This window comes from Rhinolophus sinicus, linkage group LG07, assembly GCF_036562045.2.
Source record: "Rhinolophus sinicus isolate RSC01 linkage group LG07, ASM3656204v1, whole genome shotgun sequence".
In the NCBI taxonomy this organism is placed as follows: Eukaryota; Metazoa; Chordata; class Mammalia; order Chiroptera; family Rhinolophidae; genus Rhinolophus; species Rhinolophus sinicus.
This window is the reverse complement of record NC_133757.1, coordinates 103,053,493-103,125,581: the sequence shown is the minus strand read 5'-3', so window position 1 is coordinate 103,125,581 and position 72,089 is coordinate 103,053,493. Positions and strand designations below refer to the sequence as shown.

The 72,089-nt window shown below is 35.1% G+C and overlaps 1 protein-coding gene across 2 annotated transcripts; it reads right to left on the bottom strand.

Moving 5' to 3' along the window:
* Nucleotides 1-29,918: 29,918 nt before the first annotated feature.
* Nucleotides 29,919-58,444, bottom strand: MAP9 (microtubule associated protein 9). Of its 2 annotated transcripts, none has more exons than XM_019733253.2 (14): nt 58,311-58,444; nt 57,352-57,507; nt 56,465-56,549; nt 55,172-55,492; nt 49,181-49,413; nt 45,779-45,872; nt 43,482-43,729; nt 41,775-41,845; nt 40,520-40,685; nt 39,474-39,563; nt 37,943-38,104; nt 37,670-37,815; nt 37,360-37,492; nt 29,919-34,048 (listed from the first exon to the last, which is right to left on the bottom strand). In XM_019733253.2, exons 2-14 carry the CDS (start codon nt 57,424-57,426, stop codon nt 33,926-33,928), a joined length of 1,947 nt encoding a protein of 648 aa, XP_019588812.2. In that variant the 5' UTR covers nt 57,427-57,507; nt 58,311-58,444; the 3' UTR covers nt 29,919-33,925. The 2 variants fall into 2 exon arrangements, with proteins under 2 accessions (XP_019588812.2, XP_074194513.1); XM_074338412.1 differs by having other exon boundaries at nt 49,181-49,410.
* Between the last annotated feature and the right edge of the window lie 13,645 nt (nt 58,445-72,089).

Genomic DNA, 72,089 nt, shown 5'->3' with positions numbered 1-72,089 from the left:
TAAAGTAGTGCTTTTATCAGTTTGCATTATTTCCTGATCATCTTTTATAATGTAAATGTTTATGTCATTACAAATAATGAATACTCTGATCGTCGCAAGTCATTTAATTTCCTGGCCAGTTCTGTTAAACGCAGTGATAATGGGCATCATTATCTTGTTTATGACCATAAAATGAATGTATTTAAATTTATCCACTTGTTAAAATGTATTTATAGATTTTTTAGGTAGCTTTTAAGAGAGGAAGAACATTCTGATCTATTCCTAGTTTTCTAGTTTTTAAATCATTTTTATCAGTCTTGGTGTGTGCTTAGTAAAATGGAATTATTCAACTATGACTGTAATAAAGGAGTGTTTAAAGAAAATAGGACTAATATGAATGTAGCAAGAGCTGGGTGAGTGAGGGTCAGGAATTGCTGCAATGGAAGGTCAAGAGGTCACTGATGACCTCAGCCTGAAACACTGAGACAAATGAGTCTCCCAGTCTTCCATGTTTGCCAGAAAACTTCAGCAATAGTGAAGTCTCTGGGAAGGTCTTCATCTTGGTCGGTCGCAGCCAAGTAGGAACCTTGTGGAGCAATCTGTGAAGCCACGGTATCTGGCTGCCAAAACCTCCCCGGAATGGAAACCTCTCCTCCAGTTCACTTTCCAAATGTTATGCAAGGTCTTCTCATTGGCAAATCTAGCCTGAAACTATGTAAGGAAGAAGAATCTGGAAAATGAGCTTCCTGCTATCTGCAATGCAGAATAGACCTTAGGAGAAGGTTTAGTAAGGCGAAGCTGTCAGCTGAAATCTAGCAAAATGGCAAGTATAGAGATAGATAGCTAGACAGATAGCTAGATAGCTAGATGATAGATAGATAGATAGATAGATAGATAGATAGATAGATAGATAGATAGATAGGATAGGATAGACTTTTTCTCTTTTACTCACTCAGTATGGTGAATCACATTGGTATATCTTTTTGATGTGCAACTTGTTTTGAACAAACCCTCTTTGGTCATGATTTGGTCACTTTGGGATCCAATTAGCTCAAAAAAATTCTAAACAAACTATTAAGTATATATGTTGCACATACATAGTTCTTGTAAGGAATCTAAGAGGATGTACTCCACTAAGAATGGAAATGCATTCAGGAGAAAGTTATGTGATATGGGAAGTGAGGACAAATAAAGGACTTAGTAATAATTATCACTGTCAGAATTAGCAATAACTAAAAGTTATTAGCAAAGACACTGAAATGCTTAGCTGTGGAAGTTTTCATTTAAAATTATGACAATTTTTACTTAGTAATAAATACTAATATTTGTTTAATAAAATTCTACTTACATAGTATTTATTACTTATCAGACACTAAGTTGAAAATATTAATTTATTTAATTCTTATGACAATGCTTTGAGGTAGGTAATGCTATTTTCCTCATTTTACAGATGAGAAAAGTGAGACAGGGAATTAATTGATATGCCCAACATCACAAATCTATCAACTGTGGAGCTGGGGTTTATACGCAAGCAGTTAGTTCTAATTATAGTGTTATTATTAACTACTAGGTTAAGCTACTTCAATGTCAAAATTTGGTTGAGGGAGAATGGAGAGACTCGAGCAAGGTACAGACATGCTGAAATTTTTGCCTTATTCAAGGGCAAGGTAAGGAACATGAGGCATTTTTCTTTTGTTCTTTAGAGCACGTGCTTATTTTCAAGACACAATTGAGGTTAACCACCCCACAGCTGCTGAATTTACAAATTATATTTCTTGCTACCCACATTAATTTGCTGTCTTCATGATTTCAAATTTGGAACTTATGCAAATTGTGATTTGGGACACAAATCTGAAAAGGTTTTACGAAAATGACCAAAGCCTCGTTGTCTATATGGCTCACCCATCTCTACCTGAATTCGAAAGCTTTGAGACTAGAAATGTGCTTTGTAAATCTTTCTTCCTCCCTCTAGTTCTCAGGGGTACACAAGCAAGAACTGTGATAAGCAGTACTGAATTTTAAAAGTTTAAATAATCTTTAAAAGAAGGATAAGAACTTTTCCATTTTCAATTAAGTTATGAGCAAAAAAGAAAAAAAAAACTTATAATTTACAATAAGACAGATTTCATTTAAACAGAATAAGCATTTACTGGCCATTAGGATTATTAAGCTGTGATAGAAAGTCCTTTCTTTATTGTATGTTCTGTTTTACACTCTCACTTGTAGTAGATAAAGTAAACATTGATCCACCTGGGTGTGTGGGGGCGTGAAACAGATATTTTTAAAACTTAAGTGTGGTCATTAACATTACTCCAATTATGTTATTTTTCAAAGACTATAACTCATTCTAGAAAGAGTAGCACCCACCCTCTATTTAATAACAGTTTGTATTAAACACTAGTTTGCAACAGAATTATCTGGTGCATGAAATGTACAGTTTTCAGGGTCTCAGTCCTACAAATTTTCATTCAGTCTGTGTGGGTAGGACTCCATTTCTAAGGGATTCTGATACAAGTACTTCATAAAATTCACTTAAGAAATGCTGACATCTAAGAAATCACATTGCTTTTAATTATTGCTTGGTAGGGGGTTATTATCTTCTCCCCAAGCCCTTAGAGGTCTGCAAAATATTTCTTCCTGCCCCAGGATAAATAGTTAGTTACTTTGATAGAAGTTCCTCTGTAGAATAGCTAGTGATGTATTGATAGTTATTCAAATTTACCTACATACTCACTGTATTTGTTGCTCTTTATTCTTTTTTAAAGATTTTTATTAAAAATATAGGTAACATACAATATTGAGTTAGTTTCTGGGGTACATCATAGTTGTTCAACATTTATATACCTAAAGAAGTGATCACCATGATAAGTCCAGCAACCATCTGACACCGTACTATGCTATCACAGTATTATTGACTGTATTCCCTGTGCTATACTTTACATCCACATGACATTTGTTTTATAATTTGAAATTTGGACCTCTTATTCCCCTTCACCTTCCCCCCCTTTTTAATTTTTCAATTACATTTGACATTCAATATTATTTTATATTAATTTCAGGTGTATAGTGTAGTGGTTAGACATTTATATAATTTAAGAAGTGATCCCCCTGACTAGTCTAGTACCCATCTGGCACTATACAACTGCCATATAATTGACTATATTTTTTATGCTTTAACTTACAACCCCGTGTCTATTTTAGAAATACCAATTTGTACTTCTTAATCCCTTCACCTTTTTCACCCTGTCCCCAAACCCCACCCACCTATCACCACAAAAAATCTAGTACCCATCTGACACCATACTTAGTTATTGCAATACTATTGACTATATTATACTTACGCTATACCCTAAATAGCATAACGTGTAACAAACAATTTGTACTTCTTAATCCCTTCACCTTTTCTCATCCACACCCTTAACTAACCTCCCACTGGCAACCACCAAAATAGTCTCTGTCTCTGTGAGTTTGTTTCTGTATTGTTTGTTTATTTGTTCTTTAGATTCCACATATAAGCGAAATCACATTGAAACTGTCTTTCTCTGTCTGACACTCCACTCAGTATAATGCCCTCCAAGTCCATCTATGCCACTGCAGGTGGCAAGGACCCATTCCATCCATGGCCGAGCAATATTCCATTGTATACATGTACCACCTCCTCTTGATCCATTCTTCCGCTGACAGACACCCAGACTGCCTCCACATTTTGGCCATTGTAAATAAAGCTGCAATGAGCATATGGAAGCACATGTCCCCTCGAAGTAGCATTTTGGGTTTCTTCAAAAACATACCCTGAAGTGGGACTACTGGGTCCTTCTTTGTCTTTTGTTATAATCTTTGTTTTAAAGTCTATTTTGTTGGCTATAAGTATTGTTAACCCAGCTTTTTTTGTTTTTATTTCCATTTTCATAAAATATATTTTTCCATCCCTTTATGTTTCATCTGTGTGTGTCTTTCATTCTGCAGTGAGTCTCTTGAGGCAGTATATGTAAGGGGTTTGATTTCTTATCCATTCATCCCTCCTGTGTCTTTTGATTGGGGCATTTAATCCATTTACATTAAGAGTAATTGTTAATAGATATGTAGCTATTGCCATTATTCATAATTTTAATCTTTCTTTGAATGTCTTCAAGAAGTTCCTCTAACATTCTTTGGAGTACTGGTTTGGAGGCGATGAACTTGAGCTTTTTCTTCACTGGGAAGCTCTTTATCTGTCCTTCAATTTTAAATGATAGCCTTGGCGGGTAGAGTAGTCTTGGTTGTAGGTCCTTGCTTTTCATCACATTGAATATTTTAATCCAATCCTTTCTGTCCTGTAAAGTTTCTGTTGAGAAATCAGCTGACAGTCTTATGGAAGCTCCCTTATAAGTTGCTTGCTAGTTGCCTTTCTCATGCTGCTTTGAGGATTCTCTCTTTGTATTTAAGCTTTGCCATTCTAATTAGAATGTGTCTTGGTGTGGGCCTGTTTGGGTTCATCTTGTTTGGGATTCTGCATCTCCTGAGCTTGTACATCTATTTTCTTTACCAGGTTAGGAAAGTTTTCAGTGATTATTTCTTCAAATACATTCTCAATCCCTTGCTCTCTCTCTTCTCCTTCTGTTACCACTATGATGCAAATGATGCTATGCTTGAGGTTGTCCCAGAAGTCTCTTAAACTATCCTCATTTTTTTGGATACTTTTTTCTTTTTTTGCTGTTCCTAGTGGTTGTTTTCTGCTACCTTGTCTTCCAATCGCTGATTTGATCCTCTGCTCCATCTAGTCTGTTGGTGATTCCTTCTAGTGAATTCTTCATTTCAGTTATTGTATTATTCACTTCTGACTGGTTGGTTTTTATAGTTTCTATGTCCTTTTTTTAATGCTTGTTATCTCTTTGTTGAAGTTCTCACTAACTTTTTTGAGCATCTTAATCACAACTGTTTTGAATTCTGTCTCTGGTAGGTTGCTTGCCTCCATTTTGTTTAGTCCTTTTTCTGGAGTTTTCTCCTGTTCTTTCATTTGGGATGTATTTCTTTGTTTCCTCATTTTGGCTGCCTCTCTGTGTTTGTTTCTATGCAATGAGGTAGCTCTGCTATGTATTCCAGTCTTGGCTGGGTGAGCTTATATAGTAGGTCCTCTGTGGGGACCAGTGGCACACTCTCCCTGGTCACCTGCTCTAAGTGATCCAGGAGTGTCTCTTGTGTGGATTGTGCTATAGTTGAGTCCTGATTGCTATTGGTACATCAGTATGGGGGACTGGCCCTCAGGCCAATTGGCTATGGGGTTTGGCCACGTCCACAGCTTATGGACTGCTGTATGGGGGCGCTTACCTTCCTGAGTGGGATTCACCCCTATGGACTCTGGTGCCTGTTGAGACTGCCCTTTGTGTATGCCACTTGTGGGGCTAATTGGGCAGTGCTCTGCTGTGGTCTGAAGCCAACCTCCAAATATGTTGGTTCTGGGGCTTCTTGGGAGGAGTTCCAGTGCAGGCCCATGTCACCCACGGCCTGTGACCGGCCAGGAACTACCTGGTAGGAGCTGCAAAGTGATCCGTGGTTGTTTGCTACCTCTGCTAAAGTTGAAGGCATGTGGGAGAGGTCACACTGCAAACCGAGGACGGCTGCTACCAGTACTGTGCCTGGGGGTAGCTCGGCAACAAGCCAGGATGCCTTGAGGCCTGCTGCCACCTGCCATATGCTTTAAGATTCAGCCACTGAGAAAGCCTCATGTAGTACATAGGTTGGGTGAGGCATGGTCTCAGGGAGTTACTGGAGTGGAAACAGTTGTGTTTATCAGGTTAAATTAGATTCTGGTTTGGTGCTAGTGCTGAACCTGGAGCTACTCAACAGAAGTCTCAGAGCACTTTGAGGCCAGTATCCATCCACCTGGGGCCTGCAGGCCCTGATATTTTTTAAAGAAAGAGTGCAATGGGGGTGGGGCTCACTGAGAAAGTGCCTCCGGTATTGGGGGAGTTAAGTGGGCTGGGGCCCAGTGAGTCAGCAGGGTGGAGCAGTGGAGCTCATCAGACTAATCAGGTTCAGATTTGGTCATATGGGGGCGGACTTAACACAGAAAAGATGGTGCCCTCTTGCTGGCCACACAGCAGAAGGACTCTACACAGGGAAAATGGCAACTGTCCTCCAACCCTCACCTCGAAGCCACAAACCTCAGTCTGCCTTCTGTATGCCTCTGATAACCCTTGAGTCACTGTCCCTCCACTGGAGCCCAGGGTGAGTACCTACAAGTGAGTGAGTCAGTGGTGGGACCCTTTAAGAGGATGACTGGGTTTACCCACAGACTTCCGTCCTATGCAGATGGTCAGAATCCCCACTGTTTTTCATAGGTAGATGTTTAGGGCATTCCCTACCCAGCACCAGTACTCCGGCTGAGGAGCCGGGTGTTGGTCTGGGGTCTCTTGCTCCTTCTGGGGGAAACTCTGTGGCTGAGATATCCCTCCTGGTCAAAAGCTTTATTCAGCTTCTAGTATTTTCTGCCTTCGTGGGAAAGCAGCACTGTGGGACAAAGTTCCAGAGAGCAGTTTCCAGGCTCTCAGCCTCACGTGGAAAGGTGCTGGCTCAGTTATTTGATGGCCATCAGCTGTAATCAGATGGCCGTCTGTTGTGGCTGGGTGGCCATTAGCGGTTACTCGTTAGCCATTAGCCACTAATATAACTGCCATGGCTGCGCTAGGGGCTTGTTGGTTGGCAGAGAAGCACGGATTGCAGGTAGCAAGTACTTGGGCGTTGGTCAGCAGAGAAGCGGATGGCGGATTGTTGCTGACAAGTGCGGTTAGCAGCTGGATTGCAGTTAGCAAGGGGTTGGTTGGTTTGTTGGCATAGAGGCATACGGTGGATTGCAGATCATGTGGCTTCTGCTTTCTGTATCTCCAACCTAGTTGCCAGTCAGAGTATAGTGGTATGAATCCCCTATCTATGGCTCCGTTGGTGTTCCTTTTTGGCCTCACCGTATCCTGCATCCTGTGTTCTTGTACTGGGAGCGGGAGCTGAGACCCCGCATGACAAGCACCTATGCTGAGGTCACCACTGTGAGCTTCCCTTCTCCCGGGAATATTAGCCCCTGTGGTTTTCACTTCTTTAGTAGCATTCTTGCTTCTTTGTGAGCTTTGTAACTTGTATTGTGAAGTTGACAGTCCTTAGAATTCTCTCTGTGCAATCTTTTGAGGTTTAGGCTGAAAATACTTTCCAATAGATTTGCCTAGGAGTGTTACTATCCTAAAATCATTTAATTAGAATTATTTGATTGAAGTTTTTTTATTTATTTATTTATTTTTTATGACACACGTAAGGCCTGAATTTAGTCTGAAAACCTACATGAGGGCTCTATAATGACTTGAAATTCTCATTAATACTTTGCCTACCATTATAATCGATAATGGCTAGTTTCTTCTTCTTCTTCTTTTTTTTTTTCTGCAGAGTTGGTTTATTTCTCATTAGCTTGCAAATATTGAAGTTCCATCTTTAAGGATGGGTACCCTTCAATCTTCCCACCTTATGTGGAACTTAATCTTTACCTCCTATTGCTGTCATGATGAAAGTTTGTCATTCTGAGCTTCAGAAAATACCCTCAGGACAGCAGCTGGCTTATGCACTTGCTTCCTCACAGAAATCTGCTTTCACTTTGTCATTTTATTTGGATTGGGTGTCGTGTGTGTGTGTTAGTTTGCTTCTGTACATATCTTATTTTCTTGCTGGATAGCAATACTTTAAAAACCATGATTCTGAAAATATTTGTTTCCAGTATTTTAAATTGCTTTTTAGTGGAAAAAAGGTAAGTAGAAGTATACTATTGTTTAAATAAGAGTTTGTCTTAATGTAAAACGTTTGCTTTAATGTGATGTGATTATGGAGCATCTTTTTGTGGAAAGCTATATGTCACTACATCTTAAGAGGGCTCTTTATCTATTTCTCTGAGACAATTTTGTTATTTATTTATCTTTTTAAATTTTTATTTTTCTCTGAATTTTCAATCGACATTTTTTTGACTATTGACATTTTGCTTATTTTTAACAGAAAGCCTCTTAATTGACACCTGTCATTCCACAATATGCAAATACTAAAGATAGCAAATTAAGGAATTAGAGAAAGAGAGAGAGATGCATGCAATTACCTCATTTTTTTCCCTCAGAAAAACATTAAACTCAGCTGTTTCTTGGTCATTTTTGTTTCTTTAGTTCCCTGAAAATGCAGCTCAACTTAGAGTCTTTCCATAACATTTATCCTGTGGGGCACTCTATTAGCAATAAGAGAAGAATAACAAAGAGATGGGGAGCATGGTCACCACATATATTTAATATGTAAATAACTTTTTTATTAGGCAAATTTATTAAAAGACCAAGATATGGCAATATTTCTATGATTGGAAGAAAATCATGGACATTTAAAAGATGACTAATATACAAAAGCTGACAATTTTTACTTGTAATGGTGTAATTCTCCCAATGATAACTCAAGAAGTAGAACTTCCTGTCTGCTTGTCCTAGCTTCCTCACTTTATTCCTCCTGGATTTCAGAGTTTGCTTCCACCTTTAGAAATTCACTTGATGTCATCATATTGACACAACTGTCTTATAAATTAATGACTTGAAAGCAAACTATGGATTTTTAGAGAGAGTAAGGAGTATAGTGGGACAACATAATGGAAAGCAGCAGAGGTGTTGTGAGGTCCTAAGAGGGAAGGGGGTTTAAAGAATAAATGGCTGACAGCTGAGATTTGTTGATAATCCTCATATTTAATAAAGTCAATCAATGTGGGAACATCTCAGAACCATGAACTAGTCAGAAGCAGTTGCTGTGCTCACTTTTTCCACTTCGCTTCATGACATAGAAACAGAATCACAAAAAGACTGAACAATGTGGAAAGTGATTCTGGATATTCATCAGAGGAAAAAAAATGTTTTTTTGTTGTTGTTGTTGCCCTAGTGCTGAATGAGATTTAGGGGAAATAAAATGGGTGCAACCTCAGCTCCTGCTACTGCAAGGGCTCCACTGAAGTCAATTCTATACTTTAGAATCTGTTCCTTGTTTCATCACCCTCTTGTTTTCAAATTCTGCATCACTTAGGAATAAGCTCAGTGACATATATAAAATAAAATCGTGTTTAAAGTGGCTGAACAAAATAGAGGGTTTCTTTTGTTGTTTTTTCCCCGCATCAACTAGGGGTTTGAAAGTTAGTAATCCACGGTGAGTACATTAACATCACGACTGATGAGACTTCATCAGTATCCTAGGCTTACTCTTGTTCTCATGGTCACAAGATGTCTCTTTTCCCAATTCCTCTGGTATCACAACTGATTTCCAGGGGGAAGGAAGAAAGATGTGAGTGGCTAGGTCTGTGCCTGTCTTACAAAGTGTCTCAGAAACCCCACCTAATGGCTTCCATGTATTGTTAGCCCGTACTGTGTCAAACACTACCTCTATCTACAAAAGAAAATGGAAAATGTAGTTCTTAGGTGTTAAAATCGCCATCTCAAGAAAAACAATATTTGTTGATAGGGAATAAAGGGAGATTGGATACTGGGTAGTCAATTGAACACAGTGCTCTATGTGGTACATGTACTTCACTATATGGCAGGAGATATAGTGCCATATGTTATTAACCAAATATTTACGATTCTCCTACGAGGCCTCTTTTCAGGATAGTATGTTCTCACCTCCTTGAAAATACATGGGGCCATGTTTTTTTGTTTGTTTTGTTTCAGCCAGTAGCATTGAGAGAAATGATATGTGTCATTTCCTGGGGAAAGCTAAGAGCTGGTGAGCATTTGCTACTCTGCAGAGAACTGGTAATGTTCCAGATGGTAGTTGTTTTACAAGCCTGGGAGTAAGTACAATGAGCAGAGTTCCTCTGCTGATCATTATAGGCCTGGAGCATGGCTTGTATGTGATCAAGTCTCAGATTTGGGGGTGACCTTTTACTACCGTATTATCTAAACTACCATGCCAGTTGCCTTATAGCACTAGATTATGTAGAGTGTCTGGTCATTTCTATTTCTTCATCATTTTTTATATTATTTTCTCCTTATGTCTCTTTTCCTTTAATCTTTTTTTCTTTCACTAACTCCACCCCCCTTGCCTCCATCTCTTTCCAAGTAAATATTACTTCTGAATACCACCTAGTCCATTATTGGCACTGAGGTTAAAAGAGCTACTTCCTCTGAGCTATGGAATATGATAGCATAATTGACAGTAGTTCTGTTTTCCTCTCGTTAGAACATCTTGAAGAAGTAAGCCTTGACGGGCCAAGTGCTCTGTCCAGCATCTCAAATTGCCTTTGTTCCAATTTTCTTTCCAGTGTGTGGATGATTGAAGATTGATACAAAAAGAATTCTCTACTAGACAATTTTGTTACTTGTTTAAAACTGACAATAGCTCAATGAGTAAATGGTGGTTTTAATGTAAATTTCTACAGTACCAGCCAAGAATACAAAGCGTAAATAGCAAAGTGGATGCCTGATCCCAAGATGTAAGCCCTGGACTATAATTGAAATGACATAAAAGAACATATTTCTTGAAGCTTCACACATTCTACTTAGAATAGGCTAAATTGCCTGTGTATTGTAGTATTTAGATGTGATGATTATGGTATGTTTTTAGAGTAGAAAGTATTTATGATGATTACATCCTCAGAGATGATAACAGTCATCTAAATGTGTCTTGCTTTAGAAGCAAGATATCATGTAGTAATTAGGTCACAGTGACCAGATTTGTAACCAGTATATTAAGTGCACATTAATAGTAGAGGATGAGTTAATAGTAGAGGATGAGTAACATTGTTAGAACATAAAACTGATTTTTGAAAGTTTAATTATGTAAATTCAGGAAATGTCATGGAATGAAGATGAGGAGTTAAGGATCCTATTCCTACCACTCTCTAATGGTTTAGGAATCTTTTTAATGAAACATTGCCTTCTCTCTGTCTCAAGCACTTCTCCATTGATATTCAGGAAGGTCCATTTATTTACTGAAGATTAAAAACAAACAAATAAACAAACACCTCTAAAATCCAGGTTAATTATCCCGAGCAAAAATGTGCATAGGTATATTAGAAATAATCAGAAATTGCTCATTTGTAGTAGGTGCTAGTTATTTTTGTTGTTTTATTATTGTTGTTTTTTCAAATGCTACTCCTCCCATACCCCATGTGGCAGTCAATGCCTGTGCTCACAGAACACTTCATCTTGAATTACGTATTGTTGGATTTGATATCCTAATATTTTCAAGGTACTTTTTCACTTATTTACATGAGGCATATTTGTCTATAATATTCTTCTGTTTTCTAATAATGTCTATCAGATTTTAGTATTAATGCTATTTTGTCCTCAAAAATGAGTTGAACATTTATTCTATCGCCTCTAAATAATTTGTGCAAGATTAGTGCTATTTCTTCCTTGAATGTTTTTGATATAGTTCACCAGTGAAACTACCTGGACCTGGAATTTTCTTTTTAGAGGTTTTTGGTAAAAAAGTTTAATTTTTATAAGAGATGTAGATCTATCTCTCCCTGTGTTAATTTGGTAACTTTGTGCAAAATGAACAAATGAACAAATAAAATTGGTTCATTTCTTCTAAGCTGTTAAATTTGTTTGTATAAAATTGTTCATAGTATTATTTTATTTTCCTTTTAATGTTTTTGTTATAAGCACAACATCATAAAATTTTGATTAAAGACTCATTACTTTTACTTTTTTATTAACATTTTAAATATGAGTATTTTCCAGGCTATGATTTTTCTTCCTCTTCTTTTCTCATTTTGTGAGTTATCTGAAAGAGTTCTTATCTACTTCCATAATTTCAACAACCTTTTATATTAATGGTATCTAAGCCTGACTGAATACGAAAAAAAAAACCTGGCTGCTTTCAAAAAAAATTATTATATTCTGCACTCCTCTCCAAATCAATTAATTTAGAATTTCTGGTGTACGGCCCAGACATTAGTGTCCCCAATATCTCCCCTAATGGTTCTAACATGCAGCTGTGGTTGAGAATACTGCTTTAAACGTTCAAGATCCTAAACTCAAATTTTGCTATGTATGCTTTTAAGAACCTGAAGAATTTTTTTTCAGCTACTCACTGTGATGTTTGAGAAACCTGAGTTCATTGCGTTGATTTCTGAACCTTGTTCTTCCTTTTGTATTTTTTCTTTATAAACCAACTCAATCGAGGCAAATTTACATGAGAAACATACCATTGTTTAGAATAGCAACTGAAGAATTTTGAAAAATACATTTACCCATGAACGACCACCCTAATCAAGGTTTCATTCCTGTCATCCCAAAGAAATCCCTTCTGTTCCTTTGCATTCATTTGCTCCATCCCCAGCCATAGCAACCACTGATCTGGATTCTGCCAATTATAGGTTAGTTTTGCTCCTTGAGAACTTCATATGGGTGAAGTCATGCAGTGTGTCTAATTTTGTTTCTGGATTCTTTCCTCTCAGCATAATATTTTTGATATACATCCATGCTATTATGTGTATCTACAGTTTTTTTCCCCTTTTAGTTAATGCATAGGATTCTATTGTATGAGGATAACCTATTTTATCTATTAACTAGACAAAAACATTTGAGTTGTAGGCTGTTATATCTCAAACTGCTTATCTCTCTGCAGCAATGAAGCTCTTTTTAACTGTGACCCTGGACTTCTGAAAGTCAGACTGATATGTCTAAACAAGTTACAAATCTTGAATTCTTTTTATAATGTCCAGTTAGTGACAGGATTAGAAAACAAGTACAACTGAGATTGGGCATTGGAAAGAGTCAAAGAACATAGGATTGTTAGGACCCCTGCCCTTCTCCTCCTCCCACACTTCTTGCGGTGCCTATTCTTCTTCTTATATCAATCAACTGGAATGTTCCCTAGGAGCAGAGAGCATTTTGATATGGCTTGTCACCCAAGTCTGAGGTCATGAGGTGACAGGATGATTTATATGGCTCTTCAGTGGTCAGCTGAGTGTCCAACCTGTCAAGAGTAGAGGCCATTGCTGAACCCTCTCTGTGTCCCCATTCCTCAGAGAACCAACCAACCAGTTGGTGGTGGTTTGATTACATAGAGGCCCCAGTGAAGATTTGTTCTCTAACAGTCACTTACCCTGGGTATGAATTTGCATTTCCTACCTGCAGTGCTTCTATCAGTATTACCATCTGTGGAGTTACTGAATGGTTTGTATGCCATATGCTATTCCACATGACATCCTCAGCAAAGAACCCATTTTCCAGTAAAACAGGTGAGGAAGAAGTCAACATGCATGAGATTCACAGGTATTATCACATAGCCCATCTTTTGGCATGAGGAAATGGTAAGAGAATCTAACAGTGACTCTACATGGATGACAAACCCTGCAGGGATGCTGAGCTGCCCAGTAAGTGTACATTTTGAGACAATGGCAGCGCATACTGGTTAATGAAACAAGGAATGGAGAGGGAGAGGTTTTTATCATTCTACACTGTGTTCTCAACTGGGTATGATTTAGCCTTTTGGACATTGTGCTCTATGTGATATATACTTCACTAATTGATGGGGCAAATAATAGTATCATATACTATTGACCAAATTTGTTTTTCAAAGAAGAGAAAAAAAGACCTAAACTGTCAAAACAGAAGTTTCCTGCCGTGACTGCTTCCTTTCTGCCGAACAGTAAAATCACTCCTCAAGGTCAAAGGTTAGTTCTGAATAATAAAAAAAGGAAGTCATACAAAGAGTTAAGATAAATACAAATTTTAATGGAAACATACAAAATAGTCTATTTCAGAGTAACAATTAGCAAACAATGCATCGATGCACGCTCTGGGATTGGTGGTTTGCCTATTTGAAATGCAGAAGTTTAATTCTACTGCCAAAAGACCACTCCTCCCATCTGTGGAAACTATTTTCCAAATGTCAGGGAGAATGTTCCCTTTGCTTTATTATAGCAGTTTTCCACTAGAGGAGAACTGATGTAGTTACCTATCTCTTAGAGGACACCATCTGTATTTATCAAACTTCCTGAACATTGCAGGAATCTGTATTGTGAGCCTTGTTTACATTTCTTGTGGTGACTGTCAGTGACCATGTGCAAAGGACAAAGTCTCCTCAGTCCTGCAAGGTTGAGGGTGTATGAGGTGATGACACATGACACAGTTCATGCGTTAAACTCTCAAATCCCGATGACTGAATTTGTGGACCATCCAAGTCCCTTGCCTTTGTCCTGTTACTTTTTTAGTGTTTTTTGGAAACTACACCAGATGGTCATAGTAGGAATTAAAAAAAATTGTTTTCAGCTATGATGCTTCCAAGAAAATCTGATTTTCACTTCTGTGCATAAATGGAAACATACAATAGCTCTACATATTTACCAATTAAGTATTATAGCAATTTAAATCTAATTAAATGAATATTTTTCTTCAACTTGCAGTACCGAAGGTTGGCTTTAACTCAGATATGGCTTGGTGATGGTTGTGATAGGGAAGCAGAAGGCATGGCAACGCAGAGGAAGTATGGAGGAAGGATCCATTTTATTTTTTTGAACTAAATTCCTCAATGGGAATTTAGTTTAAAAAAATGATAAAATTTTCCACTAGGCACAAAGTAGGTGTTCTTTATTATATACCACAGTGCAACTTGACTTAGAATGCAGATCTTCCAGCTTGCTTCTTACCAACATTACATGAATCACACCAATGTCTATTCAAAGGAGATGGCCCAGATTCCAAGGAAATGCATGAGCTTTATCCCCACAGAACAGGCCCAATGCCCTTGCTGGGTGTGAATAACAGAATTTTAGGACTAGAAGGAATTTAGTCTTTAGATGGGTAAAAAAAAAAATCTAGAGAAGGCAATTTCATGGGTCACCGTCATCCAGCTCCTTCTGTTAGAACCGAGACTAGAGTCCACTCCTCTTGGTTGCCTCTCCAGAGCCGCTGGTGAATTCTCTCATGTTAAAATTCCTGATGTCAACATTATGTTGATAATACCCGTGGATGCTGTGTTGAGAATGCGACTTCATGTCTGATCTTCCTCCCCAAAACCTATAACCCCAGTCTAATTGTTAAAAAAAAAAAAAAAAAAAAATCATAAGACAAATGCCAATTATGGCGCATTATACAAAACACCAGACCAGTAAGTAGTGCTCTTCCAAACTGGTTACCAAAACAAAGTTGCCAAAACCAAGCAAAATTAGAAAAACCGTCACAGCCAAGAGGAGCCTAAGGATACATGACAACTAAATGTACCGTGGTTCCTAGATGGGTTGTTGGGACAGAAGAGGGGCATTGGGTAAAAGTTAAGGCAATCTGAATAAAGTATAGACTCTGGTTAAGGATCTCCAAAAGAAAGAGAACACATTTCACTTCCGAAGTAATTGCTCCCCTTGGAGAAGCAAAAATTCTCAGCAGCCCTCTCACTACCTAAGTCAGAAAAAGCAACTGGCTAAGAAGCAAGTTTAATTTACAGCAGGGCACCTCTACTCCATTATTATGCTATCCTTATTATTTTTATGTTCTCACAAAAATGTTACAAAGCTTTTACATTTTATAGATAAAAAGACCAAGGCCTTGAGATTCTTGTTCAAGCCACATAACTGGTAAGCAAAAGAGCTGAGATGTAAACCCAGGTCGTTCTAATCCCAAAGCCTGTGTTCTTTGTGATTTTTGTTTCCACTGTTATGGGCAATTACTAATCAAGTTTAATTATTTAGGGGTAGTGGAGGAAAACCTAAATTCTATGACTTTATTTTTTTATGGAAGATGTAGGCAATTATAATGATATCAGACTAAAAAATATAAGCAATATTATTCTGGTTTAATGTGGAGTTTGTCATGAAGTTCAATAATTATTAGAGTTTTCTGTTCAAATGCTCTTTTCAGGAATAGATCATTAGGGAAAAGGCTAAATGGTATTGATTATTCATTTTTATTTCAACGTTAAGAGGAACTGTTTTATTGAGTATTATTTCCATTTGCAGCTTTGTAAGCTCAATCAGTTTTGTTCTCTTTGGTGATAAATATTGCAGAAAACAATATCACAGGGAAAATTGCAATTACTTTATAGAATATGACATATTTTACCTTATTTTGGTTGTTTGCTTGAGAGATAAGTTTCTGATTAAGGAATTATAATTTAATACAAGGGAGTCAATTTTCCTTTCACCTTATTTCACAATTCATCTCTCTTCTCTGTCATGTACTTATACCATGAGGCTGATTCCAATTCTTGGCTTGGGGAACAATAGTTGGTACATACCATTGAAAAGCTAAGACATGCCTCATTACACTTCTGCCTTCCACTTTCTAAACTTAGAGTTTATTCTGAATATTTCAGAAAATTCAGACGACGTCTTGTATAGAAGAGTGGGGTTTGAAGGAGGAAAAGCCAAGTACCTGTACAGATGCAGGCACATCCAAGGTACATTCATGGGGATGAGGCTGTGTTTCTGGAGAAGCTCTGTCCTGCTGCTGTCATCAGCCTACTTAGATCGTGAGCCCTTTACTTTGTCAGCAGCTTGTTCCTACTCAGAGGGGAGGAGACAGACATGAGAGCATTATGTACTGCCATATAGCAGTAAGAGTCTCCATGATGGCACCTGTTAGCGAGGATGTATGACTCTCCCTATCTCAGATACCATGTTTCCCTGAAAATAAGACCTAGCCAGACAATCAGCTCTAATGCGTATTTTGGAGCAAAAATTAATATAAGACCTGGTATATTTATTATATTATATTATATTATATTATATTATATTATATTATATTATATTATATTACATTACATTACATTACATTACATTACATTACATTACATTACATTACATTATATTATATTATAGACCCAGTCTTATATTATAGTAAAATAAGACCGGGTCTTATATTAATTTTTGCTCCAAAAGACACATTAGAACTGATTGTCCGGCTGGGTCTTATTTTCAGGGAAACAGGGTATTTAAAGATAGGTATTAAAGTTGTAGATTTGATAGTGTGGGCCGTGGGTTGTAGACTTGTATGATCTCACAGAGAGAAGCGATCGTAGAAGACCACATGGTACAATCATTGTCAGACTTCAGAATTACTTACAAATCAAGAAGGGATGATTGTTTGGCATGTAGATTCTTGGGTCAAGTCCCAGTAACAACACATCCTTCTCTCTGTAGCTCCAGAATCTGCATGCTGAACAAACTTCTCGAATATTTCTTACTTAGCTCTGAAACTCAAAAGGATTTTACTAGGTGGTCACATGATACAATGCACCTCTAAGAAGACAGAATTGAAAAATGACAACATATATTTCTGAATGGTAATTGTAGTCATAAACGTCTGGGTAAAACCTAACCAGATGCTAACTCTTTTATACATTAAAAACTTACTCTGTTTTTTCCTAACCGAATGGATTGCAACATGATTTAATTTTGCCTTATGCAGATAGTCTGTGGCTGTGTCCCTGGGGAGAGACAAAAGGATGTAAAACAAGGGTCATTTCAGAGGGCAGCTTCTGTTGTGGAGGATGCCTTCATTCCTTTGATTTGAGGCAAGCGTCATAGTTTTCGTGAGGTAATCAAAGATCTAATCCTAGTGTCACTACCCCTTTGTCACTCCCAGTTCTTGACAAAGGGCATCTGAACAGTGAAGGAACTATTTCCCTCATGATTCCAGTACAGATGAAATGAAAAAGATGGCCTTTTCCCAACTCCTGAGTAATTAATTTAGCCCAATGTGTCTGTTCTAACATCCAAGTACTGCAGTAATAGGCGCCATGCAAATATACAGCCTGCTTAACAGAGATCACTTTATTCAGATAATCTAATTACTCCTTGGTCCACACAATGTTAACAATGACCCGAAGTTCTCATTCATTTAGACTAATAATATCTTACATGTTATAACAAGTCTTAGTATTTAATGCACTTTTATACACACGGTGAGGAAGCTAGTACTTCATGAAAGGTCTGACAACATAGGAAGTATCAGAGTCAGGATTCAAATGCAAGCTTAGAGACTCCAAGTTTAGTTCTCTTTGAAGGACGTGAAGGTTTCTATAATCAGTTTTTCAGATTCTTACAGTTATAGGGGAAATCTACAGCTTTGGTTACAATAAGAATATTACCTAGCTCAAACCCTCAGCCAGATTTGATAAGACTGGAGAGTCACTCCTACCTCTCATTAAAGGCTTGGTTCCTCTTGAAAAACACTCTTCAGTTCCTTTTCTCTGGTTAGGATTCAGGGATCACTCATTTGATGTAGCACAAAGCCCCAGGGCTTTCATGTGATGTATTCCCTTTCATTCAAGAAACATGTGTTGAGCAGGTACTAGGAGCTCAGACTGTTCAGAGAACAGGGAACATAATCAGGAAAAAGAAAAAGACTTCCATGCTTTCTTTGAGCTTACAGTATAGTGGGAGATTCAGAAAAGCTAAACAAGATAGGATGCCCTGGATGTCTGATATCTGGATATTTCAGGATAAAATGGAAGCCTAGACAGTCAATCCAGACTTTATGGAGGTGTCTATGTCATCTCCTTACTAGGTATAGGTCTACTCAGATTTTCTGTTTCTTTGTGATTTAGTCTTGGTACATTTTGTGTTTCGAGAATTTGTCCATTTCATTTAGGTTATCCAATTAGCTCTCTCTTATAATCTTTTTTACTATTATAGAATCTGCAGTATGGTCCCCATTTTCATTTGTGATTTAGTAATTGGAGTCTTTTTCTTTTTTTCCCCAATCTGGCTAAAGGTTTTTCAATTTTGTTGGTCTTTTCAAAGAACCAACTTATGGCTTTTTCTCTATTGTTTTCTCTTCCCCATTTCATTCATCTCTGCCCTATTCTTTCTTCCTTCAAATAGCTTTGAGTTTAGTTTGTTCTTCTTTTTCTAGTTCTTCAAGTTGCAAAGTTAGGTTGTTGATCTGAGATCTTTCTTATTTTTTTAATGTAAGCATTTAGAGCTACAGCTATAAATTTCCCCCTTAGCACTGTTTTCACTTCATCACATGAGTTTTGGTATGTTGTGTTTTCATTTTTATTCATCTCTAAGTATTTTCTAATTTCCTTTGTGATTTATTCTTGAGCCATTGGTTGTTTGCAGTTGTGTTGTTTAATTTCCACAATTTTGTGAATTTTTCAGTTTTCCTTTTGTTACTGGTTTCTAACTTTATCTCATTGTGGTCAGAAATTACCTTATATGATATCCTTTTAAATCTATTGTGACTTAATTTGTGGTCTATCCTGTAAAATGTTCCATGTGCACTTAAGAAGAATGTGTATTCTATTGTTATGGATAGAGTGTTGTGTATATGTATATGTCTATTAGATCTGGTTAGTTAATTCTGTTAAGCCCTCTGTTTCCTTACCATTTTTGGTCTGGTCATTCTATTCATTATTGTCATAGGGTATTGAAGTCTCTAACTGCTGTTACAGAATTGTCTATTTCTCCCTTCAATTCGGTCAGTTTTTGCTTCATATATTTTGGTATTCTGTCATTAGGTGCATAAAATATTTATAATTCTTATATTTTCTTTCTGTATTGAACCTTTCATTAATATATGATGTCTTTGTCTCTTGCAAACTTTTTTCAATTTAAAGTCCATTTTGTCTGATATTAGTATAGCTACCCTTGTTCTCTTTTGGTTACTATGTATGAAATACTTTTTTTCCATTCTTTCATTTTCAATCTTTAGATCTCAAGTGTCTTTAGATCTCAAGTTAGTCTCTTATAGACATCACATAACTGGATCATGTGTTTGTATCCATTCTGCCAATTTCTGTCTTTTGATTGGAGAGTTTAATCCATTTACATTTAAAGTAATTATTGATAATTACTTTAATTATCAATTACTTTGCTATTTGTCTTATATATTACTTATATTTTTCCCTCATTTCCTGAATTACTGTCTTCTTTAATGTTTAGTTGTGTTTTGTTTTTGTAGTGAAATGTTAAATTCCTTTCTCATTTCCTTTTACATATATTCTATATCTATTTCCTCTGTGGTTACCATGGGGGTTATATTTAATGTCCTAAAGTTTTAGCACTCTAAATTTATATCAGCTTGGCTTCAACAACCTACAAAATTTCTGTATAGCTTTGTCCCCATCCATTTTGGTTGGTTGTTGATACCACCAAATTACAACTTTATACACTGTGTGAATAATAATAATAATAATAATACTATTAAAAGATAATAAAAATGTTTACAACAACCTTATTCATAATTACCAAAAAACTAGAAACAACTAGATGTCCATTAACATTCCAATGGATAATCAAGTGTCATATACTCATACAACAGAATACTAAGTAGTGTCCCACTCAACAAAAAAAAGCACTAAACTGATGATACATGTACCAATATAGAATGAATCTCAAAAATGCTACATTGAGTAAAAAAAGCAACTGAAATGGCCCAAACTAACCATGGTGATAGAAAACAGATCAGTGCGGAAGAGAAAAAAAAAAAAGAAAGAAAGAAAACAGATCAGTGGTTGCTTGGGAGGTAGAGGGAGGGTAATAGCTGGGAAATAACATAAAGAGAACTCTCTGGTATGGTAAAAATGTTCTGTAGGGGTGTCAAGAACATAGTTCTCAAACTCATTGGATGATATTCTTAAGATCCAAGCAGTTTATTGTGTGTAAATGATACCTTAAAAAGAAATAATTTTTTTTAAAGCTCACTAAAAACTACTCCGGTAAATTCTACTTGATCTTGTTTATCAGTCAATTTTTGAAATACGTGTGTGGATGATAATCACCCATGAATCGAAAACATTAAAGTAACAGGGTAAAAATATGATTTTATAAGTTTGGATTCATGTTATTCAGTATCTGTTTTACTCAGGTCACACATCTATAAAGCTGAGATACTGATATTAGCCAAATTGTTCGGGATGCCTAGAGAATAAGATAATTGGAGATCTCAGAAACACTTAGCAATAAAAGCAAATTATTCTTTATATGCTCGGTAGTTTAACTTGACATGTAAAACAAAAAAATCATCATTACTTTCTAGTTGTTACCTTATTTATGCTTCATCTTTAGAGCAGTAGGACTATGTGAGATGTATGTAAAAGTGGGGATAGGTCATTGTTATTTTGCATAATTCATTTTTAGTGATCCAAGAACCTTCTTGGAGGCCAATTTACATTAAAACCATAGTGTCTTGGTTATTATAAATAGGAGACCAATTTATTGAGTTAGATAGTTGGGAGAAGGGGGAAAAAGTGTTTCATTTAGTAAGCAGCAGATTGACATCAATTACAAGCTTGTGAAATTGTATGGATATTTGGCCAAGTACCATTTTATATAGAACTAAAAGACAATACTGCCCTGAAGAGCAGTAATACTTATCAGGACAGAGAAGATATAGAGAAAATCTAGATAGTGACAGAAAGCAGAAAGGGAGAGAGAATCAGGTATGATGTGAACCATAGAGCACATCACGGTATTGCTCAATTCCTTATGAATTGCATTCTCATAAAGCAGAAATTTTTGAGGCTAATTTCAGAAATTATACAACTAAATATTAAAACATAAAGACATTTTCTTCTATAACAATTCAAAAAATTCACTTTAGTTTCTAAAAGGCCAAATATAGTTGGGCCTCTATCTAAAGAAGGGGATATGTAGGAGGAAGAACCTGACAGTCTATTTATACAGGTGACAGCAATACACATTGTCAATCAAGTAGCAGTTATTATTTTATTTTGGCAGCCAATATCTATGGAAATCTCTTGCTTTGTCTCATGATTGAAAAATGACTGCTGTAACTCCCACCATCACGTCTATGTTCAAGACAGGAAAACAGTAGAAAAGCTCACTGCATCTGTCTCCTTTTATCAGAAAAGTCAAAGCATACCTAAACTCAGCAATCATCAACTCAAGTCTTGCTGGCTTCTGCCAGTGTGGCATTTTTTTCACCACTGGTCACAGACAGGATAGAAAGTCAGTATTTAACTGGTCACCTTGTTGCCCGAGACATAGCTATGGTTTTATTATCAAAGAAGAATTGGAGAATGAATATTGGTTAGGTAAGTGCCAATGTCTGTAACTTCAGTTAATAATCTCTTTGTTTAGTTTGTGTAAGGGCAATAGAAATTACATTAGCTTCTTTTTCGATTTATCTTACCAGAAGTTTCTAATTAAGCAACTCTCCTGTATGACTCAAATAAAACATATACTTTCATCTAGTCAAAAATATCTGGAAGCTACATTTATATATTATATTTATGACAGATTTCACTTGCTGTCATGACTCATAGATAGTAATTATCATTTATTTGAAGGTTGACTTTTCTCTTTTTTTGATGTGGGGGAAGTTTAAGCTGAGACATTCAGCAACTAATAAAAAGTTTGGTGTATCATATACGAATCCATAGATTCTATGTGCCTTGCAAATGTTTCCTTCAATATAAAAAATAATTGTGTGTGAATATGTTTATTTAATACATTTTCTGTGATTACATGTTAACATATAGTGAATTATAATTATTTAAATGAATTTCCAAATAAACATATATTTTATTTAGGGAATTCTTTTCAAATTTTTGTCTTCAAGTTAAATTTTTATCTGTAAATAAAGTTCCAAATAAAATTTTATGGCTGGTGAACATAAGGCACTATTTGTAAAAAAAAAAAGGGCAAAAATACGTAATCTTGACCTGAATGAACCTTGACAGGTATCAACTATTCATAATATACAATCATTAAATTTTAATTTTATTACTCAAGATATTTTTTTCTTATTAGATTCTGCTTGCTATGGGGGTAAATACTAACATTACTGTCAGAACGGCATAGATCATTTTCATCTGAATTCGTTGCTTTCTACAATATATATTGCCTGTAAAAGCACACAAGGCATAATTTTTTTATTTTATTAAGTAATTATTGCCAATAAGTTATAAATTCTCCATCTTAAAAACAAATAAACCCAGTCCTGACCCCACATGCCCAGCAGCTGTGATTTCCCCTCTCACTTCTTTCTGTTTCTGGTTACAGCAAAGTATATGAAAAGGGTGGTTTATACTTCTAATTGAATTTCCTTTCTTCTCTCTTTCTTTGGAAACACTCTCATCAGGTCTTCATCCCATCATTCTGTCGAAATCTTATTTTTAATTTACACTGACTTCCGTTTTACTAAATATGTCAGTCGTCAGTCTCCTGATCACTTGATTTATCAGAAAGATTGACACTGTGTATCATTCCCTTTCTTGAAACACTTCATTCCATTGGATTTCAGAGAATCCACCTCTCCTGAATTTACTCTTAACCACACTGGCCTATTTTTCTCAGTCTCATGTGCTCTGTCCTTTCCTTTTTCTAAGCTCAAGATGTTGGGTCACCCTAGGGTTTCATCTGGGATCCTCTTTTCTTCATGATCTACTCACTCTAGGTGATCTCTTCTAATCCCCTGACTTTTTCCCATACCACCTGTATGCTGATGATGCCCAAATTTATATTTTTAGAGCTTCTCTCCTTTGATTTAAATATCCAAACTCACTAAATGATCTCTCTTTGGGAAATTAACATTTACAGAAAAGAACTCTTTGTACCCCCCCCAAACTTGATTACCCAGTGTTCCCATTTTGATAAATGACACCACCATTCATTCAGTTGCTCAGCCCATCTTTGATTCTTCTTTTTTTTTTTTTCACATTCTTATCCAACACATCAGTAAATCCTGCAGCTTCTCCCTCAAAACACATCTGGAATTTGATGACATGGCACTTCCTTCCACCACTATCATCTTTCCTCTAAACAATTGCAATGGCTTCTCAATACTTCACTCTCTCTCCCTGAAGTCTATTGTCCATCCAACAACTGTCTAATGGAACTTTGTATATCACAAGGTCTTGTGAGGTCACGGCTGTTAATTCTCTAGTTTTATACGACGATTTTTAAAATGAAACAAAAGGCTGCATCATGCCCAATGAGGTTTAAATGCTATTCTTCCAGGTGCTCACCTGATTCATCATTCACTCCTTTGTGGTTTTTGCTTAGAATTATTCTCTTCAGACAGAGCTCTGATAATCCTACATAGCAGCCTCTATTACTCTATCTCCTTACCCTGCTTAGAGGTGACTCTATTCAGATGATGGACATTACATCATCTATGTACTTGTTTGTTCAGTGTTTGTTTCCCCTACTAGAATATAATCTACATGAGAACAGGAACTTTATTCATTCAGGTACACTCAATGCCTAGACTAACACCTGGCGCTTCCATTCCACTGACTGGGCTTCCATATTATATAGAATCAAAATCATTCATTATTTCACCACACTGCTATTTTTTCATTCTTTGGATTTTTTAAATTTAGCTTATCTGCTACACAGGGGATTGAACATCTTTTCTTTCTTCTTTTAACAAAAGAAGAGGTTATTGAAAAATTTGCCATCTGCCTCTAATACTGGCATGGAGAAAATGAGTCGACTTGGACAGATCTCCTTTGTTTTAAAAGAGTCACAACTTTGGTTTTCTATTAATGAAACATGAGACATTGATTCTTGGGGAAGGATGGAGCTGTGCATCCCAAAATGTTTCATATAGCATCAGGAAAAAACAACGTTGTTATTGATGACCTTAAGTGTGTAAGGTCACTTCCTGAATCAGGTTTGGTTAACACAATTAATTGTATTTTCCTTATATAAAAGAAAACCTAGGGCTCACTGGCTCATTCAGTGTAAAGGATGAATCTTAGGTGCAATTATCTTTTGACTAGAGCTGAAATTCAGATATGCTAAGTGTGGATGCTGAAACCAGACTCTAAAATAATACCTCAGTCCTGGTGAGTAGAGTGTATGGTCACTCTGTGGTTACTTTCAACTCATTAGGTTTCCTTCCTCCCTCCCTTCCTTCCTTCCTTCCTTCCTTCCTTCCTTCCTTCCTTCCTTCCTTCCTTCCTTCCTTCCTTCCCTTTTTGTTGCTGTTGCTTAATATTACCACAGAAAAACACCAAGAAAGTGAGAAAATTATTTTCTTTTGATAGGGCTCAATCTATTTAATTGTAAATATTAAAATATATGTGAGCTTTTCCAACTTAATGCAATCTCTCTCTCTCTCTCTCTCTCTCTCACACACACACACAAACACACACACACACAAACACAAACACACCACACAGGGAGTTTTCCATTTTTAACAATTTTTTGTTTGTTTGGAAATGAAAAATATGGTATAATATTTACAATAAAAAATTAAGCTATTTGCAAGTTATAATACTCAATTTGTAACACCTTTTTAATAATATTTATAGAATTATTTATGTTTTATCAAATAATAGGTCCCTGTTCATATACATACTATATAGTCATTACAAATAGAAATGCAGTCTTTTATATTACATTTTTAACTTGCTTTTTTATCAGCCAAGGAATATTTATTGAGCCCACTGATAAAGTATAAATATCAAGATGTATAAAGTATAATTCCTGTCCTCATAAAGCTCTTATTAAGTTGAGGAAATACATACATACACATAAAAACCTTTGGCATGTAATACTATTATTTAGGGTGAGGAAGCAATGTAGAAAAGAGAGTAACTAAGTTACTCTGGGTGTAAGGTGGGTAGGGATCACAGAAGACTTTCCCCAGAGAAAAATCCATGAGCATCAGGTTTAATTATTTAAAAAAGTTAAATAGATATGCATACAAAGATATCAATCACTCTCTGGAAAGCAATTGGTTTCATTTCATCTTTCTCAAACTAACAGATTTTTACTTTATGCATGGTTACTGCAATTCTACCAAGAATCACAATTTTATTTTAAACCCTTAAAAAGAACCCTAACGCTTATCTCAAAAAATTAAGTGGGCAAGAATATCCAAGAAAAACAATCTGAAAGAGTTATTAGAAGGTTTAGTTGAATTGTTTCTTTATTCAGCAGTCAATCTAGGTCTAAGCCCATCACCCTATGACATTCCCCTAGCAACTGTAATTTAATCAATGAGTCATCTGGGATGGGCAAATTGATCAGACATATTCTGTAATTAGGGGTGAGGTTTCTCTGTAGCTTTCTTACAGATGAACTCATAAGCTTCTTTTTTGTTGTTCATTTGTTAGTTTTGCTGTGCAATTATTTATTTATTTATTTATTTTTATTTATTTTTTAATTAAAGTTTATTGGCGTGACAATAGTTAGTAAAGTTACATAGATTTCAGGTATACAATTCTGTAATATATCATTTATATATATCACATTGTGTGTTCACCACCCAGAGTCAATTCTCTTTCCATCACCATATTTTGTATCCCCTTTACCCTCATCTACCACCCCCTTCGCTCCTTCCCCTCTGGTAACCACTAAACTATTGTCTGTGTCTAAGAGTTTTTGTTTGTTCATTTGTTTGTCTTGTTCTTTTGTTGTTTTCAGTTTTATATACCACATATCAGTGAAATCATACGGTTCTCGACTTTTTATGTCTGATTTATTTCGCTCAGCATAATAATCTCAAGATCCATCCATGTTGTCGCAAACGGCACAGATTTCATCTTTTCTTATGGCAGAATAGTATTCCATTGTGTATACATACCACAACTTATTTATCCAATCATCTATGGAAGGACACTTTTGTTGTTTCTATGTCTTAGTTACCAGGAATAATGCTGCAATGAACATAGGGGAGCTTATATCTTTACAGATAAATGTTTTCAGAATTTTGGGGGCAGATACCTAGAAGACGCATTAGAGTTGATGGTCCTGCTAGGTCTTATTTTCGGGGAAACACAGTATATAATGATGTATTATAGAAACATACACTTGAAACCTATATAGTTTTACTAATCATTGTCACCCCAATAAATTTAATTAAAAAAGAAAAATATCTTGGCCACCGTAATAAAAGCTGCAATGAAGACTGGAACACATATATCTTTACGGATAAATGTTTTCAGATTTTTTTGGGTAGATACCCAGGAGAGGGATTGCTGGGTCATATGAAAATTCTATTCTTAATTTTTTGAGGAACCTTCACACTGCCCTCCATAGCAGCTGCACCAATCTGCATTCCCACCAACAGTGTATAAGTGTTCCTTTTTCTCCACAACCTCTCCAACACTTGTTATTATTTGTCTTGATGATGATAGCCATTCTGACTGGGGTGAGGTGATATCACATGGCTTTGATTTGCGTTTCCGTAATAGCTAGTGATGTTGAACATTTTTTCATATATCTTGTAGAATTACCATACGATCTAGTAATCCTTCTTCTAGGTATCTGCCCCCAAAATTCTGAAAACATTTATCTGTAAAGATATAAGCACCCCTATGTTCATTGCAGCATTATTCCTGGTGACCAAGACATAGAAACAACAAAAGTGTCCTTCCATAGATGATTGGATAAAAATAAATTTCAAACTAGAAACAGTTTTATACTGCCAGAACTGGGTCTTATATTAATTTTTGATCCAAAAGACACATTAGAGCTGATGGTCTGGCTAGGTCTTATTTTCGGGGAAACACAGTATATAATGATGTATTATAGAAACATACACTTGAAACCTATATAGTTTTACTAATCATTGTCACCCCAATAAATTTAATTAAAAAAGAAAAATATCTTGGCCACCGTAATAAAAGCTGCAATGAAGACTGGAACACATATATCTTTACGGATAAATGTTTTCAGATTTTTTTGGGTAGATACCCAGGAGAGGGATTGCTGGGTCATATGAAAATTCTATTCTTAATTTTTTGAGGAACCTTCACACTGCCCTCCATAGCAGCTGCACCAATCTGCATTCCCACCAACAGTGTATAAGTGTTCCTTTTTCTCCACAACCTCTCCAACACTTGTTATTATTTGTCTTGATGATGATAGCCATTCTGACTGGGGTGAGGTGATATCACATGGCTTTGATTTGCGTTTCCGTAATAGCTAGTGATGTTGAACATTTTTTCATATATCTTGTAGAATTACCATACGATCTAGTAATCCTTCTTCTAGGTATCTGCCCCCAAAATTCTGAAAACATTTATCTGTAAAGATATAAGCACCCCTATGTTCATTGCAGCATTATTCCTGGTGACCAAGACATAGAAACAACAAAAGTGTCCTTCCATAGATGATTGGATAAAAATAAATTTCAAACTAGAAACAGTTTTATACTGCCAGAACTGGGTCTTATATTAATTTTTGATCCAAAAGACACATTAGAGCTGATGGTCTGGCTAGGTCTTATTTTCGGGGAAACACAGTATCACTTTTGTGTTCACCACCTAGAGTCAGTTCTCCTTCCATCACCACATATTTCATCGCTTTTTCCCTCTTCTACCACCCCCTTGCTCCTTATCCTTTAGTAGCCACTAAACTGTTGTCTGTGTCTGAGTTTTTGTTTCTTTGTTCATCTTGTTCCTTTGTTGTTTTCAGTTTTATATCACCTATATGAGTGAAGTCATATGGTTCTTGACTTTTTCTGTCTGACTTAGTTTGCTGAGCATGATAATCTCAAGATCCATCCATGTTGTCACAAACGGCAGTATCACATCTTTTCTTACGGCAGAATAGTATTCCATTGTGTATATACACCACATCTTCTTTATCCAATCATCTACCAAAGGATACTTTGGTTGTTTCCATGTCTTGGCCACCATACATAAAACTACAATAAACATTAGGGTACATAAATCTCTATGGATAAATGTTTTCAGATTTTTTTGATAGATACCCAGGAAAGGAATTGCTGGGTCATACGGTAATTCTATTCTTAATTTTCTGAGGAAACTCTGTACCATTTTCCATAGTGACTGTACCAATTTACATTCCCACCAACACTGTATGAGTGTTCCTTTCTCTCCACAGTCTCTCCAGCATGAAAAGATACATGAGGTAAAACTGGCCATCTTAACCATTTTTAAGTGTTCAGGTCATAGTGTTACGCACGTTCAGTGATGTGTAAGCGATCTTTGGAGCTCTTTTCATCTTGCAAAACTGAAGCTCTCTGCCCATTAAACAGCCCCATCCCACGTCTTGTAGTTCTGGCAGTATACAACTGTTTCTAGTTTGAAATTTCTTTTAGTTATCCACAGCACCAATGCGACCTTGCAAGTGATCTATGACATCTTCCCTATCTTGCACCCACACTGCAGCCATGAGGGTCATTCTGAGTGTGAAAGCTCCTGAGTGATGACCACAAAGTGTATGTGCTATAACCTATGGGTTTTCTGACATTTTAACACTAGATACAAGATGTTTGACACCTCCTTAAATCTTGTGAGTTCTTTTTTTCATTTTATAGAGCTAATGAGGTCCACCATCTCTAACAACAAAGATAGTGACTACACGGATGTTTGCTGTATTGTTACTTTACTACAGCAAATGTCTTGTAAGGAAACACATTGCCTCAAAACATTAAATAAATTGTAGTTTCAGCATCAAAGATTGCCTCCACTGCTACAACCCTGCTATTAGAAAGGTAAAATAGTGTGGAAATATGTTCTTTCTATATTGTTGAGTGGAAAAATTTGGTTTCCAAATGTATAGTTTAATCTCATTTTTATTTTAAATAAAAACATGGATGTTTGAATCTATGCATATATGTGCATGTATTTTGTATTATATACACATGCACATATATGTATACACACACATATAGGTAGCATGAAGAGAGACCGAGACGGAGAGAGAGAGAACTGTATCTATCTTCGTCACTCGCAGCTTAATTTCAGTACAGGGGAAAGACATGGGAAACTGAAAACTGAAAGAGTCCATAATATATTAACTATGATTGTCTTTGGGAGATGAGAGTGTGGGTAATATTTGCTATTTGCATTTTCTAATTATTTGATAATGATATAATTACATTACCTTTGTAATTGTGTAGTGTTTTAAGTAAATGCATTTGATATACAAACTTTTGGTCATTTTTCTAATAAAAGGTATATCAACGTAATTCTTTCACATTTAACCCACAAATAGAACTCATACCACATTTCCTAACATTGTAAAATTAAATTTTGGTAGAGTCACAAAATTAAATCACCAAGTAAGATAAATCTTGAATGGTTCACTTTAATTAAGCATTACATGAAAATGTGCTACTAAAAAGCAGACAATTAGTACACCTCAAATAATTCTTAAAACAACATCCTAAATTCAACACCAAGAATTTAGTTCACCCAAGTTAACATTATACAATCACATGTAACATATATGCTCCAAAATAATCAAATCACATGAAATTTTAAAGTAAGAAGTCAGAGAAGTCTCCAGTTAAGCATTTGTACAGCATTTATAGTTCTGTCAGCTAATGTACCTAGGAAGCAGGAAAATTGATATCTCTGCTTTGGAATGGAACCATATGGTTTTAAATATTTTTCAATACAGCCCTATTGAAACCAGAGCCAAGATTAAATTAGGATAATAATTTCCTGTACTAGTTTACACTTGGGAACTATCTTGACTAACATGCAATTTCCCCCATTTTGTGCAACTCCTTTTCTCTACTGTATTTTGACTCAGGACTTAAGAAACTTGAATATTTCCCCACTTTTTAAGCGGTAGTGTAGGTGCCCAAACAGTTTGGATCTGGTGGGTAGTTATGGAGAAGGCAGTGGAAGAATAAGAAACATCTGAGACAATAAGTCAACTAAGTTAAGTTAATAACGACCATGGTTACAAAAGTTAGTGTGAAAATTTTAGCAGACTATCAAAATTGCAGAATGGTGGGCAGGGTATAACTGGGAAACCTGACATTTGAGTTCTAACTCTAGATTTCTTACAGTTAGTTGTGTGAGCTTGGGCAAGTCGTTGGGAATCAGTTTCTTCAACTTAGAAAAAGAGTTTGGGTGAGATTTATTAAATTATTAAATTCCCTTTTAGATGAATAGTTATATCACTCTAAGGTACATACAACTGTGGACACCTTACTACTATCAGCTACTGCTTTGGCAACTGTGAAAAATATCAATTTCAATACTATTTAAAACAACAAATGCAGTACTAATATTTTCAGAATGTGATGCAAAACAAACCCTTGGAACGTTGTTATCCCTGAACAGTTGTTTTCTTTCGTTAAGAAAACATTAATCTCCTTCTAGTCTAAAATGCCATATTGTTTATTTATTAACACTATATTCTTGATTACAGAAATTAAAGTCTGCATAAAAATTTATTTTTTTAGTATTAATATTTAAATTTCTAGGGAAATTGTTTTCAACGTTTTAAAATAGTCATTAAATTCCTATTTACTTGGAAGTGTAAGCATCCTTCAAGTGATGATATAATTTACAAAACTAGAAGTTTAACTGGCAATCTATAAGCTTTTAGTGTCCTTAATTTGAATTAAAAGTCCCTCATACTATAAATTAATGAAAATTTAATGAACAAATATCTATATTGATATTTGATAGTTTTAAAGGAATATGGGAAAACCATACCCTTTTAATAAATAAATATATTCAAGAGATTACCAAGCTCGATCCTTCCTCTTGGATCTCAGAAAGTAAATAGTACTGTATTTTCTCCCAGCTTCCAAAAGTCAGCTTTATTTCTGCTACAAGGGAAGAGGTGATTTCATTCAATTAGATAATTGAATCAGCACAGGTTGCTGTAAATAGGAAATATTATATTTTTTATTACAGTAAGACAAAAATTTCCATCTGAAGGAAATGACTTGTTGGGTCTTTGCAAACACCTCAATTCATCTTATCTCACAAGCAACGCTAAGAAAATAGTATTTAGATTTCTTTTTAGGCGGTCCCTAATACAGGTCACCTCCTCATTCTCTTTTGAGTGCTACAGCCCAGACTGGCCAGGATTGCAGAGATTTCTTCCCGTATGATAACAACGAGTAACATCAAATAACCATTATCTACCCCACCTATGTTAACCTTTTTCTCACATGTATGAAGTGAGGAAATGAAGCGTTTATGGTAGTAAATAAATAAAACCAGTGCATATTTACTAAGTCCTCATTATGTGCCATGTGCTTTCCATTTAATTTCATTCAGTTTTCACAACTAGGTGATAATAGTAACCCACTAAATACTATATTGTAGAAGGAAATGATCAAGAAGTTTCAGTAAATATTTAATGTGAAATCTATGACACACACATTCATGAACTCACAGTCCTAGAAGTAGCTGTACTTTTTTCTATATATTTTTTTCACTTCCCCGGAATTTGCAAATGTGTTTCAGCTCCAAAAAGCTAATTTCATACAATAAGTACTTAACGATCTATTTTGGTAGGCAGTGTGTTTGGTACTATGGGGGACCAGGGATGAAAAAGAGGGGCCCTAAATCCCAGGCTGATCATACACATTGCTGGTAATAATGTCAAGTTTATGAAGCATTCTCCTAGTTCAGGCAGCATACAAAGGCTTCTAGTTTTATGTATGAAATTTCTCTTATTCATCCACAGCACTGGTGTGACCTTACACAACTGATCCGTGACATCCTTCCTATCTAGCACTCACACTGCAGAAAGAAGGTTCATTCTCAGAGTGTAAACCTCCTGAGTGAATACCACAAAGCCTATGTTCTATAACCAGATGGTTTTCTAACATTCTAATACTAGATACAAAACATGTGACCTACCTCCTTAGATATTATGAATTCTCTTTTCATTCTGTAGATCTAATGAGGTCCACCATCGCTACTAGCAGCTATTTCTTAAGGGAAAGACAATCTCTGGATAACAATACATGATTGTAGGATCTGAGAGGTAAAATGTGTTCATAAGACTTATATAATTCAGAGGTCTTGACAGAACTTAACAATTCTCTGAGGCTACATGAGAGCATGAAACGAGCATGTGGATTCTGGAGGGAGACCGGTTTTATCAGTTCTGTTTAATCCCAACTCAGTCACATGCTAGATGTGTGGCAAGTTTTTAATTTCTCTGAGTCTCAGTATTTTTGTCTACCAAATGGGGTTAATAACACCTACCCTGAATAGTGGTTGTAAAGATGAGAAAACATTTGTACAGATCCAGCAGAGAGGATACATAACAGGTGGTTAATAAATAGTTATTGTTTATTCTTATCCATCATTGCATTGCATCATTGGCTAAAGTAGCAGTTGGTCTGTGATAAACTAGCTGACCAGTTCAAGTATGAGTGCAATTAATACAGGTATATGCATAGATCTAAATAAAGACTCTGGACATTTTATACAAATTACCTTCCCATATAGCTGTCTTCAAAATAAAAGCTATAAAACTCTAGATTAGTTAAGAGGACAGAAATTGCATTTATGGCTTTAGTCTGGAAAACAATAATAGTGATAATAACTTTGAACTCTTGTGGAATTTCTGTAACTAATGTATGAGTACCTCACTACCACAAAATAGATTTCTTTTGGTATCACCAAAATAATAAAGTGAAATAGAACTTAGACGAATTTCAGAGATCTTCTCATGTAAAGTGCCTATGATTGTCATGTAAGCCTGGGACACACAAAGTACACTCATATTAAAACAGAAGGCAAAATTCTTAGATAAAATGCCTTAATGATTAGAGTTCTACTGAACTACTGCCTTAGTTGACCAAATTCTAGCTTGCACAGTGTAAATGCAATTGCTTTGAGCTAAATATCAATTTTATGAGAAATAGTACACATATACTCCCCAGAGATCATTCATTTAAAAACCTGAATCTAGATGCACAATCATTTACAAATTCAATTATTTCAATAATTATTGTACCTAGATGGTTTCCTTTTTATTTTGGGGAATAAACCTTCTTAAATAACATTCACAGCTTAGTGAAAGTGACCATAGATCATGTGACTGCAAGAATTATCAGGAAATGATACAAGGTTATGCATTTTAAAGGTAAGAGCAATCTATTAGCTTTTCATCTGAGGCAGTTTATCTACATGCTTCAAAAAATGCTTTCACTGATTAAGCTCCAAAGCATCTTTTTCATTATCAGCAGAAGTGGCTGGCATTTAATTAAAATAGACTCTTTTAACTGTAAATAATTGAATAAATAGTTTTAAACCTATGGCTAACATTGTTGAATTAATAAAAAAAATAATGTAAGAATTGGAACTATTAAAACACTTTTGAGAACACAGTTCTGCTTGGAGGGCTCCATGGAGGAAGTGCCTCATTTTCAATAAAGGAATGACGTTTCTTTTGTTTTCGTTCAATTCTTTCCTGTCTTTCTTTCTTTTCCTAAAGAGAAAATAGAAAACAATAAATTTATATGTGTATATAAACAGAAGAACAAAATAATCCAATAAGACATTTAAATGTCATTTCCTAGTTTAATTGGTTATAAAAGAATAGCACCTAGGGAATATTGCTAATTTATAAGTATACTACGAATAGGTATTAATGCACCACTTAAGTTTTTAATATTAAAAATAGTATTTAAAAAGAATTATGTAAAACAGGAAAAAAATACCTATAATTCCATAACTGAAAGACAATAATAATCAGTAGTGATGACTATCTGAGAACAGTCTCAGCAGTAAATTTGCTGGATTCAATGTTGAATATGCCACAGCATCATGGAATACTCAGGTTTTGTTTTACAAATAATTGAAAACTGAACCTCATGGTTCTTTGCTTATTATTGAGCTTGAACACATTTTTATTTATTTAGCCCTTTTGTGAATTTTTTGCTCAATAATTTAGCTCATCTAACTGTATGGCTATAGGTGCTTTTAATTTTTAGCAATTTGCGTATTTTCATATAATAAATATCTTTGCAGCTACCATTTTATCAACATTTCTTTTAGTCTTTAATTTTTATAAAAAAATTAATACTTTGGCCATAGACAACAGCTTGAAGAGTAATATAATCAACACCTGTGTAGCCACTATCTGCCTTATGCAATAAAACACGGCCAATACTTTTGGCGCTCCCTCTGTCTACTCCGTCACCACATCTTCCTTCCTCTCCACCCCACTGAGGGAACCATCACTCTGAATTTGATGCTTATCATTGCAGTGCATCTCTGACTACTTTTATCACACATGTACTTATCCCTGAATAACACACAATTTTGTTTTGCCTAAGGTTTTTAGAATTTATACTAAAAGGTTTCATGCTATATTTTCTATTGCAACTTACTTTTTTAATTCATTATAATGTTTCTAAGACCCATCTACATGGAGCTGTAGCTCTAGTTCATTGATATACGGAATACCAGTAAATCAACATATCACAATTTATTAATCTATTTTTCTGTTGTTGAAGATACGATGTTTTCATTTTTCATTTCCATGCCCAGACAATGCTATTCTGATTCTTTGGGCTTATAAGCCAAGATTTTTTCTCTCCATGTGTATGCCTAGGAGAGAAATTGCTGGTTTGCAGGGTATGAATATATTCCCCTTTGCTGGACAATGACAGTTTATTCTCCACAGCATCTGTAGGAATTCACCCTCTAATCAGCACCTACGTTGACTTTTTATTTTGATGTATTAATGATCTTAAATTCAATATCTGTTCATCTTTTGTTATTTCTTATTTAAGAGTTTAATTGAAGAAAATCATAAAAGACTACCTAACTCCCTCATGCAAGCCACTGAAAAAATTTGATCACCTTATTTTATTACTAGTTTCTGCCTTATTTTATTACTAGTTTCTGCCTGCAGTTAGCATATAGCAGCACTGAAGTCAATACACAAACAACAATAAATTCTGTTGGTATTTTTATTAGGATTGCTTTAATTTCTAGGAGAACTGACATGTTTACAACATTATTATAAAACTGAGTGTTTCTATGCCAGGGCAGTTTTGATTCATTTTCTTAAGTCTTCCTTTGTGTCCTTCAGGGGTATTCTAAAGTTTTCTTCCTACAAGTCTTGAGCATTTCTTAAGTTTATTACTGTGTTTCATCTTTTTATCCTACCTTTAAATAGTCATGCTTCTCTAACTACTGTTGATTCTAAAGTTTGTGTGAAAAAATAAACAATAGTCTGAAAAACTTTGAAAGAGCAATGAAGGAAGATTAACCCCAACAGACACTGAAACATACAAAGCCCTGTTAATAAAAGTGTGGTACTGGATATGTACAGTGAGATTGAGCAATGAAACAGAAAGTCAAGAAACAAACCCCAAAATACGGGACTGTATCATATAATAAAGGCAGTACTTCAAGTCAGTAAAAGATGGGCTATTTTATAGAAGATGCATTTAGGAAAAATAAGGTTGAAATCCTATTTCCCACCATACGAGTACATCAGGATTAAATTCTAACTAGATCAAATGTTAAAATGTTAAGATATTAAAATATTAAAGTTATTAGAATTAAAATGGGAGCACTTTGTTTAACCTGAAGTTATGGAGAAGGTATTTTCAACTATGCCTGAAAATCAGAACACCACCCCCCCAAAAAAAAAGATTGATGCATTTTATACCAGAAAATAAAATAAAATTCTTTATGGCATAGAAAGTTGAGAGACTGAAAAAAAACTATTTGTAACTCATATCAGAAATGATAGGCGAATTTCCTTGTGTATATACAAAGCTTCTAGAAATTAATAATAAAAAGACCAACAGAAAAATGTGCAAAGTCTATATGACTTGACAGTTTATAGAAAAAAAGTACAAATGACCCTTATAAAAATGAAAAGACACTCAAGCTCAATTCTGACCAGAGAAATAAAACCACAAAAGACGCTGGATGATATTCTTTAACTAGCAAATTGGCATGGATTGAAAAAAAAATTTGATCAGAAACCCCACTAGAAAGAAACCCTATTGAATCCTAACCCCTGTGGAGAAATTTTACACTTTTTGAAACATGCGATTAACCTCTTATACGAATGTGTCAGCTACTCATGTAAAATACCTATTCATATGAATGTATTACTTATTAAAATTAATAAAAATTCATATTTATATTGATATTTTAAGATAGAAAGCAGTATTTGTTTGACATTAGTGAAAAGAAACTGTAAACAAAAATATACTGAAACAAACAAAAAATATAAAAAAAACAAAAAAATATATAAAGTCCAGCTAGGAATTTTCCTTCCAAACTTAATTTGCTGTCTTTCATTAGAAAACACCTAAACAAGACCTTCTTTTTGAAGTCATCAGAAAGATCAGAAGAGAACAAAAAGTAGAATAACTTCCTTACCATTCAATTCAGTGTTACTGTGTGTCATGACCAAGTTCCACCTAAAATATTTTAGCACACCTTCAGTAGTATACTTGTCAGCTTTCTATGATTTTTAGATCTGAGAATCATTGTGAAGGAAGAATGGGCATGACCAGTAAATGGGTAATTGGGAGGATGCAGGTAAGGAAGGGTATTACGACTGAAGTTTTAAGCCCGAGGGCTTTAGGGAATAGTGTCAGCATTCATAGAAACAAGTAAATCAAAGACACTGTGATATATGTAGGAGAGAATGAATTCAACAGGGCAACTTCCAGATAGAAATGGTCAGTAGGCAGGCATAAATAGAACTGACATTAGGGACAGAAAAGTACATTTAAAAATAACAAGTGCATTAAAAACAACACCTACCAGCCATTTTTCATATTCATCAATAGCTTGTTTATCTTTATCTTTTTTCTCAGCTCTTTTCAGGTCTTCTTTTCTTTTCTTATTTACTTTCTCTTTTTCCCTTTCTTTGAAAAAAGCTTCCTTTTTTTCATTCCTATGTAGGACAGTATAAAACACTGGAAAGTTAAAGGAAAATATATAATAAAGACTTCCTAATATATCTTTGCAAGAATGAGAGTGAGATGCATTAGTACATTTCAAATGAATACATTTTAGAAAAGCCAAAACTGTTAACCTAAAATCTATCAAAATATTTATTATTTTGGGTTACCATTTTTCCACGGCAGTTAGGTTATCTTTCCTTTTCTCAGCAAAGGTTTCTTCCTCTTTCTGTTTCTTTGCTCTTTCATATTCTTTCTCCTTTTTACTTTTCTCTTTGAGATACTCCATCTTTTTCTCTTTCCATCTTTCAAAAGCCTAAAAAAGTTCAGAATGATTTTATTTACTGTGAATATTGTAAAATAAGTAAATACACAGTTAATCACTAATTTAGATTTCAAATATTTAAAAATAATTAAGACAGCTCTGCAAAGGTGTTGAATACTTGTTGTGCTTCTTCTTTTCTTGCAGCATTTTCTTCTTCAGTTTTCTTCTTGTTTTTGTCCTCAAGCCTTTTTTTTGCAGCCATTTTCTTTGCTTCCTTTTCTTTCATAGCCTTCCAGGCCTCAAATGATGCTAATGCTTCTTCTCGCTTAGCAGCTCTTTTCTGTTTTTGAAAAATAATAGACAGTTATATATATATGTACAAATAGCTACACAAGTATACAGATATACCTATATGTATTTATCTTTAATTTCCTCAATATTCATATGTAGAAATTGAGATATTTTATTTAGAATGGTTAAACAAGTTAATTTATGGACAATGTATTCTGAATTATACATTGCATTTTAAAATGTCCTTTTCTGAAAAGCATTTATCAGATATTGATCTACTACTATTCATGGGAAGGAAGTCAACATTTTTTTGGAAGTATACTAAACAAACATTACTAAAATAAACTACGATAGGCTAAGTGGGTACTGTAAAATGTTCACAATAAAATATTTCAGTAAAAGAAAAACATCAGGCAAGTTGTTCTAGGCTTATAAAGTAAGACACAGTAAATTGGCCAAGTCACACAGTCAGCCTCAGATCTTTGCTTTGAACTGAGTTTTGACTGATATCAGAGCATAAAGCTCCTACTACATAAACATATTCCAAATGTTGAAACTGTGTGCCACCCCAGACAATATGTAGGTGAGTGTACTGCAAGTATGTTATTACTTTACTTAAAATCTTATGTTTGCCGTAAAATTGTTTACCATTAAATGATACAAAGCCTTATTATGGAGTCAACATAATTTAGAAGTACAAATACTACCTACCTCACTGAGTTGTGAAGATCAAATGAGAGGTGTCTGACACTAAACACAGCAGATAATGCTGTAAACTTGGTGACATGTGCACAGGCCACCGCCTGATGGGCTGCTCCACACAGTGCTGTGCATTTGGGAAATACGTTTCCTTCTAAAGCCATTTTAGTATTAAACAGCACAGCGAAGGGATTTTTCCCAGGGCTTTTATGTTAGAAGATGGGAAAGAACTGAGCCTGTGGGAAGCTATCAGTCAGGAGTTAGAGGTATAGAATAAAACAAAGAGTCCAACTTTTGTCAGTGGGAAGGATCCAGGTTAAGAGCTTAAGAAGGGGTTCGTCTTGAAGACACGTATGAAATTCAAGATAGAAAAGAGGAAAACGGAAGGGTAGTGTCTGATGACCCTTTATATTCTTGACTAAGTTGTGAGACTGAAGCCAATTTTTAAGAGTGAAGTATAAGCAATAATAAGTTCATAGCCAATAATTCCCAAGCTATTCCACACGTATAAAAATAAGAATCTTTGTGTATCTGTATTTTTATGTAAAATGGTTATATTTTATCAATCTAAAAAGTACCAGAGAAATAAAATCAGAAGTCAATTCTTTTATTTATGTTATTTTGCCATTTAAAACAGTTGATTTAGAAATGCTAAATGTTCAGAAATATTTTACTGACTTAAAAATGCAGAATATTTTCACTTCTATATTTCACAATACCTGTTCATTTTGGATCCTTAAGTTTTCACTTTCAATCCTTTTAATTCTGTGCTTTTCATGTAAATACACATTTTTCTTTTCTAACCACTCCTGTGAGAACAAGACAAAAGCTATACAGTATTCAAAGTTTCCCAAATGAATTTGAATTCTTATCTATTGCTGATTTGATTAAAATTTTAATTATACAAAATGTATAAATTCTATACAAACTAGTATCTTTTAAATAATATTTTAATATATAAAAAGGAGCACAAATTAAGAAAATATATTGTCTTTCTGAATATTAACAATAGACTTCAAAGACTGAATATAATGGATACGTATATTAACATTTTTCTCTGAAATTCACATGTACAGTTTTCTAAAGTATATTATTCTTTATAACAAACAAGACAAACAAAAAAAATGACCTCTTTTGGAATTGTGAAAAAAGTCAGAAAGTTTTTGTCTGTGTAAGCCTAACTCAAATACAGTCTCAGGAAAGAAATATTTCAATTCTTTTTGTTCATAACAATAAAAACTTTAAAAGTATTAAATATATACCGTGTTTCCCCCAAAATAAGACTTCAGCTCTAATACGTATTTTGGAGCAAAAAATTAATATAAGACCCAGTCTTATTTTACTATAATATATGACCGGGTCTTAATATAATTAATATAATATAATATAATATAATATAATATAATATAATATAATATAATATAATACCAGGTTTCATATTAATGTTTGCTCCAAAAGACGCAGTAGAGCTAATTGTCTGGCTAGGTCTTATTTTCAGGGAAACACAGTATATATATATTGCTATATTTTTTATAAATTGCAATGGCATATTTTCTTTCTTTAAAAACTACTATGATTAGTTAAGCAAAGCTTGGAAGGAGATAATTTATTAAAATAAACCTTTGGATTGCTCAGACATTATAAAGGAAATCTTTCCCATTAATTATTAAAGCATTATTTATTAGAGGGTTATTTTGTTCCTTAATAAACAGGTAATCTTATGTGATTAGTTCTTCTAATTAAAAATATTTTTTTTCCTTTTTACCTGATAAACAGCTGCCCTTATGTTATCTGCTCTGTCAGGTTCTACGTTCTGTTTCTGTGAGGGCTTTTGGTCCAAGACTTTCAAAGTTCCTAAATACTGAGAAGAGGTAGTTTTCGATGTTCTCCTTATAGAACTAGAATTCTTTAAAAACTCAGAAGTCATTAATCTGAAAAGATTCAAATGAATCAAGATAAAAATTACAATTGCACTTGGTAGAAGAAAGGGTCCTTTGAGTTTGCAACTACTATATATTTGAAAACTACATTGTAATTTAATAAATCACAATTTGAAAATGATGAATAGTCTTTTCTTGGTATATAAAGAGTCTCATTCAACATAATTTAAAATTTATAACTAAGTTATATAGCTTCAGAGTGATCACTCTTTTTAGGTTTTTTTAATTACAACGTTTTTAAGAAACATGGACTACATCTGAAATTAGACGGAAGAATATCAGTAAAGTAGGTTTCAGTAGTTTCTTGTATGATTTTGTTACATAAACATTCTAAATATAAAGTTAGAATAATGTTCTCTGTTTCAGGAATTGGCAGAAAAATATGGCCCACCATCTGTTTTATTGACTAAAGTTTACTGCATCTCCGCTATATTCATTCATTTACATATTGCCTAAGGCTGCTTCCTTGCTACACAGCAGAAGTCATTAATTACAATGGAGACTAGATGGTCTACAATGCCAAACAAACTACTGGCAGCTTACAGGGACAGCTTGCTGACCCAGTTCTATTTGATTAATGCTCATTTGAGTAATGATAATTTAAAAGACTCAGAAAGTTTTGATTAGCATTTATGAATTAGTGTTCATTGTCATTATTATCACCAGTGTGAATGAAGCTATAGAGAATCTTTTCATTTTAATAAACCAACTTAATCCACAGAATCTCAAGGCTTTAAGTACAGTTTTTCATGTGTTACACGAAGACACTTCATAGAGAAGTACAACGCTGGCCTCAGCTTTATTATCGCTTTATATCTACCGTCTCAGGAAAAACAGGAGAACGGAACTCTATCCCGGGAGTAATGCAGAGTATGGAGAATCACCAGTCAATTCCTTTTTATAAGAGAATATAACCAACTGAGAGGTTTTATCATAAAGACACTACTCCATTCATCTCATGAAATGGAAATTCAGAGGAAACCAAGTAACACCAAATGCAAGTGACTTCACAAAACTTAAATTAAAACCAGCTTTGTAGAATGTAAACCCATAAATGAGGAATAATAAGAACTTTATTACCTGCCTGATGCACTGGATGCTCTGTTATTTGTTGACTTTTTATTCTTCATATTTCTATCTTCAATTGTTTTCTATTAAATAGAAAAAGCCATAGATGAATTACTCACCATAACTATCATAGTTAGGCTTAGAGGTCAAACTGCCAGTAAATCAATGTTTTTTAAGCACCTACTGTGAGTCAAATACAGTGGTCATTGGAAACAGATAAGGATAGTGCATTTAAGAGACAGCTGACTGACAATTAACACAAACAAATGTGACCCATAAAAGAGCTAAACTAGCATCCAGCGACAGAGTGGCTAGCTTGGAGCTGAGGGGCTGCTTTAGTGAAGGTGGTCAGGGAACGCCTCCCTGAGGGCTTGACATCAGAGCTAAGACAAATGACAAGTAGAAAGGGGCCTCATGAAGGCCTATGGAAAGAAAGAAACAGTAAGTGTGGAGAGCCCGAAAAGGGAATTTGGAGCAACAGAAAAAGGTGAATGGTGCTGAAGCACAGTGAACAGCAGGGAGAGTGGAGGAACATGTGGTCAGAGAAGAATCACGTGAAGTCATTAGAGAGTGGTAAGGAGTTCATGTTTATTCTCACAGTGAGAATCCAATAGAGATCTCAGCAGGGGAGTAATTTAATTCAGACTTTTAAACAAGATCGCTCAGTAGAGAATAAGAATAAAGGATTCAGTCAGAAAGGATTCACTCAAAAGAAATATGTCATGATGTTACTTGTTGTATGTAAATTGCTTGTTCTCATTTAGAATTACCTCTATTAGACATTTCTAAGATCCTGTCTACCAAATTCCAGACTACCCTTCTTCCTTTTAAGGAATGACTTGTGTACTTTACATAGACAGGTGGCTGCTAGCATTAAAATGAGAGCACAGATGTAAACACATCCCTAACTTGGCACTCATGTGTTTCCCTAAGGAAAGTGGTGAAGGACAATGTACCCAGAACATGGCTTAATGAACCTTCTCCATAAATTTTAATGAAAAGCTAATATTCTGTATTACAAGAGTTCTGTTCAACCAGAAATTTTCAGCCAGTACTGTTATCTTCTGCAATAATAAATACATATAGCCACCAGCTAACTGCAACTATAAGAGATAGAAACTAAATTCAGGAGAAATAGAGACTAAAAATGCTGTTCCATAAAACTTAAACGTACAGTCCTCTGGTGCAGTAAGTACAGCATAGGGACCAGTAATCCCACAACACTGCAAATCTGGTTCTCAAGCTTATAATAATGTTTCTCATAATGACCCTGTCCATCCATTTCAACAAGCATGGATGTTAATAAACATTTCTTAAAGATTTTCATTAAAATGTGTAAATTGTTTAGAATGATATCTAACGGAATAACTTGCACTAATTCAAAACTTCACAAATTGTTTCCGATGCAGTTTAAAAACATAAAGACCTATAGAAACCTATCAACTGATGGGTATTTATTTCTGAAATATTTAAAAGTATATTATGATCACATACTTCTGATAATTTTTAATGAAACATTGGGTTTTATTATATTCACTGTGAATATTCCCTGAAGTTAGAATTCTATTGAATTAAATAAAAACCACTTAACAATACCTCTATCAAAAGATGAGTTATCCACAGGTAATTCAGAAGTAGATAACATGGAACACAAAATATGTAAAAGTTGGAGGTTAAGTTTTAAGCTGTAGCATAAAAGGTATAATTTTATGTAAATACCTTTGCAGACTCAGTTGCATTGGTAGATATTAAGACACTCTGAGATTTCAGTAGTGGTGGATCAACTGTTATGTCATCCCTCATAATCAGGTCAGCTTTCTCTTTTTCTTCTTTAAGGTCATCAGTAGTTACTTGTCTTTCCTTTGATTTCTCAAGTGCAGAATTAACAAAGTCTATCAAAAATGAATTCTCTTGATTTTCGTGTGATTTCAAGGAATTACGGTTTTCAGTGAATTCTTCCTTCTGATCTATTTTGAGACAGAGTAACAGAACTAAAACTCCCTTCTAAATTAATAAGATGGATAACAGTTTCATTTGCTTTCCATTAAATGAGGATTGTCTATACTCTCTTTTTCTTGAAAAATAAAATATGAAGAAAGCTAGGTTGGTGCAAAAGTAACTGCAGTTTAAAAGGTTAAAAAAAAATGCAAAAAAATGCAACTACTTTTGCACCAACCTAATATCACATCCAACTTGAATAAACTTTTTCCAAAGGGATCTACAAAAGAGAAAATGGCTACTCCATCTACTAAAGCATCTGACACTCCTAATACTTGGAAAGTGTGTCACACTGGTAAACAGAATGGAAACACTACCCTAAACCAACAACACGTCAAAAGTGCTTGATGATGTATAAACTAAGTAAGTGAGATGGCAATATCGATTCTCTTCAAAAGCCTGTGTTTCTTACTGGAATAAGAGGCTGTATAAATAGGAAGCACACATCTCTATGCTGCTAGGGTCACTAGCAGTACCGATGTGAAAGTGTATAGGGGCAGAGAGAACTAAGAATTCATGCAAACCTGGAAGAGTCCACCATGTAGAGAATAAAGCCATCCTCCAAACAGTTTTATTCCCACCAAGATGCAGTGTTGCCCCTGAGACCAAAGGGGCACTAAAGGCGGGCTTATTACTTATCCTCTCAGTGCTCCAAGGGACAGACACAGGTTCAAGCTTTGGCATGAGAGAATTCAATTATGTTTTTACAGGATTGCTTCTATTGTTCTGATTCTACCACACTCTGGAATGCTCACCAGAAAGAAATCAGTGTTTTTTTGTTGATCACTAACTTTCAATTCTACTAGGATCCACCTACTGGTCAAACCTGTATCTTCACTGTCAAAGCCTTAATTTTGCTGCTTTCATTACAGTCATTTTTTTTGGACTTGTTTTGAGGTGTGCTAGATTTAAAATCACTTTATAATTATACTTATAATACATTTACATTTGGAGAGCACTCATAACTCAAAGTATTAATGGATTTTTTAGAGCTGCTAGTCAATGTATTCAGTGAAAAGAACAAGGGCTTTGGAACCAAAGATTCAAATTATGGCTCCATCACTGACCTTGGGTATGTTTCCCATTATCTTTGCACTTCAGTTTGTCTCATCTGTAAAATGACAAAAATTATACTACATAGTAAGCACTTAATAAATGTTAATGACATAGCCCAGTCCTAGAAACACCTATGCCTTTAGCTCTCATTAAGCTACATGTTATAGATTAAGGAAAGAAATAATGTTAACAATTCACATTCACACTTACGTGCTTACTGTGGTATGTAGTTAGTACTTTACATATATTAGTAGCTAATTTAATTCTCACAAACACCCTATGAGGTAGGGTACTCTTATTATCTCCATTTTGAAGATCAATATACAGGGTGAGAGAGGTTAGTTTCTTTGTTCATGTAGCTGTGTCTGGATTCCAGTCCCACTTAGTCTCTCTCTCAAAGTCCACCTAACTATTATGTTGTATTGCAGACACACATGTATACTAACAGTTCACATTTAGTGATCATTCAACTTGTGCCAAGAACTGGGCAAGTGGCTAAAATGCACAGCATCATGTCTTTCTTTCTCTTTCTTTCTTTTTTTTTTTCTTTTCAGCTATTAGAAAATCATTTTCTTTAAAATACTTTTTCTTTTTCTTTTTCTTAAATTAAAGTTTACTGGGGTGACAATGATTAGTAAAAGTTACATAGGTTTCAAGTGTACAATTCTGTAATATGTCATCTATATATCACACAGTGTGTTCACACATCACTAAATTTTCACAATAGCCTTACGAAATGGGTCTTATTATAACTTGGGAAAGTTGAGGCACTGAGAGATTAAGTTCTGCATCTCAAATCACATGGTTAGTAAATGGTATAGTCGGGATTAAAACTCAGGCAAACACAAACATGTATTGTTCCTGTAACTATGTAAAGTATCACTTCTTTTACAAATCGATTTCATAAAATTCTAAGCAATACAGAGTTTACAAAATAAGATACAATAATTTGATATAACCACCTTGTACAGATGTTTTATCCCCAGATCCTGGTGAAAAGGAATCTCTAGGACTTTCTTTAAGGGATGATGATGATGGACTTGTTAACCACGGATCCTATTAAAAAAGAAAAAGTAGTTACTATTTAAGTTCAGTTCTGAAGGTTTGTGGAGGGCAGACAAGAGCATTATTAAGACTATTTCATAACTCTGAATCTGCATTGTTAGGAGTTTGCTGCTGAAACACCATAAGCTTATTAAATCAATGGAGACCAATAGGCTTACTGTCAAGCCTTGATGTCTTGATCATTAAAAGGGTCCCTATTCCAGTTCTTTAACTGACAGGTCTGTATTTTTTTTTTAGCAATTTTCAAAACTCCTCCTGCTCTAGACTCAAATCTCCAAAATATTTAAGGCAAAGATTTGATATCTCTTCCTCTAATTCTCCTTTCTAAGAAAGTATAAATAGGTAAAAAAAACAAACAAACAAAAACAAAACAAAACAAAAAAAACAAACAAAAAAACAAACAAACCAAAACAACAACAAAAAAAACCACCTTAGTTTTAAACAAATATTACTAGTCATCCACATGAGAGCAATTTATAAAACTACTTAGAGAGCCACTTCCAAATATTTTAGATTAAAAAAGTACAGAGATTTCATGCACTTCAGTTTTGCTCAAAATTCTAAAACTTACATCTAAAATGAAATAATTGTATTTGTGTGCCTAAACATTTCTTTATAGAATAGTATTTGAACCCCAAAAGTGTTGATATTACAATGTAAGAAGTTTAATTTTGTTGCAAAAATAATAAATTTTAATTTTTTCCCCAGAGAATTTTATGGGTACAAAGAAAATTATGTCAGAAGCAATAGGTAGCAACCACCTGGGAAGATGGCAGAAGGGCTGAAACACTGGAGTCTATCTTGCAAGAAAAGCTTTGCCTGAGGAGAGTTACAAGCCAATAGCTTTCTTGCCTGAGGGCATCCTCCTCAGGTGGTAGGTAGAATGCTGCAGCCTTACTGGACTGGCTTGGGTGGGTCAAAGGATAGAGTTTAGGACCGGAAGATTAGCCAGTAAGTTTGAGTACTGAGAGCACGGACCTGAAAATTTGCATATAAAATTTACATCAAACACTTAGCTCATCTATTCATGACATGGGGAAGACCTCAGAGCGCCCTGTAAAATCATGAAAGCTAGAAACTGAAAGAACTAAGATATTCATTACAACAAAAGCATTATGTATGAGGGAGTATATGGAACTGTATACTGTTACAAGGTTTCTACATTAAATGTGAAACAATATAGTATCGACTCTAAGTAGATTGTGACAATGTATATATGTATCTTGTAATCCATATAGCAACTACTAAAAATATAACGCCAATGGGTACAACTGAAAAGGCAATAAAGGAATCAAAATGGAAAATTAAAAATTCATGATTAACTCTTAAAAAAAAAGGTGGGAAAAGTTAGAGAGGAACAATAACAACATCATCAATAAGAACACAGATAAAATAAATAGAAAGCAAACAGCAACAAATTGGCCCTACATGTGTTTACATTAAAAGTCAATGGACTAAACACTCACAAATGATCTAATGGAGTCATAAATCGACTACCATTAAAGAGTAGATTGTCAGGCTTGATAAAAAAGTGATATCAAACTGTTATTACAGAAGAGTCATCTAAGGAAAAGGACACAAATAGTCTGAAAGGAAAATGACAGAAAAAGATTTACCATTCAAACACTAGTCACAAGAAAGCTGATATATAAAACAAAGTGCGATACAAGGCTTATTACCAGAGGTAGAAACAGTTCATAATGCTAAATAGAGTCAAGACAATAATAATAAATGTGTAACACTACACGTCTAGTAATAGAGTTATAAAATACTGGCAGAATTAAAGTGAAGTATAGACATTCACAAAAGTAACTGGAGATTTTAAACTCCCTTAATTGGTAAGTGTAAGTCAACTAGACAAAAAAATCAGTATAGGTGGAAAAGATTTAAATGATACTACCACCCACCTTGACCAAACTAAAATTATAGAATATTGTACCTAATACCTGCAAAACACATATTTTTTGTAAATGTAAATGTAAATTTTACAAGACATACTTAGGCTGGGTGGGCCATAAAAAAATCTCAACAATTTTTAAAAATCTGAAATCATATAAGATATATTCTCTGATCACAAAAAATTAAATTGTAAATGAATACAAAAGATTTGACTGTATCTATAGAAGGTACAAATATTTGGAAACAAAATCATTCACCACAAAATAACCATTTGGTCAGAAAAGAGATCACAAGGGAAATTAGAGAATATATTGAAAGAAATGATAATGAAAATAAAAGGCATCAAAAAAATTGGGTGCTGCTAAAGCAGTGCATAGAGGGAAATTATACCTTTCAATAGTTTTATTAAAAAGGATGAAAGTCTTAGAAATCAATGGTAAGAAATTTTCCAACTTAATGGTAAGCAAATGAAACCCAAAGAAAGTAATAGAAAGAAGTATTAAAGAGTGAAAAATCAACAAAATTGGAAACAAACAGAAAATTAACAAAGCCAAAGTTGGCTGGTTTTTTGAAAAGTTTAATAAAATTGAGTAATGCCTACAAAAACTTATAGGACAGACAGAAAACACAAATTATACATGAGAAAGAAAAGATGGAGTGCCATGATAATCCACAAATTTCTTAATAGAAGCTTAGCCAGGTACTATTTAGTTCTCTTTCCCCGAACTGCTGAAGCATGTTAAGGAATGTTCTTTACATACTCATCCCCTCTGAAATGCGAGGTGGAAGTTTGCTAACCACAGTGAAATGTAAAGACAGGGGGCCAAGTGTTTTCTCCTAACAAAAGTACATTGGAAACTCCCTGGTGAAATCCTGAAAGATGGTGTTTACTTCCATGTTGGCATATCCCTGAAAACATAGGACAGTGCCATGAACATTTAGTAAATAAAACCAAATGAATGAAATGACACAGGCTATAATTTCTTTAGCTATAAACTATGTAACTCAAAGACACGTAATTAAAATACAAATTCTTACAATTGAAGATATTCAATATTGCATAGATTCAAAAGGGCTCCATTTTTTTATGTACAGTTAACTTTTTCTGAGATTGGATGCAGGTTATTTACTGGTGTGTTATAGCTTAATTGGCAGAGTTTTTTTCTCTCTTGGCAGTACACAAAATAGTGCTGTATCTTTGCTATCTCTTACAATTGATGGGCTTTCAGACTCAATGGAACACAGTATATTAAAAATACTTAAAATTATTTCCTTATCGACTGCTGAAGAAAACATGTTAACACACACACACATGCAGGCACACAATTTCTCTCTCTCATAATCAGATCCAAAAGCCTGAACTCAAGAACACGGTTCAGCAGTTCAGCAGCCGTGCTAACCTCAGGATCAAGGCTCTCAGGGAACGCTTTCCTCTCAGCTTCTAGTCGTCTGCTTCTCAGCCTTGGGAGGGGCAAAGGTGCAGAATGTGCCTCTACTTCTTCACGGAGGGCAGCTTCTTTCTCTTCTCCTAACCCATCTTTCTCTTCCCTGTGGCTGTGCTTTTTCAACATGCTCCTTGGCCTCGGTGAAGGTGTCAAATGGTTGTCTACTTCAAGGCTGCTGCTGTTTTCTGCTGAAAAATGAAATGTTTTAATGTGGGTGTACAAAACAAAACAAAACAAAAAAAGACCATGGCCCAGGTGCCATCACACTTCCCTCCTGTGCCCATGTACCTTGGCTGGCTGTCCTGGAGAGTCCAGAGGAAGCCACAACTCATTTTTACACAGAGCTCCAGTAAGCACAAAAAAGCGATCATTCACAATCAAATACTTTTTAAAAACAGCTGCCATCCTGGAAGTAACTGTATACTTTAGTTTTGTGAGCAGTGAGCTCTTCAACTTTATGAAATCTTGTAGCATTCAAAAAAATTTCAAGACCAAACCAAACAAAACCATGCCCGAGGTTCTGCCTCTGTGAAACGAGGGGGTTCACCCATTAAACCTTTCCTGAGTCCCTGCTGCCAGGCACTGTCCCCTTAGTCGCATTCCTGGACCTCACAATCAACACCATGACAATGGCCTTGTCCAAGGACTTTACAGGTTGGGAAGGGAGATGATGCTAAAGAAACAAATTACAAGACATATGTAAGTGTTGTTACAAGTATGGAGATGCTGTTGGTACAGGGGATGGAAGGATTAACTCACCGGAGGGAGAAATGAAGAACTAGATAATTTGTGAAGTGTTCTTGGAATTCATGAAACTTCCTCAGTTGCAATTTCCATTTCTAAGTTTAAAACAATAATCTAATGCTTCTATACTTCCAGTCCTCAAAACATGATGAGAAAGCTTTTACATTAACTTTTGGCCAAATTTCACGTGTTAAACATATTCATTTCTCCCTCGTTCTACGAATGCATTCTTCTGACCAATTTTCAGACTTGGACTAATTAACACTTTCCTTCTTTTTACCTGTAAATGGGCTTATGAATGCTGCTAGAAGATACCAATTGGTGCATAAATGTTTCCTTGCCAATTTTAGCTATGTCCTAAAGTCTGGCCAAATGTTCAATGCAAAATGTAAGAGTCATCCCAGACCCTCTGTTCCCCCATATGCAAGCACCGCTATACCCTATTGATTCTACTTCCGGAATCTTTCTCACATTTCTCTGACTTTCTGCATCCCCGCTGTTAGCTCCTCATCTGCTCTTTCCTAGATTATGGCCTTGGTGATATTCGTAACCTAGAAATCAGATCTCATCACTACTCTCCACAAAATTCTTCAACAGCTCCCCATCATCCAGTCCTACAGAAGCAAAGCTTAAGTGCCTTTGAACAATACGAAAGCTTTCATGGTCTTGTCCCTAGCTACCTGTGCTGCCTCGTTACTGGACACACAGTTTGCAGTCTGTGTTTCTGACATGCTGGGCTGCTGGCTGTTTTGCAGCTACAACCTGTCCTGCTACCAGACCTTTGCCCAAGCTGATCGCTCTGTCTAGAACGTCTGTTTCCTGCTTCTTCTCCTGACAAATGCTTGCATGTCTTTAGGGCTTCAGTTTAAGCAGAACACCATATAATGCCTGAAAGGAGGTGTTGAGCCAGTTATTTCTTATTGTGGTAAGAACACTTAACATGAGCTCTACCCTCCTGATACATTTTTAAGTGCACGATACAGTATTGTTAACGGTATACACAGTGGATCTCTAGAACTTACTCATCTTGCATAACTGAAACTTATCCCCTGTTGAATAGCAGCTCCCCATTTCGCCCTCTTCTTGGCCCCTGGCAATCACCATTCTTCTCTGTGTTTCCATGAGTTTGACTATTTCAGATTCCTCATATCTAAATCTTGGCTCTGACTCTTATTAGCATTGTAACCTGGCACAAATTATTTAGCCGCCACAAACCTTGCTTTTCCCCATTGGTAAAATTAGTTAAGAATTCCTAACGTGCCTGTGGGACTTGAGTGAAATGATCTATAAAGTGCTAGCACAGTGCCTGATAGATACCTGCTAATGCTTGATGACCATTACAATTGTGGTAAACATTTCTTCTTTCCCTTTTTGGTTTGTCTATCAGTCCAGGGTTTTTTTTTTGTTTTGTTTTTTTTTTTGGTTTGGTTGTTTTTTTGTTATAGTTGTTGTTTTGAGTAGTCTCTCTACTCCATCAGTGTGATTATGGTGGACTAGCAGTTATCTCCTCCATACCTCAGGGAGAAGGGTGGGCCCATGAGTCACCCCTGCTGCCCCAGCTTATCACAGAAACTTCATTTCCTCTGTCCACAGCAGCACTTTTCTGTTTGGAGTTGGAGGATATGCCTTTAAGGTCATGGTGCCAGAAAGGTGTGATGTGGAGACTGCTGGTGGCATTCTCCCTTGCCAAACGAAGGGCTGTCTGAGACAAAGAGACTAAATGACAGAAAAACAGGATCAAGGGATGGAGTAACTAGGGCAGTGACAGGCAGGGGCAGGAGGGGAGAATGAGAAGGTCAGGATGTCAGGGAGGAAGAGCAGAAGTAAAGAGAGAGAATCCAGATGACATAAAAGTACTGAGTCTCTAAACTTAATCGTGCCTAAAGCAAGGCCTTCTGACATCTATGCTCAATAAGGCCATCAATTCCCCTTTCCACTGAAGGTTGTTTGAGTTGGTCATTTGACACCAAGTGTCCTGATTACGGGTACTATTATTTCTCACTGTTATTGCTATTATCGCCATCTCCTCCAGGAAGCCTTCCTTGATGCCCTCAGGGTCCCACTTTCCTGTGTTCTTCCTGTATCTTTTGTATACCTCCCACTAAATTATGAAGTCTTTGCTATGGTATGCATGTTTGTCCCACCCCCACCCCCCAAGTTCTTATGTTGAAATCCTACGCCTAAAGGTGATGGTATTAGGAGGTGGGGCCTTTGGGAGGTGATTAGGTCATGAGGGCAGAACCTTCATGAATGGGATTAGGGCCTTTATAAAGGAGGAAGGCTTCATAGAGCTCCCCTACACCTTCCGTCGTGGAAGGATTCAATGAGAAGTGTGCGCCTCAGAAGAGGGTCCTACCTGACTGACCATGCTAGCACTGAGATCTCAGGCTTTCAGTCTCCAGAACTGTGAAAAATAGCTTTCTCTTGTTTATGAACCATCCAGTCTGTGGTATTTTGTTACAGCAGCCCAAAGGAACTAAGACAGTCTTGGAGGATTGGTACTAGGTTTTTGGTGTTTTTTTTTGTTTGTTTTTTTACTGTTGTATTCTTACCATCACAGTGCTTACAACATAGTGAAACATTGTATCCACAATAAATACGTGTGGGTAAAGAAAATAACCTCTTATGAACAAATGCTAAATCATAAAATAAATAATAAAAACATTTATAGAGTACTTAATTTATACCATGATTGTTCTAAGCTCTTCAAATATATGAACTCATTTAATGGCCTCAAACACCTAATGGTGGGTCAACCACTATCCCCATTTTATAGATAAATAAAATGAGTAACAAAAACATCCTGTGCCCAAGGTCATAAACTCTAATTTGTGCGATTAAAGCAGGAGCATTCTGACTCCAAAGCTTATGACTTTAGTCATTTTAATGTTAAAATAAAAACAACATATCCTGTAAAAATTACTTTCTATAATCACTACACATGTGACAGGTACTTGATAAAGTGAAAGTATCTGATTATTGTACATTTTACAAAAGACAAGCAAGAACAAAGGAAACTTTCAGGTTCTAATATTTTTATAAAGCATTAATTGCTTCTCAGTAATATCTCACCACATTAAAAAAATATTAAGTTCCACACCCTGTAAGGAAAAAAAAGTCTAAAAATTTAGAGAAGGAGAAAGCTAAGCTCAAAACTACATGCCTTTCATAAATTAATCGTTCAGTTATTCATTTATATATTCAAATACTTAATGAATTCTATATAGCAGGTACTATCTTAGGACCACTAGCCTCAATGTTTTCCTTTACTCTAAAGAATCTAAAAATAAGGACTTTAATGTATTTTAACATATTTTATGCAAAAATTCCACTTTTAGAAGTCTTGCCAAGTTTTCAGAAAGGAAAAAAAATATTTGTACATTTTCAAAATGCATTGTTTTTATCAAATGTAAAAAATTACCTATTTTGGTTAATTATTTTTATATTACATATCCTGAATAGCAAATGGCTAATGATTGTTTAAAAATATAGTAGTGCACATTTACGTATAGCATCTACAATGCATGTGCCATCTTGTGGTTAAAATTTGGTATTTCTCTATTCATTTTAACTCATCACAGACTTAAAAAACAAAAAAACCCAAAAACGGTATTAAACAGGTGGATTATTGCTGACTACGCTATTAACCATAAAGTTATTGAGTATATATTTCCACCTATATCACACCAATTTTTATCTTCTATATGCTCACATTTTCTTATCAGCCTAATGAAAAACTTGTAAGAAATCACGACAAACAGGATAAATATAATCCAGAAAAATAGATTTCTAAACTCAAATACGACTAGAAAACACCGCTTACTCTACCCTTCTTGAAAAGCCACCGTGCGTACTTCTCTATCACTAGCTCCAAGAAGTTCTCTCATAAAGAAATCAGTTTAAATTTTCTATAATTCTGTGTTTTCCCCATAACACCAATGAACAAACAATCTGTGGAATAGACTTCAAGAAACTATTGGATTATTCACCAAGTTCAATGATGTCCCCCTTCCCTCCATTTTACTATACTCAGTACACCAAGAAGGTACATGTTAGCAAGGTAATTGTTTCATTATGCATGGTGTGCTTACATGTTCGTAGCATTTTTCAGTTTATGACTTAGACTTCAATTGAGTCCCAAAACAATTTTGTGGGACAGACAGGATGAACAGGTTTTATCCTCCTATTCATGAGAACAGTGAGGCTTACCTATTTGCTGAGGTCACACATGCCAAATATGCAGTGGCTTATTTTCAGTGTCCTGGACCCTGATCTAGTATTCATTGCTCTGCTCACACCCTCTCCTCTTTTGAAAGTTAATGGGGGAAACATAAAGAGTGGCTCCCTAATATATGTCTGAATATCTAACATGAAAAAGTATGTAATATTTAGCAGTACTGTCTTTAGTGATGATATAAATGAAAGAGATATCTCTAAGGTTAGCACCACCTAATTTTTTTCTATAAAACAGAAAATAAAGAGGACTGGAAGACATTAAACCCTTGACCTTTCATGTCCTTGTTTCTGTGTGGTGGCCCAGGGGCCCTCAGAGGGGTTGGTTCCTGCTTCACTCCATCTTTGCTCCACTGTGCCTACAGCTCAGTAGAACTGTGCATAAATTACTGTAATCCCAGCTCACATCAGGAATTTACCTTCAGAAAACTGAGTTTTAGTGGGTTGTCGTAGGGAATAGAGAAACTGAATGGAAAGTCTGGAAGCTTAAACAACAACAGCAACAACAAAACGCTCTCCCTTTAAATATACAAATGTCAAAAAAATATTCTGGCAAATCGTGGCATGGAAATGACTGTTTTGAGGACTAGTCCAAATGCTATTCATCTCTGGAGCACGAAATGGATTAGAAAGGATTCCACTGCTGTTCTATCCCTAAAGACAAAATTGAAGCTCATAGACTGAAGCAAGGTTGGACCTACGAGTTTTAGAAACTACAGCTATTGATGACTGAAATACTTTAGCCTTCTATCAGGCACCAGAATAGATGCAAGACTGGACATACCACTGGACATCAGCTTTACGGGTTTTTGCTATGGTTCCAGCATTTTCATTTATGTCTGTAAAATTGAAAAGTTACTCTGGCTTTTTTCCTTAAATATTTACTAGCTACCATATAAAGGTATTTTGTGACTGGTTATCTTAAAATAAATTTTCAAGAAATGCAGTTATAGTGATCTAACAAATTACCTGAAGATGTGGTTTTGATTGGAAGAATTCTGGGTTTAGGTTTCATTATAATTTTCTCTTTTTCCATTTCCTGGTCTTCATGTGGAGACTCAGATAAGGGATTTACAACCATGTCTGCAGAATCATCAGATGCCATTTCTTCATCATTTTTGATGGAGAATACTGGCTCGTCTTTCATCATGTCACTATTTGATTTCTTGGTTTTCAAAAAAGACAGTTTTGGAGAATTATTTTCTTCATCATCTGATATGTGGAAATCATTCAAAGTTTTCTTGACTGAATTTTCATCTATTGAGGTGTCAGAAAAGTCACCTAAGGAAACTGAAAAATGGAAGAAAAAATGTCTTCAATAGTGGATTTTAAAGTTTTGAAGGTTACATTAATCAAGAGATTACCTTCAAGATTAGAAGTAAGTCTATAACCATGAACAATTTAGGCAGTTTCTATTGACATTGATGAAATAGAAATTTCTGTTTCAGTAATTTATTCAAAATATACTTATTAAGTGTCAATAGTTGCCAAACTCTGTGCTTGCTCTGAGAAAAGTCATCCAAAGTTTCCTCAAAATAACAATTGGTCATGGGACATTTAGATTTTGAATGTAAAACTTTTATTTGCAAACAATTTCATTAGATTTTACTATGAGAAGAATAATAAAGAACATGATCTTAACTAGATAGCAATGTTTAAACTATTCTCATTATTTTTACAGAAAACATTAAGAGTTATTCACTGAATATATTAAAGTATAAAATACTGAATTTCAAGTTTAGAATTCTGTATGTTTATATCTAACTGTTAATATTTTCACATAATCAAAAGAAACCAAATTAAATCATACCAGTACTAATATACTGGGTTTTTAAAACTGAGCCCCTATTATAGCCAAAAAAATATGATTTATAAAAAGCATTATGAAAATGATTCTGATGTGTACCAAAGTTTAGTTCTTTGGGCCTTACTTAGTAACTCACTGTAGGGTCTCATAGGTTGACCTTAAAGATGAACTTGTTCTCTCCAATGTGGTTTACCACTAACAGGCATCCTTTTACTGTCAGTTAATTTATATTTTCTTACACACATTCAGAAACAACCAAGAACAATCATACAACTTCTTGAAAATTAAGAGTGGCTTTTTACTTGTTAAAAAAGTAGGAACGCTAAACCCAGTAAATTCATAGATACTATTTTAACATAAGTGCTTTTTTTTGGGGGGGGGGGCAGGATGGGCTAAATATAACTAAAGAAGCAAAAAAGGAGAAAAGTGGCATACTCTTCCGTATTCTCACATACCAATCTCATCACTGTCAAAGTCATCAGAGTATTCAGAACTCCTTTGTCGGGCTGAGCGAGCTGTAATTGCTTTTATTAACTCGTCCTGAAATAAAATAATTAAAATCAAAGATAGAAGGTTCCTATGTAAAATTAACTCTTTAAACAAATAATGCTTGGTTAATAACTGCTCTCAAACTTAGGTTTCATCCATCTAATAATATTCGCTAAAAGCCAACCCTCTGCCAGGCATCCAAACCCTTAAGACTCAATGCTTAACATCACAGACAAGATTCCTCTCCTCATGGAGCTTACAGATAAATGGGAGGAGACGGACAATATCAAATAAGATAACTGTGGAGACTCAAATAAGACAGCATTTATTATAAACTGACATTTTGAAAGAAACTGGTACTTTAGAGTATCTTTTGTTTCAGCAGATTGCAGTAATGGATGTAATCAATACAGCAAATGCAGTAATGGATATAATCAATATTGCAAATTGAGAGTTCAAAATTGTAGTGGCCGGGCAGAGGAACCTTAAATATTGTTATGTTACAATAGGAAAAAATCCCATAAAATATTTATATGAAAATACCAACTCAAAATTCCTATTCAATTTTTAAAAGCTGATTTAACTTTTAAGTTTGTAAGAACCTAGTATTGAGGCTAGTTCGGTAGTCTTAAAGCCACACAGAAGAGTCTGTAATACTACAGGCCAAACAGGACCATCTGCAACATTTCAAAAGGAATGTAAGACTTACTTCAGCTTTATATAGGAATAAAAGCTTTACTCCTGGGAGGAAGCTTTATATAGGACTCTTTCTAAAACCCGTTCAAATCCAATGTTCCTAATACAGTGTTTACTGTAAAGCCATTGAAAATAAAAATGTTCTGAAATACTTTACCTGGAAAGTAGTTCTTTTGGTGACTTTTGGACTCTTTGTATATGCCAAAGTTGTGCTAAAAACTTCATCAGACATAGTGTTTGGGTTTTTTTCTTTACTCTTTACCTTTATAAAATGGCTAATAAATGACAGGAATAAATCAACATCCGATGGTGGCTGAAATAGACAAAAAACAAAACAAGACTTTTGCACGTTTGAGAATTTCAATTACTACACTCAGTGCCACCTCAAAGCCAAACAAAAACAGGAAAAGCATCATATACACCTGAGCTAATCATCACATAAAAATGCAAAGTTCTTGTAAATACCAAATTTTCATAACAAGGTTATTTTCAAAGAAATTCAAATTTAAGTTTTCCTAAAATCGTTTTGCAGCGATTTTAAGGATTAGCAAATAAATGACTGCAATAGGTTAATATGATAAAATGCTGCCAATTAAAATGGAAACTTTATTTCTCACCTCTCTTCCATTCGAAAAATTATAGCATCTGTATCTACAAAACAGATATTTGATTTAAAAGGCTGCCAAGAGGATTGTAAGCATAAAATATATAACTAAGAGCAACACACACACACACACACACGCTTTCGTACAGTGCTAGGGAAAGAAAAAGATCGTAATAGCGATATTTTTTCAAGCCACTTTTCCCTCTTACAAAAGTGTTAACAGGGTTGGATAAAACAAAACGAAGCTTCCGCGATGGGGTGCATGAAAGTCACTGTACAAATGTGCGGGTGAATGTTTCTCGTGCTGGACGCGGAGGCCCGGGCTTTGGCCTCCCCGCCGCCCGCCGCAGCGCGCGCCTGGGGACCGCTGGGCCGGCCAGGTGGCGCCCGGGTCCCCGCCAGCTCCGCACCGCGCCGCCAGCCGAGCGCCGGGCACTGGCCAGGCCGATGCACCCGAGCGCTCTCTCTGCCCGGTTCCTCTCCGACCCCCAAGTCCTGCACTCTGTACCCACCAGTGCCACTCCTGAGGACGGCTCCCGCGACCCTGAGCGGCTGGCCTCGGGCAGGAGCCTCTCGTCTCGGCCGGGGCCTGGAGACTCTCGGAGACAGGACACCGGACTGAGCAATGGGGCGGGACTAGAAACGGAGGTGGGAGGCGGTTGCTAGGAAACAGCGTCTCAGGGAGGAAGTGACTTCCCTACCGGCAGGTCTCCCGGGTACCCAACACCGCCCTACGCGCGCCGCGTCGCCGGGGCAACCGCCTAGAGGAAGGAAATGACATCAGCCCTCTGGGTCTTGGGAGAAGGGTGTAAATCGCCCACCGGTGCTTCAGTCTTTGCCAAGGACACAGGACTGGTCCAGCTCCCACCCGGGCACCGAGAGCCTTGAGTTTGCCGGTGGAGTGAGGGGCTTCATCCGCACCTGCTGCGTGAACCAAAGCACAGTCATCGTTATGCCCCAGTAGGACAAGAAGTCTGTGAATGCGCGTAGTGGACTGACAATAGTGCAAGGACACATGGGACCGAATAGCACGATCGCGACGTTTGCAGACTTAGGGGTCAAACTGCACGTTTGAATTCTGGCGCCTCTTCCCGTGTGATGCTCTGCAAGTTAACGTCTTTACGCCCCAGTTTTCTCTGCTGGGGAGAGAGGGAGGGGGAGAAGGAGAGGGAGAGGGAGAGGGAGAGGGAGAGAGAAATAATAGCCTCCTTACCGCGTTGCTGTGCGTATTAAATGAAATAATGCAGGTGGGATACTTGCAAGAGTGCATAGGATTACGTTTAGTCGGTATCAGATATGCTTTTTATGCAGCTCAGCCACAAGGACCTGGTCAGATGTCATCCCTTGTCGACACAGATGAAAACTCCTTCCAAGTGTTTCTTTAATTTAAAATTTCCCCTTTTGTATACTCAGTGGGTAATCCGGTTAAAATCAAAGGAGTCAACAAAACGAACTAATAGGACCCTGTGCTGCTAGGTAACCAAAATTATCATCATTTAATTAGCATAGGTAATCCTTTAAACAAAAGGAAAAAAAAAAACTTTTTAAGTAATCCTTTAAAATAACATAGATTTCTATTATAATTTAAAAGTGGCTTAACCTTAGCTAAATTCAATGAATTTACTGCCTCATAATTAAATTGTTCCCAATACTTTTCCCCATATTTCTAAAATTTATTAGTATTCACTTATTCAAGAATTATTTGTAAACAAATGACATTGAGATTTAATAAATAAATATATTGAAAAACTAAATTTGCATAAAAATACGAAATTTCATTAAAAAACCCTATGCTTTTAACAATATATGCAATGCAGCTTTTGAAAGATTGTGTTCAATTCATGCTAACTTGTTTGGAAAATTCAGTATGATCAACGTTTGCTTAATTTTGGTGTTTTTAAAGCATTTTTGAGTCTTGCCATGAGAGAAAGATTTTCCACCCACTAATTACTGTTAACCTTCTGATCCATATAAGTTATTAATCAACAAATGTGATTCCATCATAACACCTGTGCTCACAGTAAGAAAACAGCATCTGCATTTTCCTTACATGTGAAGCACTCGTTTGCCTATGTTGAACTACTTATATTCATTCTAAAAAATTTATGCTTTGTTCATTTCTTAATCCATTTGACTAATACAGTTTTCATTTAGATATGATTTAAGAAAATAAAATTTAAAAATTTTAATGAAAAGAGCCTTTTAAAAAAGATCCTCTTTTCTACAGAACCTACCAGATTTTTGTTTTCAACTTCATCCAAAATAATTAATAACCGATATTAAGCTATGTCATACAAAGCTACAGTAAACAAAGACAGTTTAATTTCTGCACAAGACCTAAAGTACAATGTTTTCCACTATTCTCTTATCTTAAATAGCAGAAAATTATGTATTTTATTTATATTTTCAGTTAACTTCAGTATAATATGTTAATAACATTATATAATACATGGATTAAAATTTAATGCATAATTTACAATAAATACATAATTGTTGAATAAACTCCTGAATAAACAAATAACATTTTAAACTGGAAAAGAATTTTTGAAACATACCAAAAGAAGCTCACGGACACTGACTTTAAAAAAATGAAAAAGCTGGGTAAGGGGGATCAAATATATGGTGATGGAAGGAGAACTGACTCTGGGTGGTGAACACACAATGGGATTTATAGATGATGTGATACAGAATTGTACACCTGAAATCTATGTAATTTACTAACAACTGTCACCCCAATAAATTAAAAAAAAAGAAAAAAAAGAAAAAAAAATGAAAAATCTACAACACCCAAAATTTCAGTAGCTTATGTAACTTTTTCTGTCTATTTTATTTTTCATTTTTCTAATATATATTGGACCTCAGAAGTATTTACCTAGCAAACATTTTTTGTTTAATACTGTTTTCATTTCTGAAAGTTGCCATCACTTATTTATTCATTCATCATTCAGTAAGTATTGTAATAGCAATAATATTTTGGGTCAGATTTTGGGAGTTTAAAGGTCAACCAGACTAGATCCATGCCTAGGGATTGTATTGACTAGAGGTACCTGGAACGCTGGTTAAAACATATGATGACTATCCATTGTGACCTTTTCTCTGTAGGAGTACACAGTGAGACATTCTCAAGAGGGAGGGAAGAATTCTTCCTAAGAGTCTCTAGCAAGTTTTCACCGAGAAAGTGAGTGTGAGTTGATTAATGAGTTTAGGCAATAAGGAAGGATTGGAAGTACATTTTAAGCAGAGGAAATGGTGTATGAATCTGGAGCTCACTCTGATGTGGGTGTAAGTGGTTGAGCAGACAGATGGTGTTGGTGCTCAGACTGGGCTGCCAACGGGCAAGGAAGGGCGTGAGAAGATCCCTTTTCAGATAAAGAAGCAACTCGTAAGTGACTCTTCTTTGAAAGTTTCCCACTTTCACTTCAGTAGAAAAACTGTTTATGTCCCGCGATTGACAAAAACAAGTTAGAGACAAAGGATCTTGTACTCACAGCTAGCCCTAGTTGAAACAACAAAGCACCCGTCCAGCATTTTGAGAAGTGTATTACACAAAGCAAATCCCCATGGGTGTCCTTTGGTAAAGACTATACTTATATTAAACATTTCAGACGAGAATGAGTGTGCAGGTACCAATCAATACCAGTGTTGACTTGTGGGATGAGAACAGCAGGAGACTTACAGAAGGGAAATATCAAAATCCTCAGGAAAGACAGCCATGACCAACTACACTGGATAAAGTGTTTATCAGCATCTTATGAGTGAGGGAAAACTGGCCATTGTTAGTCAAATATACCAGTATATCATCTTTTTAATTGTTATGTACAGGTACATGAATTATATACAGCAAGAGAAGTATGATTCCTCATTTTAATTCAGAACTTGTCATTCTGAACAAAATATTTTTGTCATCCGGGTAATGTCCTTAGTCAAATGCCCGTTACAGATATTTTTCTAGACAAAAATATATCCTCTGGGTCGATACTACCTATATATTGCTAACTGTCCTGTGCCTGGTATAATTCTGTGTCCTTTACCCATATCATTTAATTAGTCATTCCAAAATTCTGTGAAATTGGTATATCTACAGGTTTTACAGGTAAAAGAGGGAGATATGGCAGCATCTTGAGATGGAGGTAGGTTTGAAGAAATATTTTCTCCTGTGAAATGTCCCAGATAAGACTGGTTTGTTATATGGACTTTGTTATTGTGGCTTTAAGAAGAAATCTTCACTTTTAATCATGTCTCATGTATACAAAACCACATTGTTCTTACTTAAGTAATTGATCTAGTGTTTTGTTTCCTTCCTGAACTAGTAGCACACATAAGGTGTTTCTATGTGTCGTTTCTTTTATGGGTAGCTCCCCCTTTCATTTACCTGTTTGGAATTGGTCGGAGTCTTCCTGTGCTGTGCACCTTCCCTTTAAGACAAATCTGGTTTTGGGATAGAAAAGAAAAATCACTTGTTTACATGTTTTTACACAAAAACTTTATGAGTTTTTGTGGAATTAAAATCCAGTGTTAAAGAAAGCCGAGGCATCATTTAGTGGAAAGTTTCCTTATAAAGAATCATTCATCTCAGGATTTTCAAGGAAAAGCCAAGGCCCAGTGATAGTTGGTTAGAATAAAACAAACTTTTCAACACAGTGCTCAAAAGCTAATTTTGGTTTAACAGTGCATTCATATGAGAATGCAATTATTCCTTTTTATCCTCCGTTGGGAAATCATTTTCCAAAAGGGGAAAGAAATCCCATGGCATGCATTAGTAACCAAGTTCCAGGAGATGGCAGCAAAGGATTTGGCACCTGGGAATATAGCAGGAACCCTAATCATTTGTATTTTAGAAATATTTTACTAGGCTTGGAGTGATTAAAAATTACATGGAAAAATAAACTATTTTTTAAATTATTTCATAAAACAGTTTGAATGATCAGCTTTTTCTTTGTATTAGAAAGTTAGGAATTTAGTAGTTTAATGTGACAAGAAAATATTTTTAAAAATAAATATTTTAAAAGACTTCATTTAAGCTGCTTGCCTGCCAATCCATTGTCTACTCTCCCAAACTCAGCCGTGATCATTGTTAATAGTTAGGATTCTTTTCCATACTTTTTTTGTATGTACATAAAAATGTTCACATTACATGTATTTGTCTATAACTTGTCTTTTCACTTGAATATCCTTTCACATTAATCAATAGCTGAATTGTGCATTGCTCTATGGATGTACAATTATGTATATTTTAAAACCATCATGAATGTCACTTTAGCTTGATTCCAATTTCTTTATGAGCAGCCTTGAATAAACATTGTGGTATACTTATTTATTTTGGATAAAATCCTAGGGATAGAATAACTGAGTCAAAGTATAATGTACATTAACTATCTTTATACTTATTATCAAAATGCCTTACAGAAAAGCTTTTATGACATACACTCCAAAGTACGTGATAGGAATAGTTTTCGTCTAAATGTATTCATTAATCACCTTTATTTCACCCTTATAAGATGTAATTATGTTTGCTAAATATTTCTTCTCATTTTATTCTGTGCAACTCTATTTATTGTCTCTTTTAAATATAATTTCATATATTGGTACTAAATAAAAAACTGAATGTGAAAAACAAATATAAAATATTTTCTTTAGTTTTTTAAAAGGAAAGATTAAGGGTTAAAGGAAGGAGGAATTAGAAAAAAATATATAAGTGGAAAATGGTTTTCTGTGGATAAAAATAAAACTTCAAATTTCCTTAATTATATAACTATTATTCCTAGCGTTAGGAAGACATTATTTAATATAGTTCTCTTAAGGAAATCCATTAGGTCACAGGAACGAAAAATAATATAAATTAAAGCTCTTCATTTTTAAAACAGGCGGTGATGAATGCTAAGGCATTACTAAATATTTTATGTAACTTCAAAGGCATGACATTTGCCCAATAATGAATTCAGTTTGAGGCATTTTATATACATGTACTATAGCCAAACTTAAAGTAAACTTTGATAAAAACTTTGTGTTATGCAAGTTTCTTAACCTTAAAATGAACTTTTGTGATTCCTGAATAAATATATAAGGTGATGCTTTTATTTCTTGGCCTGGATTCAAATGTCAGCCTTTCATTTTCTAACAACATACTCATGCAATCCATAGCCAACTGATTTTCTTTTCTACTATGGAGAAAGAATAAAGAATGTACCCTGTAAAAATCTGATACAGACATTCCCCTTGCCTTATATATTATGATGTCTCTTTTCCTTCTTAATTGAAGCTGACAAAACTTTCTCTTTAAAAAGTCAATACTATAGCTGTTAGATAAGACATATTTTTCCTATTAGCTATAAGTGAATATGGTTTGTTTCTGTTTTTGTTATGTTCGTTTTGTTTTAAATTTTTGAGTGATGTGTGTCTGAGGTTGGTAGGTATTAGGTAAAAATTAGTAACGTATATAAAGTCATAGATAGTACGGATTTTGTATTTTTTTCCCTGTTTTTTTGAGAGAGCTTATGTTGCAAATCGAAATCCTTTGAAAGTTTGGACTAACATTTTTAAAAATGAAATTTCACTGTTTTATATGACGTGACAATGAAGTAATGGAACATGGTTTTGCATCTGGCTTATGAACATCAGTTTTAGAGTTTATATTCTTTTAGACAAATCAGTACAAGAACATTATGTCTCCCTTAGAGATCTCTACTGTCTAGCTGAAACTGTGCTACCCTTGTGAAAATGCAGTTAAAATCCTAGAATGCCATTGAAATAATCACATAATTCTTGGTATGTGACTCCCTTTGACAATATATATTTTTATCATTTATTTTTATTTTATTTCAATGTGAATTATGCTGATAGAGTTTGAGATGTTAAGGCAATCTCATGTTCCTAAGATAAGCTCCAATTTCTTATGATGCATTGACATTTTATATATTGTTGGGTTTGATTTAATAGCTTTAAAGGTTGTGTCCTTTGACAATATCACGGGAAAACGCCAGTCTAGTACTTCCAGTATGCGTAGATGAATATGTCAGCATACAAAACATGTATTCCCTTGTTAAACAGCTTTAATTATCACAATTTTATTCTTCATACTTAATCAAAGTATGTCTCCCCATTTCCTACACACTGACCTACTTCTATTGTGCAGAATTTCAGAAAGTAAATCTAATCCTCCTTTCACTTGACAAAACATCCATTTTAGGAAGGTTTAGCACACTCCCCTCAATTGACCATTTTCCTTTACTGTTATGTCTCCTAGTTGAAGACCCATTACCATCCTGTTTGTTCTTTTCTGGACAATACCATTTAATTTTTTCCTTCAAGAGTTGTGTCCAAAGGTGAACAGAGTAGCCTAGTAGCCTAGATGTGGTTTAACCTGTGCAAAGGAATAATCCCTTTTCAAGGTCTGAATACTGTTGAACAGTCTGGGATTATGTTAACGTTTCTCTAGGAGATAAATTCTACTCTTGTTTCATGTAGTGGGTTTGTAATCAAACAAATGCTGTGAGTTTCTAGGTGCCAGATGAATCAAAAGAGTCTTTGAACCTAAATGTAGAATTTGATGTGTTAATGTGTTAAATACCATCATCTGTTTTGAGTCATCTGTTTCAATCTTTTATCCTAAAGGAAACTTCTTGAGTTCGATTTTGTCATCCACCCCACTAGTTTTCACCTTTGTGTTATCCTTAAATTTAACCAGTATACATGTATGTGGCATGTGTTCATGAAAGTCATTACTAAAAGGTATCATTAGGATATTTAATTTATGCATATTCATGATTGCCTTTCTAACCACGGTGAATGCCAGGTGATTTTACTATTTCCCTGAGATGGTGAATATAGACTTCTCTTTTAGGACTGAGAACCAGAGAAAGAAAGATAAGACCTCCTAGATTCTTATGAAACCTGAAAACTAGTTTTTCTAAAAGCATAGTACTTAATTTGTCCATCATTACTGGAAGACAATTCCAGTCTGTGTGACAACTTTATAATGGGAATGGACTAAACACTCTAAAAAACTAATCTTGCAGGTATTGATGTAATTAATAGTAATGAAAATGTGAATAAAAGTTAAAAAATACATAACTCCATAATTGCACAGTTGCTTCTGAGCCTGCCTTCACACTCTATTCAAGCAAACCTATGTTTTATTACTATACACACACTTCATTTTGGAAATATCTTTAAACAGAAATGTCACTGCTTCCAATTTTCTTACATACCATCATTCAAAACCCTTCCCCACAATTACATCCTCTACAAACCTTTCTTAATTAACCAAATACAATGTGTAAATTCTCCTTATGTTTCCATCTTTAATCCTCCCTCTCCTGGTCTTAAAATAGAGAGATTCCATCTTTTAATTTTGATTCCATTAAAAACATTTGTGATTCACAGGAAGAGGTCAAAATATTAACATTAAAGGAGTTTAGAAGCAGTAGAAGAAGCTGATTCCATCACTCATGGATGATTTTGAGGGGTTCAAGACTTCAGTGGAGGAAGTCACTGTGGACATAATGGAAATAACAACACAACTAGATTTAGAAGTGGAGCCTAAAGATGTGACTGAATTGCTGCAATCTCATGATAAAACTTTAATAGGTGAGGACTTGCTTCTTATGGATGAGCAAAGAAAGTAGTTTCTTGAGACAGAATCTACTCCTGGTGAGGGTGCTGTGAAGACAGAAATGACAACAAAGGATTTAGAACATTATATAAACTGAGTTGATTAAAGTAGTGGCAGGATTTGAGTGGATTGACTCCAACTTTGAAAGGAATTCTTCTGTGGTAAAAGCTATCAAACAACATCACATGCTACAGAGAAATTATTTGTGAAAGGGAATCGGTGCAGTAAACTTCATTGTTATCTTATTTTAAGAAATTGCGACAGTCACCTCAACCTCTGCAACCATTACCCTGATCAGTCCGCAGCCATCAACATCAAGGCAGTACCCTCTACCAGCAAAAAAGATTACAATTTACTGAAGGCTCAGACGATGGTTAACATTTTTTAGCGATACGATATTTTAAAATTAAGGTATTTACATTTTTTGATCTAATGCTATTGCACCCTTAGTAGACTACAGAATAGTGTGAACAAAACTTCTGTATGCACTAGGAAGCCACAAACTTGTGTGACTTGCTTTGTTGTGATAGTCACTTTATTGTGGTGGTTTGGAGCCAAACTCACAACACCTCAGAGGTAAATATCTTGCTTATGAAGCTGTCTTAGAGTCTACTTCTGGGGAAACTGACCAGAGACACTCTCTTAACTGGAGTTGGCCAATCCATACTCTAATGCTACGATCTATATTATTTTGACTCAGCTAATTTCTTTTTTGGCTCTTAGTCTTGCTACTAACGACGTGTATCTACAAGGCTCAAGTTTTTACTTGGAGACAACTATGACTTGATTGGTCCAGTTAATCAGCATGTTAGTTCTGGGAAGAATTTAGGTACCAAAAGACTTGTAGATTATTTAGTAGATGCTCTTTGTCTTAAGATAGCTTCTACTAAAAACAAAACAACAAAAACGTTTATTGTATTATTTTATTAAATGTTGAATGTCATGAATTCAGGATTCTTAAACAGTGTTACCCAATAGGAAAATTTCATATAAAAGTAATATAAAAGGCAAAGCAAAAAGTGGTGACATAAGAAATATAGGATAAAAGTTTTGGAAAACCTCCTTTTATTTTTCCATAAGAGAAAATATAATAAGAAGCATTTAGTAGTAGCAAAATTTTCTAATAATATTTCAGTCATTAGTGCATATTTTATCACTTCCATTTAGGCAAGCAATTCTTTATAGTTTCCAGTTTATGAATATATAAGCATGAAATATTTTATTTACTTGCATGCTGTTGGACAAATGTACTTAAAACATTTGTGATTCTGATGTGAGATTTTGCAGCCATGAAGCTTGATTTCTTTGCAAGTTGTGCAATCTGTTTGAAGGTATTTATATAAGGGACACCAAATTAGCTTGTTATACTTAGAGTCATCCAAGTATGTCCAATTTGCATTCCCATAATTTGAATCCCACACATTTAATTTAATTTTCTTTCCATTGCTTTCTCTGGCTCCCTTCAAAAGATTAAGTGACATACCAAGTTTTGGATGTTTCCTAGCTATACTTCCCAGAAAATCTGACTAATTCAGAAGATTTTGTCTTTTACTTTAAATCATTTTTTTTCCCTGTAGGATCGTGAGAGTCTGAAAATGTGAGCATCTTTAAGGATTTTCACCTATTCCAAAGCTGCATGCTTATAGGAGCAACTATTACATGTCTATTCTTTTAATTACACTCATACCTTTAGTACGGATATCCGAGATACTTTTAAGAGATTTTGACATTTTTATCCTTTTATTTGAACATTGATATGATTCTTGTACAACCCTCACGTACTTCTGCAGGCAGTCCTTTATATTCTTAGGGAAAGCCACTTTATTTTAATAACCAACTGCTTAGGTGTTTACTGTTCTCTGGTAAAAATTCTGGTAAGTTTCAGCCTGAAGCAAGAGAACTTCTATTGTTTGAAGTCCTGAAGCAAGAGGACTTCTACTATCTGAAAAAAACTTTAACTTTTTAATCAAAGTAACTAATGTAGAATATAAAAATCAAATAGTACTGAAGAGCTTCCAATAAAATGAAATTGTTCCCTCATTCTCCCAAACCACCGTTCTCACCCTCAGTCCTTCTAAAGCCAACAGTGTTTAACTGAGGGTTTATTTGTAATGATTTCCCATAATAATCATCTCTAAAAATATAATTCAACTACTATACTTTGATTTATAATTTTAAAACATTTTTTATTTCATTGTATAACAGACACGATTAAGCTCACTCACACCCTGCCACCAATATAAAGTTGTATCACTTTTGAATTCTTCAACTGGTTTCTTTTAAAATTAAAAAACAAACAAACAAAAAACAGCAAAAGAAAAACTAAATCACCATCTTGCTCACTCTCTCCATTTCTGTTTTCTACCCTCTTTTTCTTTGTAGAAACACACATGCTCTATCATCTAAAGTCAAAAGACAAGACATGTCATATGAATAGCTTGTTTACCCAAAGTATGGCAGAGGATCACTGGTAAGAGTCAGGTCATTTCTGCTAAGATTTACAATATTGTAACCCTTAGCTATATACTATTATCGGCACCACTCCAGATACTTATACTTTACTTCCTATCTCAAGATTTTTGAAGATGAATAAAAGTAATAATAACAAGAACAATAACCATGACAACCACCGTCAATAAATAGTGCTTAGTATATGTCAGGCATTTTCTCAATTCTTTCTATGTACTTGTAAATCCTTACTACATGCCTAGGAGGTATGTTTTATTATGCCCATTTTACAGATGAGGAATCAAAAACACAGAGGGATTATGCCATTTATCTGTTCTATAATAGTGATTATTATTAACCATCGCAGCACTTAGTGATGTAAAGCAACCATTGATTAAGCTCATAGGTTCTGAGTCAGAAATTTGGACAATGCCCAGCAGAGAAAACTTTCTCTCTGATCCAAGAGACTTCTTTTAGGACTGAATTATCCAGTTTTTCTTCTGCTATTGATTTCTAGTTTCTTCCCATTGTGCTTGGAAAAGATATTTGGTGTGATTTCAAACTTCTTAAATTTGTTAAGGCTTGTTTTTGACCTAATATGTAATCTACCCTGGAGAATATTCTGTGTACTCTTGAGATGAAAGTATTCAGCTTCTGTTTTGTAGAATGTTTTGCATATGTCTTTTAAGTCTATCTGTTCTATAGCCTTCTCCAGAATGTCATATAGTTGGAACTATATAATATGCCTCCTTTTTAGATTGGCTTATTTCACTTAGTAACACATTTAAGGCTCAACTATATCTTCTAATGGCTGAATAACTTATTTCTTTTCAGTATAAAATAATATTCCCTTGTCTGCATATGCCATAGTTTATTTATCCATTCACTCCTTGAAGGACATCTCAGTTGCTTCCAAGTTTTGGCAATTATGACTAAAGCTATAAGCATCCATGTATTGGCCTCATACAAGATAAGACCTTCTCCAATCAACTTGGCCAGAGATTCTGTGAGTCTCTCAAATCCTCCTTGTAGTCTAAACTGCTGTCTTTTTTCTTGGTGTCCCCCAGATGTCTAGAATATACCAGGTCCCATCAATGCTTCAAGACAGGTGAGACAGAATCCTTTTCCTTGGGCAACTCCTGGAAAAGTTAGGACATTTGACATGGGGCCAATTCTTTCCTCCTTCAGGGAGAAGCTGTGATTTTTTTCAAATGCCTACTTACTCTATATTGAGCTTAGAGGACAAACGGTGGTGGGTGTCTGTGCACTAGTTCAAACTGCAGCCATTCTTCTCTGTAGTCCCCTGGGGTCTAGTGTGTGCCAGGCTCTGTCAGTGCTCCTAGACAGCAAGACAAAATCCAGTCCCTCAGGGAGCACCTGAAAATGTTGAGAGTTGTACAAGCCACCCAACTCTATCCCTCTTGAAGAAGAAGCTAATTGCTTAAGGTTTCCTCCTGATCATATGGCAGATCAGGATTATAGTGGTGACGGTTATAATGAAAGGATGTCTCTAATTTTCCTACCAGTTTTGACGTGGTTGGTTTTACCTCTGCCCAGTGGTGCAAGAGCATCTCAACTACTTTTTAGATTTATCACAAAAGGAATTGATCTGTGTATTGTTGTTGAACTGGTGTGTTAATATGAGGAAGGATAGTAGAGGACTTCTATTCTGCCATCTTGCTACTGTTACCTCCACGAACTTCTTAAAAGGAGGTGTATGATGTAGATATTAGTAGTCTTTGTATGAAAAAGTCTCACAATTCAATAAAATAGCATATATATATATATATATATATATATATATGTATATATACATACATATATATGTATAGATGTATAAATCATATATATTATGATTTTAAAATAAGAAACATTTATGTATTTGAAGGAATTATACTTATGTCTCTGTTACCTGATTTTGCTATTGAAAAATGTAACTTTTGTTACTACTTTTTTTCTGAAAGCTTTTTAGGAATAATGGCTTTATTCCTGATATTCTGAACTTTATAATGATATGCATTGGAGTGTGTATAATTTTATATTTTTTGTCTCGAAACTTGGTATGCTTTCAATCAGGATTCATGTCCTTAAGTTTTTGAAAACTATCTTTAATTCTACTTCTGATAATTTCTTCCTTCATTTTCTATTCTTTCTTTCTAGAACCTTCCTTATTTAGAAATTGGACTTCATGGATTGATCTTTCAGCTCTGTCTCCCCACTTCCAATGCTAATAGGTTCCTGTTACTTGTTTTTCTGTTTTATTTTTTAAAAAATGTTTCCTAAAATCTCTTCCTGCCAGCCAAACTTTGTTTATATGTCTGCGTACATCCATTGCCCTTGCTTTGGACTGATATATATTTTCATTTCTCTGTGAAACCATTAATTAGCATTTTGTGTTTCTTTTTTTAAATATATTTTTTTAATTTTTTTAATTACAGTTCACATACAATATTATTAATTTCAGGTTGACAACATAGTGATCAAACATTTGTATAACTTGTGAAGTGATCACCCCAATAAATCTAGTACCCATCTGATACCATACGTAGTTATTATAATATTATTGACTGTATTCCCTATGCTATACTTTACATCCCAATAACTATATTATATAATTTGATAACTGTATTATGTAACTTATGTGCCCATAAATTATGAATGCACATAAGTAATTATGTGCACATAAGTAATTATGAATTTGTACTTCTTAATCCTTTCTTTCCCTTTTCTCATATGGTGGGGGACAGGGATGCTGAATTTGTCAGTTAGGCTTTGCCATACTATTGCCTGTTGCAGAAATGTTCATAAATGATTTTGATCCATGGGAAGTTAGGACTTCAGCAGATGTCGAAGAAATTTTTCAAGCTATTTCAAATGTGGAAAGGCTAGTTTGAATGAAATTTTGGATCCATAAAAGATAAAAATCCATGCAGCAGATAGCAAAAATATCCACTTGACTCCAATGACATGTGTTTACAGATTGTTAGTAAAGTAAAAGGAGGATTTGCCATGGTTAGTAAGTCATTCTAGAAAATTAACCTACAAAATGCCCTGAGAGAATCAAATAAAACAGAATTAAAAAGTAGATAGGGATAATTAGCATGGAGGTATGTGTTACAGAGATGAATCCCCTAAGCCTAAAATATGAGAATAAAAGACACATTTGCTAAACACACACACACACACAAAAGCACACACACACACACACACACACACACACACACACACACAC

Excerpts from the sequence above, each read along its gene's own strand:
- MAP9 (XM_019733253.2), bottom strand. The coding sequence starts at position 57,426 with ATGTCTGATGAAGTTTTTAGCACAACTTTGGCATATACAAAGAGTCCA. Across the intron at positions 45,873-49,180 it reads CTGAGAGCCTTGATCCTGAG|GATCCGTGGTTAACAAGTCC; the intron begins GTTAGCACGGCT and ends CTTTTTTAATAG. Across the intron at positions 40,686-41,774 it reads GCATCCAGTGCATCAGGCAG|ATTAATGACTTCTGAGTTTT; the intron begins GTAATAAAGTTC and ends GAATCTTTTCAG.